Consider the following 72,089-nt stretch of genomic DNA (forward strand, 5'->3'; position numbering starts at 1 on the left):
AGCCAGAATAGCTTCAGCCAAAAACAAGGACCAAAAACAGCGTGTTAGCGATAGGTTACTCAATCGCAACTATTAATTGCAAAATAGGTTACGCGTTCGGCCACAGCTCCAAAACAGACATTTTTTTTGTTATTTTAGATTATTTATGCAATTAATAGTAAATCATATTCAAAAAAGAAGACAAAAAACCTTGTGTAAAATTAACTACAAATTTATGATTTCAATATTACTGTTAATTGTTAATCGCCCAAGGAGTAACACGCGTAACCAATAACAACGCATGGAAATCCAAGGTCGGACCTATCGACATTACTCTCGCCGATTCAATTAATAAGGCAACGACGGTTACATCGGAGAAGCGACAAAAGCATAATATTGTCTTGCCAATAACTGATGAGGCTATCGGTAAGACTCATACCGAAAAGTGCAACAGAAATGACAAACCCAAACGGCAGTACAGAGATACTAACAGACACCAAACACCCACCAAAACGACAGTACAAAGATACTAACACGCGTTTTACAACGACTTTTTGGAGCCAACAAACACGCATCCAACCCTATATCTAACCCTAATGCGAATAATTTCAAGCTATAGCAAAACAAGAATAACCAAAGCAAAACAAAACAATACATTTTTCGCACTACATATAAACCAAAACATGCAAATTTTCCAACTGTATACAACTAGAAAAAATGGCTACTCAACATACCTATTAACCTTCAGAAATGAACGCAGGCTGCCCTTGAAAAATAAGTCCCCGCTACCTCCTTCTTGAAACCCTTCTTTGCCTTCAAAAACAGCACAACACTTCAACAATGAGGGCTTTGGATACTTTCTTTCATCGCACATTAGTCCCTTTATTCTTGCTTTTTTCCACAACACGTAGAAAATGGCGGGAGGACGCATCGTACGGTTCACCTAACAAGCGTGGGTGTCATGGGTTCTACATCGTCCATTTTTCAATGAATGGCTGCGATTTTCCTTAACATGAGGCCGCAGAAAATGACATCGGTTTGTTGAAACGGTACAGGGCGTACAAAGGTTTTCCTAACATGCGTGTTAGTGGCGAGCCGCGTTCTACATGGTCGATTTTTCACTGAACGACTGCGATTGACGGATTGACTGAGTTAGGACCCACCTGTCAGTAGCACGTATGAGACGTTTTGGAGGGAGCCAGCGCGGTTTGGAAGCTTGCGCCCTCTTTTTCTTGTTGTTTTGGTGTCCGAACGCGGTCATCAACACTTGCCGCCAGATGTTTGTTTTCTATGGCTTTTAATGTGCGTGTTAGGCACAACATATCGGCGCAAGCCGCGACCCACGATCCACCGTCCTTCGGCATGTCCACGTAGTTTGACGTGGGCCCTGACATTTTAAACAGCCGAGTCCAGGACAACTCCACGTCATTTTCCCTGGGTCCGGCGCCTGCGCCAAATTGGCATGGTATGCATGTCTCGAACATGTATGTCGATGCATGTCATTGGTATGACAGGTCACTTTTGGAGCCAGAATAGACACGTCCATTTGGGTGCTCATTAAAGTGACTCAAATTTTCCTTTGGTAAGAGTGAAAAGATCTAGAGTGGGTGCTACTGGTCATATTATTCATATTTAATCTATGACAAATCACATTAGGTGACCTCCTAAGACATGTAGATCTTGAAGCTTTGCTACAACCAGCTTTGACTAAGCATCTAGAACCCTCGATGTTCACTCTGGGAAAAGTAAGATTGTTTATAGTCTCTCTTGCAATTGGGGCAGGAAATGTTTGGACAATGAGATAACTGAGTCGATTTGCACTCAGTGAGTCATTTAGTTTAGTTATTATTATAATTTGTTTCTGGTTTAGTATTAGAATGATAACACTTGTGCAAGGAATTAAGAGAACATGATTGTAATGCAATACCCAAGTGAAATTAAAACTCTTCCATTTCTCGATAAGGGTAAATTATAAAAATGATAATAATATATAATTAAGAGGCCTAAAGATCAAAGGTATAGAGTCTACAGTTAGATAATGCACTTTATGAAAGTGATAACATATAATGACATTGAAATTCTTTTTGGTCTCCATAGAACACCTAACAATAATCGTAGCAACATAATAAGTTATTTCAACTCCCATACTATGATTTTTGCAAGAGAATAATTTAAGAATCAAAATCTTATCAAACAACTTGTTTATCTCTATTTACAAATACTTGATTTGATTTTAAGAGAAAATAAGGATATTCAACTTAAATTAATAATGTTTATCTCAAGGAGGAGGTCGTGTCTTTATAAACCATTCATTAATTTAATATTATGAAGGACTTTACACCAATTGAAGTAATTGAATCACCTATAAAGATACTTTTCAATTCTATATGCAATTGTAAACAAATCAAAATCTCAAGTTAATAGGTATTATGGTATCAACAAATAACCCTTTTGTTAATTAAGTCTATCATATCAAAGATAACAATTTTCTTCTATTACTTACCTTTCATGAACATGGTAGAAAGCAAAGGACCAAACTCTATATATCTCATTCTACACTATCCTTGAGTTATGAATACCCTTTTTACGTCTATATATTCTAATGATAAATCAAATATAATTCGACTTCATAATCATTGAAGAGAATGTATTATACCATACTAAATTTTCTTATTTTTTAGTATTCCCCAAATTGAACACACAAAAATTCTAAAACTTAATTTGATCTCAATTAACCTTAGCATGAAATGATATAAGCAATTGAAGTGAAATCCAAACCACACACAACCATAAGAGACCAAATTTTTTACGTGGAAAACCCAAATGGGAAAAACCACAGAGAGGATTAACTCTCAAGATAATATAACTAGTTATATGGGATTACAAAAGGAGGTTCGTTGCTGGGGGGGGCGCTCACTACCCAAATTACAAAGGCTCACTGCCAAGAGGAATAAGAATGAATTGTGAAAATTGCATCTACATATGCATGGGACCAGTTCCTGTTAAGCTCATACTACACATCAACTGCTTGTAGTAGATCTCGTTAAGAAACTCTGCAATTCATTCACTATCAGTCTGCTCACACTCAAAACATCATCGCATTAAAACTGTCCTTCTTCACCAACTCATCACCTTCTTCACTCACACTTCGCTCTGCTCTCTTTCTCATGCATATATCTGAACATAATTGTGTGTGTGTGGGTGTGTGTGTGTGTGTGCGTGCGTATGCATGTACTGATAAGAATATACATCAAGTCGGTCTTATACATACTTACCCAAAAAATATTCTAACAGTCTGACCACACGCTACAATTATCAGAGAAAAACAATAATAAAATCATTCAAGGTCGACCTGACCCAGAATGAACATAATCTCAAACTTCCTCAAGAACACGCTACCGAAGCATAAAGAACATGCTAATGCTACCGAAGCATAAAGAACACTCTATCGAAGCATAAAGAACACGATCCACCTCATCTTAGAAACAGTTAAAGGTACAAACTGTAGATCATCAACCAAGATTAACATTAGATATCAAAAGCCAGAGGCAAATCGGAGCTCATAGAACTGCCAAACACTGCACAATCAAATATATCTAAGTTGTATCACAACATCTGGAGCACAACTTCTGAAGAACCAAAACTGGAATACATATATCTTGAGCAATGCAACCAACATATCCAAAATGTGCTATCATAGCTGCAACGAGACAAAAACACAGAGCACTACAATCCTGTCAATTGTCAATTGAATAACACTAGACTACAATATCATTAAAGCATATGTACATTTGGAGCATGAAACCAATTGCCACAATCAACACCAAAACTAAGACAATATGAGAAACATATCTACGAACTGACACTACACAATTCCAAAGCAACAATCTACTGGAAGAGTATACTAACTGCCTTTCATACATACATACCAATCTTCTACTGTTCTACACTGCCAACGTTCTACATACTCTTCATACATTGCAAGCACTATATACTGCAATATTCAAACCAATCTGGATCACTAGGATTGACATCAATGAGAACCAATCAAGCATTTCTAACAATCTCCCCCTTTGTCATTGATGGCAAAACACTTATAACTTATTTGTCATATCTTCCCCTTAGATAATGCTTCCTTAATTCACAATATTCTCCCCTTAGACAAAAATGGCTATCTCTCTCCCAACTTCACCAAAACTCTCACTTCTCCAAACTTCTCCCCCTTTGATATCAAGGACAAAGGGTAATAAAAAGTTACCAAAAATTATACTACAAAAGTAAGGTTTCAATTACGCTTCGCTTCAAAAAATTCTTTTGTACTTCTCTCTGAGTTTCAGAAGAAAGGTCTTCAAATAATCCACCACCAAAATGAGACTCACACCCAAACTGTCATTAATTATCAACATATCAACAACTTCATATTAGGAACTTGAGATGGAAGGGTTCCTCACACACTTTTCTGCTTCAATAAGAAGACTGGAAAGATGTTCCAATTTGGCTTCAACTAACTCCTTTACTTTCTAGAAAATATTCACCACATCTTCTTTCTGCCTCTGATAATATATAAGGTCAGACTGCAAATAGTTTATCTTCTTTCTCTATTCACCATCTCCATCACTGAAAATGTCAAATGATTTACCCCTGAAATTATACTCAGACTCAATGGAATCAATTTTACCTTTGAAACCTTTTATAGCCACATGCCACTGATTATGCACTCTAGCCGCTTCTCCAATGCAATCTTTCATTTCCTTAATGCATTCAGACAATCTCTTTTGAGCATAGACACACCTCTTCTCCAAATATTCCCGAACTTCATCCTTTTCACTTGATTCTTTAGGAAGTTGCTTCATACAGTTTTCAAACATTTCATACAATTTCTATTTTGATCCCCCATTAGGGGAGAGGGTCCTCTATGTGTGCACCCTGACTTCATGCTTTCCAAAATATTATGTTATTTTAGTGCCATTTCAAAGAGGGGCAAAATGTAGACACCTAACATTGACCATTAACATTTGATCAATTTATACCCCTTTTATTTGTCTAATCCCCTTTCTTGTTAATTAAATAATTCATAATTATTTAATTAATCGATAATTTATTCTTCTATTTCCTAACCAAATCCCCTAGGCCATTAATTTGCCTATTGGCTTATGTCCCTTCAACCTTTCATCTATTTAATTAAATACATCCCTGTATTTATTTAACTAAATTCTTCTTTTTCCCATTTTCCTTCAAATTGAAATAAAAATCAATTTTTAATTCCCCCACTCATTCTCTTTCTCTCTAAATATTTCATCCTCCCACATTTCGTGCATATTTCCCACTTGCTTATAATCCTAATCCTAATCATCTTCTAATCCTCACCTAAATCCCCCTCCAATGGTATGCACATCCCTAATCATGTGATTAGGGAGAAGGCCAAATCATGCCATAAATGGCCTCTCCATTTGTCCAATTAGCCTTAAAGGCTATCTAATTTTGGGAAGCTACCCCACATGGGTTCTTCCCCCTTGTTCACCTTTTTAATTCCTAAATTTCATTCTCTCATGTGCTTGGAGTGTGGAGACAAACTTTGCCTTTATGGCAAAGTCTTGTCTACACTTCAAGTTGACATGTCCTTCAACCACTTATTCCACATGCATTCCTAGGTTGACACTTGTTAACCTCCAATGAGAATTGAGGACCAAGTGATCCTCAACCATTGATTTCATGTGTGCATTCTAGCCCTTCATTCAATCTCATTTCATTCATCCAACATAGCCAATTTTCCATCTATCACTCCCTTGATCAACTTCATGCAATCTTGAGCACAGTAGCACCCTTATGCTATCAAAATCTTGAGCACACATCAAAATCGTCATCATTGGGCAAATCATTGCATCGAGAACAACTACATACTGGGTCTTCAATGGCTATTTTGTTGGTTTGAGCTATTTTCTCGCCTCATCTTGATTGTTGCTTTGATTTGATTACATTGCAAAATTAGTTCCTTTTGAAGCACATTTCCTTGCACACATATGTATAATATTTCTTTCACTTCATTAATATTTACTTGTCTTTTCTTCTTTAGATCTTTGCTTAGCATTTTAAGCAAGCTTAATTTGTTTATGTCTTGCTACTCTCTTTTTTCCTATAGTGTGCTCCTTAATATATACTTTTTATTTGTTTTGTTTTTTATTAATTTATTTTTAAAAGTTTTTCACTCTTTTTCTTCTTACCATTAATCTTCCTATTTATCTATTTACCAAATATATTATGTACATTTAGAAAAATTTAAATTTTTAAACAATAAATTATAGATATAAAATTATTTACACAATTATTATTAAATACAATTTCATCATAAATATTTTATGTGCTAAAATTTTTACATAATTTGAAAAATCATAATTTTTTATTTATTTTTATCTATCAAATTGAAAAATAGATTTTATTACAATATGATAACAAATAAGAACCACAGACAACTATGACTCCATGTTAATCTACTTAATTCAAATGAATAACTATCATACATATGTCCCAATTGGACCTCTAGATGCTTAGCCTAGTCTTATTGTATTTCCATTTCTATGAAAAAAATATATAGATTTCTTAACACAAAGTATGTGATAGACAATTCATGTGCTTTTCTCCTATCAATTTGTGATTTGCTTGCTTTAACTAATGTAACCCTCCATTTGATATTCAATGTTGTTGGAATGTCTTCCAATACAAACAAAACTGACTCCAATGCATGTGGTGATGGGTAAACTTGACTCTCAAGATAGTTTCCATCAATTAAATATTGTTGTTGACTGCATGATGTAATGATTTCTATTAGATTCAATATATTTGACAACACAAAAGTAACTAACACAAGCCAAAAGTTTGTAAATTCCAATGTGGAAACCCTTTCCACTACAATGAACCCTAGAGAATTAAAGAATAGCCCAAAACAAAAGGAAAGATTGAGCACATGATATGTCATACACTCTTATACTACACACATACATTAAAAAAAACCTTTATATTCCATGACCTCTATATATTACTCATGAACATGTGGTCTTTTATCCCTAGTGCTTTACAAAAGCTTTTTAGGTTTTAGTGGTTATTTAAACTTTTGGCCTGTTTTTTATCTATCAAAAGAAAAAACGTGTGGGACCCTTGTGGGGGAAGGCATTTACGACAACTTTATTATTGTTTTTAATGTGTGGTGCTACTTTTCCTCACTTTAAATGTTGTACTTGTGATCTTGTTAGGGATGTGCAATTTGTGGACCTCATTACTTCTCTCCCTTTTCAATTTATTTTAGGAGGAGATTAAAGATGGTAAGAACCTTTGAGAAAAAAAATTATATATATTATTATTTTAGATTAAAGATTAATTTATTTTTACAATTTCTATTTTTTATAATCTTTCAATACAACGTGGGTTGGGGAGAGAATAGACCTCGTGATTTCATGCTTCACCAATGAAAATCAAGATTATTTTTTGATTTAAATTAAATCTTTTTATTTTAATGTTGTTATTATAAGAATGTAATTGGTTATTTATGATTAGTATATCAATTTTTTTGAGTAATATATTTAAGATTTGTATTTATATCTATCTTGCATCACTTTCAATATCAATCTTGCATAAAACTAAATATCATCAACATTTCTTTGTTTATCATGTTTTCAATTGTATTATATTGACTATTTACTTAAACTACTACTAAAAAATAATAATTTTATTTGTTTATAATAATTATTAAAATTACTTTTAAATTAATTATTTTATAAAATTTCTATACGAACACAAACAAACATATTTTATAAATTTTAAAAATAAAATAAAAAATTAATAAAATCATATAATAACTAAATATTCATAAACAAAATCATAAACATAACATAATCCCAAACATTAAAACTTTCAAATCATATCAATCGCATACCTAATCATTGAAATAATACTAACTTTTTAAAACATCTCTTAACTTATCAAATAATTAAAATGAACAACAAATTATAAACTTAATAAACTAACTTTTTAAAACATCTCTAACTTATCAAATAATTAAAATGAACAACAAATTATAAACTGAATAAACTTTCTCATCCTATTTCAATCATTCAGATATCCATATTCAATCAGATCCTTATGTAGATTACAATTTATTTTTCACCCTTAACTAATTATCCACTTGTACGAATAAAGACATCACCATATAAATTGGGAAGTTACTTAAAATAAAAATGTTTCAATTCTTACCATTAAATTGCTCAAGATCAACCAAATATTTTAGATCTAATGTAAATCCCTTATAAATAGTAATTTAGAAAAAACAAACAAAATCAATTCTACCAGATAATTTAGATCTAATGTAAACATATCGCTTATAAATAGTAATTTAGAAAAATAATCTAATAATAACGATAATAACAATTATCTAAAAAAGAAATTGTAAACGTATCTCTTATAAATAGTAATTTATGATAAAAGCAAAAATCAATTCTAATAATAACGATAATAACAATTATCTAAAAAACAAGAAATAGCAATAATCGAAAGTAAAGAATATAAAATTTAGGTCTTTTAAATCATCCATAAAAATACTAAGTATATTCGAAAATATAAACAAATAATCTGCAATTACTATAAAAATCTTGCGCCTATGAAAATATAAAAGTAGTTTAATTACTAGAATAGGGAAGGGTGAGAGTAGCTAGGAAGAGTTCAACTAAAAAACTTCCTTCAGTAACACTTTTTAATATAGGACACGTGATCTACGAGTGCCACGTGAGCTATGAATATACCAAATTTGAAACATTGACGTGGCACGCAGACCGAAATGATATGCCACGTGTGCAACAAAGGAAATCCCCATATGAGTCATACTTAGGTTTGAAAAAATAGCCCAAATATTTTATTACCATAGCTTGCCCTTTAAAGCCCTTTAAATTCGCGGAGTGCCGATTAAGTTTTCTCGCACCTGACGGGAAAAGCAAAATGTTGAGGGCGGTGAATTGGAATCGCCCATGGAAGTCACTGCAACAGAATGGGTCTCATAATTTCTGTTTTACAGCGAAGCCCAAATGGAGCAATGCTGTTCATCGTAAGGCTTGTTTCAGAGTGGAGATCTCTGCTAGTTATCCGTCAAATGCCAGAATTTGTGATGAAGATGAGAGGGTCAAACTTGAGCCAATTGATAGAAGCCAGACGAAAAGCTTGGCAGATCGGCTTAGACCTGGAGGGCTTACTGCAGATGGGCTTTCTTATAAGGAGAATTTTACTATAAGGTGTTATGAGGTTGGAGTTAACAGGACTGCTACCATTGAGGCTGTTGCCAATTTGTTGCAGGTGGGTAGATTCAATGTATCTGATTTGTAAAGTTTTTCTTGATTTGGGTGTCCAAATTTTGTGTTTTGCTACGGTGCTAATGGGTTTGTTTGACGGGGGTGTTAATGTTCTTTAGTTGTTATGAATGACCTTGGCTTGGAGGATTTTTCGGAATGTTCATATGCCAGAGAGCATTTGGAGTTTTGATTTTTGATTTAGGTGTTGTTCCATTGTCGTATGAAACACATTTTTCTTAGAGAATGTTTTGTAACCTACAAAAATGCTTGGAATTTCATTCTCAAGTAGGATTTGAAGTTTAAACCTGTGTACCGCGGGTGATATACTTTCTTAAAACACTTGAAAAGGGAGGATTTTTTTGTTTCCTTTTTTAAGGTTTTTTTAAGCTGAAGTAAAAATCCTAAATTTTCCCTTTAAATTTGTTATTTTCTGAGAATTGCATATCGGCCTTTTGGTTGACACCGTGTTTTAACTACATAGACATCATCACTTGAAAGAAATTACTTTTTCTTTTTTTTGAGATTTGAAGCTCGGTCTTTTTGGTGACACCATGTCTCAGCTAATTGACATTCTCCATCGTAAAACTGGTAATCTTTAAAATAGATTTTGGCTTCTAGGAAGGGTATTTTGATTCTGTTGTTGATCGTGGACAAACGAGAGTAATTTCGTTTTTTGGGATTCAGGCTCTGAGATTAAGAGTTATGATTATGATGTTTTGGGTGGAATTTGAAGTCAAAGGGGGGGTTATTCTGACAAGCTTGACTTTGAAGTCTATCACTTATATTTTAATGTTGTTGTATACTGCTTATGATTAGACTCGATGTAGCCAAGAAGGCAGATTTTCTTTTGCAGTTAAATATGTTCTTATCATTAGACTGGATGTAGCCCAGAAGGTAGGTTTTCATTTGCAGTTCAATATGTTTTCTGTTAGTCTTTTTCGCTTGATGTGAAATATGTGTTAATTTTTTTAATAACGACTTGTGTAGGTTTGTAACAATGAACAGTTAAATACGTCTTCTTATGCTGTTTGAATCTTCTCTGGGATTCTTTGAGGTCAAATATATGGCATGAGAGTGACTTGTGTGTATCATTGCACTACTTATGTGTTTAGATTTCACTAGGTAAATCTGAAGCCAGGAAGACAGGTTTGGCTGACTATTAGTTACCGTTCAACCCTCCTGTGAATTGTTTGAGTCAGTTGTGGTTATTGGTATGAGCGTGACTTGTGCTCATTATTATAACATCAGTTGATGCATTTAGATTAGACTGCATAAAGCCAAGGGCATGTTTTGATCTGATCTGAACCACTTTAGTGTTCATGCACTCTGGGGTTCATGTTTACTGGCGTCAAGATGACTTATCCATTCTTGGTACACTTCTTTCTGATTAACCCTTTGAATTTGGAACAGAAGGAAAAGGATTTGATCCGCAATAAAATTTGAAAACTCTTCTTTTTGGAATTTTGAGATCAAACTTTTGGGTATTGTTTTGAGGGCGACTTATCTCTATGTTAACGAGTAGGCTGGATTTCTTTTGTTTTATGTTCTTTACTTTTAGTCTAGTAAATCATCTTTGATATTCTATGACGTCATATTCATGCTTCTTGGTAGGATGGAAATTTGTATCCGGTATTGTTATATTTATGATTGGACTATATAAAGCTGAAGAGAACGTATTGTTGCATTTGAAGTAAATTCTGTTCAATCCTTGTTGGAATTATCAATTATTTCAGGCCAAATTTGTGATCTTTATTAGGAAGGTGACCACAATTATTGTGAAGCCAACAAGGCAGTTTGCCATCTGCAATTATATATTTTTTGTTATTCTGTTATTCATTTTCGGGATTTGTACATTCTTGTAACATTTATGTGTTTGTGATTAGATTGGGTGAAGCCAAAACCTAGATGGCAGGTTTTTATCTGCAATAAAATTTCTTCTCCTATTATGTTAAATCCTTTTTGGGGCTGTTTTATTTTGTTCTTTTTGTTCCAGGAAGTTGCATGCAATCATGCACAGAGTGTGGGCTTCTCCACAGATGGATTTGCGACCACTCCCACTATGAGGAAACACCGTCTCATCTGGGTTACTGCACGAATGCACATTGAAGTCTACAAGTATCCTGTGTGGTCAGTAACCTCTCTTCATTAGTTTTTCACTCTGATGCATGTGGGATTAGAACCCCTGATATTAATTATAGGCAAAGTTATTAGAGTAATTGGGTTGTCGGACACTAATTTGCAACATGAATTCACGTTGGCGAGATGAAAGTATGGACTAGGGAATGCATTTGGAAAGCATCTTGTCGTATAATTGTGTATTGAAAAATCTAACTACAGTTTTTATAAAATCCTAGTATTTGTTTCTAATAAATTTTGTGAGTTGGTAAATTTAGTCTCAAGTGATTTCTACAGTAAACCTGAATGAAAATGTTTTAAACACTAGTAAAAACAACGGACTAAATTAATGGTCAAGACATGGTCATAGGTCAAAATATGAACCTTAATTGTCGTGCTCCCTGGTTCTGCTATTATTGAATGATATTACTCAGTTATCCCGTTTTAAGGTTCTAGACATTTTTAAAAATAAATACAGGTGCACTAAGTACAAAAACCGATCAATCTCTACATATGATAAATGTTAAATATTTCTGTGAGTTTGTGTAAATTGGTGAATTTAATTTTTTATAAAAGGGTTAAAGTTTAGCGAATTGGTAAAAAATAGAACCCAAAGTGTTGTGTTCTCTGTTTCTGTTAGTTGTGAGGATTTTTTCCAGTAAACCTACTTGTTAAGGTTTTGAGCACTAGGGGGGTGAAGTATTTGTGCAAATCCAATGGATGCAGGGGTGATGTTGTGGAAATTGAAACTTGGTGCCAAGCTGAGGGTAAAATTGGGACTAGGCGTGACTGGATTCTCAAGGATGCCACAACAAAGGTCGTTATTGGTAGGGCTACAAGGTAACAGACAAAATTGACATCTTCCTGTAGTGAAATAGCGATTCATTTTTCTTGTTTACAAGGATCAATTTGGCTGGAGATTGACTTAGCTTAGCTGACATTCTTGACAGCACAGGAGGCCTATATTTTGTCTTCTGCAAGTGGACAAAGAGATGTTTTTACAATCTTATTGTAATTCTTATGTTTGATATCTAATAGTATAACACTTTGTTCTTGAAAACTGACACTTAATATTCTATTTTTCAGCACATGGGTGATGATGAATCAGGACACTCGACGTCTTTCCAGAGTAACAGATGAAGTAAGGGATGAATACATGATTTATTGCCCCAAAGTATCTAGGTATGGTTCTATTTTAAAGGGTGAAGTTTTCCTTCTTCATAGAATTTTTAATTAGCAAATGTTTGCAGTGGCATGTGTTTTCTTAGAGAATAACAGCTAGCAAGTTTTCATTCTTCAGGTTAGCATTTCCAGAAGAAAATAGCAATAGTTCTAAGAAGATACCCAAGCTTAAGGATCCTGCAGAGCATTCAAGATCTGGTCTTATGGTAAGCTGTTATTGAGGACACATGGTGCATTTTGCAAAATTGTCTCTAATGATTTTATCTGAGGCTTCCCATAATGTGGTCACTGGAATGCTATTAATGTATTCTATTCGAGTCTATTGGACATAGCTTTTGGTTTTGCACTAAGGAAGCGTTCAACTATCAAACAAATAATATGTGTATACAAACTTTCCCTACCGACAGCTTGACACAGTTTTGTGGGACTTTGAAAGAAACTTTCTAGCTAATGGATGGACGTATGGTGGGACTGCAGGGGCCATCCCCAGAATTCTGCAAAATCTCCAAAACATTTCCAAGATGTGTTGCAGAAATAGGAAATACCATAGGGATATTTGATCCATAGTTGAAAAACTCGGACTCGCCACGGACTCGGCAAACCAAAAATTTGGACTCGGACTCGGACTCGTGAAAGACTCGGCAAGGACTCGGCAAAAAAAAAAACAGTAGTTTTACAAAAAAACATAAAGAAATTAATGCATTTAGAGAACATAAGAGCCATAATTGAAACATTACACATGTCACATACTCATAGTTTCAAACTTTCAACTCTAAAATGTATAATACCAAGATTTCTTCAATGCAAGTTATGCTTTTATATGGAGCCTAATCAGACTCAGAGGTTAAATTTTCCCTACTTCCATCGGCGCAATTTCCCCCTATATTTTTCGACGGGGGTTTGGGGGCAGCCCCCAAGTTGGGATCAAGGGGCATCGCCGAAGGATCCTGAAATTTGACTAAGTCTGGAAAATTGAAGAATCCTCCAAAAACTAGATTTTGCATTATAAGCTGCCCCCAAGTTGGGATCAAGGGGCATCGCCGAAGGATCCTGAAATTTGACTAAGTCTGGAAAATTGAAGAATCCTCCAAAAACTAGATTTTGCATTATAAGTCCTAGAGGTCCGAAACCACTCTCAAACATCTTGACAGTACATATGGAATATAACTTAAAGTATAAGAAATGTCACTTATACTTAAATGTTATATTCCATACATGAATCCTGATGGAGAGACCAAATTTTTTCACATGTTAAACTCAATTTTAAAGCTTGCATGACTTTTTTTCTGGGTCGCGCGAGTCCATCTGAAAGACTCGCGCGTCCATGCAAAAGACTCGCGCGAGTCCTTGCAAAAGACTCGCGAGTCTTTCAGATGGACTCGTGGCTCCCATGGACTCGCGAGTCCGTGGCGAGTTTTAAAACTATGATTTGATCATCCCCAATGAAAAGTCAATTTTTTATAATGTTTTAAAAAAATCTTTCACGACTTTAATTTTTTTTGTTAAATATACCAGGACAGCTTTATAACAGCAGTATAACACGACGCATTATAAGTGCAGCAATAAATATATCATGACAGCAGTATAAGAGCAGTAAAATTGATCATGACAGCAGTGACGGTAGTATAACAGCAATTATTATATCAACTCATTATAAGAGCAGCAATAAATATATCATGACAGCAGTATAAGAGCAGTAAAATTGATCATGACAGCAGTGACAGTAGTATAACAGCAATTATTATATCATGACTCATTATAAGAGCAGCAATAAATATATCATGACAGCAGTATAAGAGCAGTAAAATTGATCATGACAGCAGTGACAGTAGTATAACAGCAATTATTATATCATGACTCAGATTCATAGCTAATGATACAAGCTATATAACAGTTAACTCTAACATCAATACTTTGAATTTCTGATTTAACTGTTAATACTTAAACTTAATTTCAATGTTCAAAATTTTGGTTATGTTATTAAAGTCCAGTTATTATGGTCACCTTTGCAAGAGAGATTAAAGGTGCATTGGCCATGATCTGGCACGGTATGGTATTGTGTGAGAAGTGCAAACAGATTTTTTTTGGAATGCGGTTGGTGTCATGTGCTTGGAATGTGGTTGGTGTCATTGACATCATCCAGCATTGTTTTTACAGTGTCATGTTATATTGGTGCTATTATACTGCTGTCCTTTAAACTGTAGAAATTTGAGAGTGTAGAAAACACAGACACACACATATAGCCGTTACCCCATCACCCTACCGTTGCCAAAAAATGGCCCTTGAGCTGTCATTCCTGAAACGCGTTCCCTGCCGTATTGCTGTCACCCTTCACAGTGCCCAAATGCTGTGGAAGAATAGAACTAATGTATTCATCAGGGTCGTAAGAACATGTATGCACTTGTAATGAGTTTTACGCTGCTGGTGTACTCATTGAAAATGTCTTAATCTCAGTCAAGCATGTGTTTGAATTTATGTTTCTACCTTGAATTAATTACTCTACACATCTAAAGGGCAGCCCTCTTTCTTTCAATTAAATACAGATATTTTGATTTAGGCATTAGTACCATCTTATTGGTGCTGATTGGTTTTATTGTTTTCATGATTATACAGCCCAGGAGAGCTGATCTGGATATGAATAAACATGTCAATAACGTTACGTACATTGGCTGGGTTCTCGAGGTTTGTATTATCTTTACATAGTCCCTTGGGCACTGGTAAATGGGAACTATATTGGGTGCTTTTCAACATACTGAATTTAGTGCATAAGGTGTGAGTTAGATGTACTGATATATATCAGATAATTTTCTTGTTAGCTTTATTAACCATTACATCTGTTGAATATTTGAACAGCCCCGATCTATCCTTTTTCTTAACCAACACAGTTGTTTCTCAATAAATGTATAAAAATTGCAAACATATGTCAAAGTACTGAAAGTGTTTTCTATCATTGGATATAGGGAAATTGAGATTACATTGTTCGTCTGGATGTAATTGGTTTCTATTAAGTCTTAAAATCCTGAATTACTGTTATTTGTCCGTGACAGAGTATGCCACAAGAAGTTTTAGAGTCACATGAGCTGCAGACAATCACACTTGATTATAGGCGAGAATGCAACAAAGATGATGTTGTTGAGTCATTGACAAGCTCGGAACCAAGCATTTCAGAAAATGGTGCAGTAGTAGACGGATTTGTTGCATCGAAAGGTATTGCTAGTACAAATGGATCTGCAACAGTTAGAAGTCCAGCCAAGGACTTTGAATTTTTACACATGCTAAGATTGGATGACGGTGGTTTTGAGATCAATAGAGGCCGGACTGTATGGAGGAGGAAACTTGTGAGATAATATATATATTTACATAAATTGATTCAAATTTAAAATCACAAGGTCTGCGATTCCTGATACAACTTCAAAAGGCCATTTAGTGTTGGAAACTGCTCTCCAATTAATTGGAAAAGTATGGTGTTTTTTGTACTTTAATTGGAAAAGCATGGTGTTTTTTGTTCTTTAATTGGAAAAGCTTGGAGTTTCTTGAGTTCCTGATATGGGCATGAGAGGCTTGTACATTTCAAAATGAGTGTCTGAATTGGACAAGTGCGATTTTCTCTCGGCGAGAGAATTCACCTGTGTTGTCTTGATTGTTAAATTTTGGGCGTAGTCATCTCAGTTTTCAAGTAATGAGGCTGTTTACGTTTCAAACTTTATATACAATCTTATGGATTGTGTTGAGCTCAAATCTTTGAAATGTAACCTCAGAATTCAATTACTGCAAAGGCTGTTAAGGTACAAACAGTGGTTTTGCATCAGTATTATCTTGAATGTGCTTCCATTGTCTATATTATTTTATCTCGAATTTTGTTTCCGTAGTTAATCTGTGTGTAAACATTAGCCATATCTCAAGACTTTCTTCTGTATAGCTAGCTCCTTGAAAACCACAAATTCTTTTTGATCTTAGTGGAAATCAAATTAAAAATCATATATGAATTATGAAAGCAAGGAATATTTTCTTGGGAAAATCGAAGTTAATTCAAGTGTTTTTGAGCATTTGCTTGGAAAGAAATGTATTTGTTTTAGGAACGAGTTTCAGTCGTTTTTGATCCTTACAAACATGGCTTCCATACTTATATAAGTGGTGCTTGAAATCATAGTATTATAAGACAGGTATTTGTTTTAGGAACGAGTTTCAGTCGTTTTTGATCCTTACAAAAGTGGCTTCCATACGTATATAAGTGGTGCTTGAAATCATAGTATTATAAGACAGGCTTTGACAATATCAAGTTATGGGCCAGCTTAGTTCCAAGCATCAAACTGGAAGAGGGTTTTCGAAGGGTCCAAATACAGCGGCGGATTGTTTCAATGATATACTGGAATGAAAATTTATGCTGCAAGTTGACTTAAAAAAGACAAGTGAAAAAATTGAACAAATTGCCCATTGCTTAAAATGCTATAAGCTACATGATAAAGACACATCCAAAGACCAGGTTATTTCTAAATAGGGCACATATACAGGAATATGATCTATTTGTTAAAACAAAATAGCAATTAATCTTCAAAAACACAATAAAGAAGCCAGCTGCTACAGATATCTATGACATTTATTCACTTTGAAGTCGGTCAAGGCATGGTTGTAAATTCTGAGTTACAAAAATGCGAAATTCTCTGGAAATTGTTTAGAGCCCAATTTGTTATGCTGTAGATGAATTTTGAGACAGTGTCTAGTGCTAATAGTATCGAGAATCAAAATTTACTGGTGACATGCAGTTGATACGGTATTTTGGAAATTGAATGTTAAAGCTAGCCAATTAAATGCAAGGAGATAAATACCTAGTTTCTTAATCAAGGAATGGCGTTAAATGGATGAGATTTTGAAATGTCTTGAAATGGCGCCCCTCTCCATCAGCGTATTTGTTTGGAATTCTGTCAGATTACTCTCTTATTAGAGGACAAGTTTGGGGTTTAGGATAGTTTTGTGACTGATTGTATCTGTGCTGTACACTTGTTATGTCTGCCTTTAGGGTTCTATTATACAATATCATTTAGTGTGGAGTTTTATTTGTTTATTTATTTTTGTATTTGTGTACACTTAAATTAATTATTTTAATTTATTTAAGTTCTTCACATAATTAATTTATTTAAGTTTCTTGCATAATTAATTTATTAACTGTCCCAATTCTTATTCCTTCTCAATATTAATTAAATATAATTAATGTTGTCACTATAGTCTATTACCTTTATTCTTTTAAAATCCTTAATATCAATTCTCTTTAAATTTTTTTTTTTAATTAATTAATTAATCTAGGTGATTCCTACCAATCACCTTTTTTTTAATCCATTATTAACCTAATGAATTCTTCTAGAAGCCTCCTAATCTCACTTATCATTATTCTTCTAATTTTTAATTCCCTTCACTCATTCTCTCCTTATCAAATTCTCCTACAAATTTCATCTACCTTAATCCTACCTAATCATTCTTTTAATTTCTTTTGTAATGAGTTGCTAGTGGCTAATTATCATGATTAGCCACAAAGTCAACTCCTTGTCCCTTCCATCCAAGGCTGTAGCTATTTTGGCTCCAAAACAACATGCCTCTACATGATGCCGAAGGCATGCCATTCATGTTCGAAATGTCTATGAAATCGACGTGCTTGGGACCCACATATGACATGGACGTATCGGCCGCAGCGATGACGTGGATGATGTTGCTTTTTTGTGTTTGATGGAAAAGCTTGCTCGTGGTTAACATTTTTTCGGTCGATGTCATGGCGATGCGACAGTTACATCGGGCGAGGCGGTTAACATACTGCTGGCCACGCAGTTTACATTTTTGGTGATCGCCAGTTTTGATTTTTTTTTTTAAATGGCCACGCGACTACATTTTTTGGGTAATCTGCTTTATTGCGTCCACGAGTAGCATCGGTGGTCACGTGCTATGGGCACAATTTTCAATTTTATTTATTTTTATAAATTTTGAATGAAAACTCGATTTCGCAAAAATTGAAAATTTATTTTGTACGGGAGCTGCATGCAGAACGCAGTGGTGGAGGCAAAACAAAATATTCAACGGTGTAAATTCATGTTGATCGTGGCATCACAATGTCCCCGGTTGAATGATTAAGCGAAGGAGTTGCGCTTCCATTGGAGTTATAGGTATGCATTGTCAAAATATCTGTGGCTCTGAAGGGGAGGGCAAAAGCCGACCACATGCATAACGCGAGTTGTCTGGGTATATTGTTATCGCCTGTTAACATGCGGGTTTTTTCATGTGCAGGGAGGAGGTATCGTAGCGCACAGGTGGGTGGTATGATTCAAGATTGTTGTGTAGGGTTATGGCGACATCGGTAAATTCGAACCCTAACAGATAACGATAGTTTTATGATTCCTTCGTCAACCCTGTGTTTTCGATTGTAATTTTTTATATCATTTTTGTATTGCAAAGGTGGTTGTGAGTGTGCCCTCGAGAGGTGTCAAGAGGACGACGATTTGGGTGGAGGCTTAGGCAGCTGTGGTAATTTGAAACCCTAAGACATTCAATAATTTTATTTTTATTCCCTGTGTCATTTTGTGTTCTGTCTGTGAAAATTAGGCATCATTTTGCAGCATGGTCATATTAGGATACCAAGGTTCCTTGTTTGTGGTTTGACGGAGTGAAGAAGATCTACAAGATTTTAAAGGTATGTATATTTCCATAATTATATGTGTCAGTTTTCCATAGTGAGCAGAGTTGTTAAAGATGAAATGCTCGTTCTTATACATGCACATTAAAAGCCAGAAAAAAATAAACAACCGCCGGCGCACGCGCGCGCGCGCGTATTGCTTCATATATATATATATATATGGGTTTGGCAGGCTACGTATATTTTGGCTCATTGTTGAAGGGCGCCCGATTTTTGAAGGCTTGATTATTGACGACTCATTGTTGAGGGCCAATTTTGTTGAAAACCTTCAGGGTTTGCATTGTTTGTTTGTGGTTTGGCGTGTGCTAGTGTATATATACATATACATATATGAAATAACACACACACACAAAAAAAAAAAAAAGAAAAAAAAAGAAAAAAGAAAAGGTGATGCAGATGATCCTGTGACCCTGCAATTCAACAAACATGTCCTCTGCAATACAGAGGAAAACGACAGAATAAAACATAGATAAAAGAAACTATGGAAATATTATGCTCTGTTTACATTATTCTCAGGTGCTCATTAGATAAAAAAAAGAAAACCTAACCCTAGTGGTCTCTAACCCTAACACGACAGTATGCATCTATTCTGGCTCCAAAACAGACAAATATTCGACATAGGTTGAAGCTATTCCTAGCTACATATATAGGCAAACAAGAAATGCAAACAAACAACGCAAACCTTGATGATTTTAAACAAAATACAAACCGAAACAGGAAAAATACGAGTTATAGAGGTGGATTTCAACATACCCCAAGCTGTAGCACGACACATAAAACTGCAGTCCCATAAATCCCCCTTCAACAATGAGCTAGAATAGATGCAGGTTGCTTCAACAAGGAGCCCTTCAACAATAATGTTTTCGTTCGTGCATTAGTATTCCTTTTTCTACGTTAGGCAGATAAAAAAGGCGCCATGTTTGCTATCGTCAAACAAACAACAAATCAACTCCTAATTGTCAGCAAACAACAGATCAACTCCTAAACAAGAGAAGGTCACGCACAGTCAAGGAATGGTTGCATCAACCAGTCAACAACTTGATTTTCAGGAGTCTGTTTGCATCAAAAGACAAACCATAACATGTAAATGAGGTCAAGACCACGTAAAAGAAGCTCAATTTGAAACAGAATATTTTACCTCACTTTCTCTTTCATGTAGCTATTAGGTCCCTGCCACATGTATTTGCATATATATTTATTCTCGGACATGTATGTTGATGCATGTCATTGGTACGATAAGTCCGTTTTGGAGCCAAAATAGATGCGTCCCATGTATGTCGATTCATGTCGTTGGTACAATCTCATTTTGAAGCCATAATAGACATGTCTGACACAAGTTGGACGCACCTAATCTCACTCGAAAACTGCAAAATAAACATATATGCAAATATATGTGGGAGGCTGTGTGTATTGTGGCTCGACAGCGGACCTATCATACCAACGACATGCATCAACATACATTTTCGAGACATGCATACCATGCCAACTTGTCATGGCACTCGGACCCATGGTATGTGATGTGGAGTTATTGTTGAGTTATCGGTTTCACTCCTCAGGGCCCACGCAAAATTATGTGGACATGCCAAAGGTCGCGACATGCTTCGTGGTTACCACCGGTTTATTGTGCATAACACGCACATTAGAAAGCTTGCAAATGAAGGAACCACGTTCGGACGACATCTCGACAGGAAGAAGAGGCCGCAAGCTGCAAAACTTGGTACGTTTGTTAGAGAAAAGATTAGCACGAAACTCAAGTTACTCTCGCAGTGGGACGCCTCTATTGTGGCTGCAAAAAACAGTATGGGGGGACTAACACCCCATGTTTGTTGTAGGTTTTTAATCGTAGGTTTTGCATTTGATGGCTGCTTTTGTCTAACACGACGCTGTCAGTTTGTACGATTTGTCTATTTTGAAGCCAGAATAGACACAACCTCTCAGACTATTGTTCATGTACGGTTTGTGATTTGATGTAGCTAACAACAGTAAAGCCAAAGGCTAACATGCAATGCAATTTACAATTGGAGTTGGAGTTAGTCAATAACAAAGCTCTAGAATAGACAAATGCTACTGCGTGTTAGTGACATGTTATTCAATTGTAGCCGTTGAATGTAAAATAATGTAAAACATGTGACTAAGTTGCGTGTTAGTTGGACCATAGTGTTGATTTCGTGTTGGAATAGAGGCGTCTGTCCTTGAGTGCATAACAACAGTATCAAAATAGGTGGCTGATATAGACAACTCTAACACTATGGAAAATTGACACATATAATTTAAGTGATATAAATTACTTAGTGGTAGTTTATATTGAATGTTAAATTGCATTTTCATATATGAAAATGTAGGTTCCTTTTATGTCTTTTGAAATGCATTTACTTCCCAATGTAGACTACCACTAACATTAGTTATCCATGCAGGTGGTTGATTTTCAAGGACTATTGAGCAGTCCCCTGACAAACGTCCAGACGTTCCCAGGTTGTTGTTCTCTCTCCCTTCTTTAATACTACTTGCATTGTATTTTCCCCTTATTAATAATCTTTGGGCTTGTGCAACTTTTTGAAAGGGGCTTGTTATATATATATAGTTTATTGTATATAATTTTTTATGCAATAGAAATGTATGTATAAATTTCAGTTCTTGATCATGTAATATTAATGTCCTTACTTTTACTGAATTTGATAATGATGAAAATGAACAATGCAATTGGCTGATGCCTTATATTATATGCTATAGATGCACCATATTAGACAATAAGATATTATTTTCCAACCTGAATGCAGTACAATTGTTATTTATGGATCTTCGAGTCATGAAACCAGTGTTGAATATATGAACCAGAAATCCTGATTCTTGCGAACTATGTGTTATAAAGTTGTATATATTCTGTTGATTTGAATGAGAGTGTTTATGTTCATCCCAGTGTATTTGTATATCTAGATTATTGATGTTCGTGATGTTTGAGAACTACATGTGTTTGATGATCCAACTTCGATTTGAAATGTTATTTGGGATTCTGTTTTACATGTCTCCAGTTGGCATGACGAACTCCTCACATGTCTATCCTTCACAATGTTTTTTCTTTTTTCTTTTGGTAACTTAAGACTACATTTTTAATAAATAAAAATATTCCCATATCAACAAAGAGATGGAAGCTTTAGAATAGATACTCATTTCAAAAGACACATGTCATTGGAATAATGAATTGGAGGTCTCTGTACCCATTAATTATTGTCAAAGACTTTGTTAATGCTAATGAATCCCTATGTATTCTGTGACATAGATTGATCATCTTAATTGTTGCAGACTCGTTTTACACTGTTGATTTTGCAATTAGCGGCTGTGATTGACTAACCTGTCGCTAACACGCTATAGGAAAGATCCATTTTGGAGCCAGAATAGATGCAACCAATGCATTAAGCGTGTTTTGCATCCTTCTTTATCAATCCTTAACAAAGTCTAGTTTTTGTGTTGTATTTTGGATGGGGAGAACACATGAAGCCTTTTTGACAATGTTGGCGATGGATCATAGGCATTATTTCCTTGCAATTGCAACGAAATATGTTCTACATCAAAATGTCATGGATAGTTTATGGCTAAACCGTTAGCTAGGTTGTACATAACACAACGACATGCTGACTTTGTATTGCAATGTGGAATAACCAGTCGTGTGTTGGTTGTGTCATTTGTGGTGAATGTGTGGTGTTATTGATAGTGTGAAGAATATAAATTACATTTTTTTTTAGTTCAATCATGTCAATTGCATTGCGAAAAAGGTTGAGGGAAACTGTTGATCTTGATTATGGGTTATTGGAGCTAAAGGCAAAAGATCTCCTGGGAGTTGGCCGCGTTCGCTTCCCAGTGACACGTGACATCGAACTGCCTGTAAACTAAGTAGTTTTAATGTATTATGCAACATTTAGTATTGCTTGGTGTTGTCACTATTTAATGCTTGTGACTGGAGAACCAATTTGTATACCCAGGAGAGAGTTGGGCTTTCATATGCGGGACTAGTTTGGCATTCAAATTTGAAAGATTCAGGAGTTGGGCTTTCACATCTAGGAGTAGTTGAGGATTCAAATCCAAAAGAGTCAGGAGTTGGGCTTTCAAATGCACGACCAGTTGGAGATTCAAATCTGAAAGATTCAGGAGCTGGGCTTTCGCATCTAGGACTAGTTGAGGATTCAAATCTGAAAGAGTTAGGAGTGTGGCTTTCAGATGCGCGACCAGTTGGGGATTCAAATCTGAAAGATTCAGGAGTTGGAATTTCACATCCAGGACTAGTTGAGGATTCAAATCCGAAAGAGTCAAGAGTTGGAATTTCACATCCAGGACTAGTTGAGGATTCAAATCCGAAAGAGTCAGGAGTTGGGCTTTCAGATGAAGGACTAGTTGGGGATCCAAATCTGAAAGAGTCAGGAGATGGGCTTTCAAGTCAGGGACTAGTTGGGGATTCAAATCTGAATGAGTCATGAGTCGGGTCTCCAATTTTGAACCCATTGTCAAGTCGACTTCTCAGCGACTGCACAACCACACTAGTAATTATTTATCATTGCATGACATGGTTGCTGGAAGTTGGGATTTATAAGTGGAAATGTAGATATATACATGGGCATAAAAAACATCGATGATGTGTGCTATTTTATTGAACAACATTATGATAGTGACTATGCTGGTGAGGAAGTTGAGGCCATTGGAAATGTAGATGAGGGTGATTATACTGATGCTCCAGGCGATGAGAGTGAAAAAGGGGATGTTCGTAGCAAGCACGAGGTGAGCATAGAGAAGGAGACTAAACGACAACATGATTCTGTTAGTGCTCACGAACAGGAACAAGGAGGAGGGGCGGGTAACAAGGAGGTCCACTATTAGTCATTATATATTGGATTACCTTTATAATGCTTGATTAGTGCAAAATTGAATGTGATGCTTTATCTCTGTTGGCTGTGCACAGCAATAGGCCGATCACAAACGAGAACATATTAATGGCAGGTTGCACTACTTTTGTCTCTTTCGTTATTGTTCGAAAATGGAGGTCATCAGTTTTGGGATCTGGGGAGGCTTATAGAGCCAGAGAACATCAACTTCCATTATTGGAGATTGCACGACGCAGTCGTCAACCATGTGGTAGTGGACAATGCAACGCATATCATACGAAGAAATCGCTGATGCACTTGAAAAAGAGGGAGTCTAATATCGAATACCAAATGGGTGTACGACATAGTATGCAAAAAAACCATGTCACTGACCGGGTGTGCATGAAATATGGCAAGAAAATATGTGATGAGCTTCCTACCGAGGGGAAGGAAGAGATAAAGGACGTAATGCGAGTGTATGACATTCGTCCGGTTAGGGAGGCAAGAAGGAAGAAGGTTTTAGAGTTACTGGAAAGAAACAATATTGCAACAGAGGTAATTTTTAGTGATCGCATTGTTTTGCAGTTTACTAAATTTCTTTAAACATCTGAGGAATGACTTATTGACCTATCCTATCCTGGTGCCTAGAGTTTAAGTGACAATGCAGGCCATGGCGAGGAGGTTCTGGCATCGAAGGCTAATCGCGAAACAAACGTGCCAGTGAATGAGGCTGCATCTATTTCGTCGGGGAAGCAAAAAAAGAAGAATGTTGCGGAAAAAAAACAAGGCCGACTTCAGATTCTGAAACAAATGAGGGTGCATCTCTTTTGTCGGAGAAGCAAAAAAAGAAGAGTGTTGCGGGAAAAAAAAGGCGGACTTATCCTGAAACAAACTTGCCAGTCAATGAGTCTGCATGTGATTCGTTGAGGAAGTAAGAAAAGAAGAATGCCACAAAAAAAACACGTTTGACTTCAGATGAGGGCACACATTTGTCATCGAAGGTGACTGTCTGTTGGCTTGTCCATATGTGTGTTTTCATTGCATGGTCTGCTTTGCACTCCACTGTGTAGTATGTTGAATATTTCATCCATGTCATTGTAGGCTAATTTTGATGGGGTCCGTGGAGGGATCATGGACTGTCCTGTGGTATTGGATGAAACGGAACACAGTGTGTCCAAAAAAGTAAGTCGAAAACTTTGGTCGTCTGTTAGGTATAAGTCTGTTTCGTCGAAGAAGTTGAAGGAGACGTCGAATGAAAAATTGGGTGCATGCAGTGGTGAGAAGATTGTGGAGCAATCTCTTGAATTGGGGTAGCTGATGGACGATAGGAGCAAAGAACAGTCAATGCAGTTACCTGATGACACCATGTGTAATGTTCCCCAGAAACCTAGTCCAAAATCTCGGATGTCTGTTAGGAGGAAGAAGGTGAAAGAGATGACAATTGAAAAACCAAGTGTATGCAGTGGTGAGACGATTGCAAAGCAGTCTCCTGAAATGGGGCAAAGGTTAGAGGATAGGTGCAAAGATGAACATGTGATGTGGTGCCATTGTGCATGACATGTAGTGCTATATCATCACATGGCGAGTTATACTATAGAGTAACTCTTTTTTGTATGTAGTTGGTTGCGATATTGGATGAGAAACTTCAGAAGTCTATTTGGAGGGAGAAGCTGAATGGAAATTTGAATGCATGCAGTGGCGAGAAGATTGCAGAGGAATCTACTCAATTGGGGCATACATTGGAGGATAAGAGAAGAGATGAACAAGTATTGGGCTCTTATTTTGGATAACAAGCAGTGAGAGGCAGTGTTATACTACAAAGCATTTTTCATGTTGTGGTTTGCGTCCATTATTTGTGTTCATGTTATTGTCTTAGTCATGTAAAATTCATCGGCCTTGGTCTAGTAGTGTTCATAGGCATGTGGGTTTAATGTGTACTTACACTCCTATACAATGTGTCACATTTTGCAACATAATCCAATAGAAGAAAGCATTGAGAAAGAGTTTGGGGGAAATGATGATGGATGTACAAATACAGACTGTGACTGCGATGGGGGCAACGGGTCGAGAGAGACAACTATTTCGGTACTATTGTATTGCATTGCCATGAATTGATTTGCCTTTGTTTGATGGTCAGATATAAAGAATTTTATTTAAGCGACCGCATCCACTTGCTACTGATGCAGGCAACCGTGGAAGACAAAGAAGAGTGCGCCAATGAAGATGCTCACACTGTTGCTGTTGGAGTTGAAGTCCACCTACTAGTGGATGAAGCAGTGGTTGGGGAAGGTGTTGTTGATGGCCTGGGGAAGGGTGTAATGTGTCATACTATTCCAGTCCCACGACATTGTGCTAAAGTCTGCATCGTCAAATTCTCTGATGCAAATGCCCAGCTGCCTCGCCCAGGTCCTTTCGTCGATGTCTTGTCGGATTCCCCAAACTTGTGGGCGGTGTGGCCTATTGAAGATCTAGTTTGTTCCCCACTCGTGGTAAGTTTCGAAGATGATAAGATCCCTTCCTCTATCTTCTCATTCCATTGTTTATCTTATTCCAATGGAATGAAATAGGAAGCACTCGTATGATGTCGTTTGTATGTGGCAGGATAAAGTTGGTGAAAGTGTCCAGCCACAAAAAGAGGATGTTAAACGTGACCCTGTGATCAGATGGGTAAGTTAGAGGCTACGATCACTTGGCATCACCCCTCCTGAGTTGCATAAGAATGAGAAGAAGCGTAAAGCATTTTATGGTGCTGTCAACTCCATTGCGCAATCCAGACAACGGAGGCAATATATTTTTTGATCTGCGTTGTTGTTCCTCTTTCCTAATATTTAGAGCGAGATATTGTGGTGGAAGATCAATCTTGATAGACTATTCAGATGGGATTTGGAGATGTTATATTGAGATGGCTTTTACCTTACCATAGTTTAAACCCTCTCAATTATTGTTTACGTTTTAAATGAACAGTACTTTATTTTCAACCTTTCCTGCTATTTTAAGCAACATAACTATAAAGGCTTGATTTGTTGGACTATTTCATGGTGATCCTACACCATCAACTACCCTTTAATAACTTCAGAAACTTGTCTTTGGTGCACAACATTTTTAATAATGATAGTGGATGGTACAATAAAGTCGATGATAGTCATCTATTGTTCAAGTTTTGTTCAAGGTCTCTTACATATTACATATGCATAGGTTTTGTTATTGCGTAGCAATAGGGTTCCTGCAACTCTTTTACGTATACAGATCAAGCAGAATGTTTGATTGAAATTGTGAACCATGTGCTCTTTCCACTGTAGCTTACGATAGTTCAATATACCATTGTTATTGTTTGTTTTTGAACACTGAATCTGAAATGAATTAACAACAAAAAAATAACAAAAATAAAATCAATTAAAATACACCAGACTTCTGTTATAGTTTCATGGTAGATGTGTAGTAAAACGAAATGCCTGCTACGAATTCAAAGGTGAATGGGGCGCCCGATGTTCTCACCTCCGACGATAGTTTAGGGAACTCTGCAAGACAACCACCACCACCCTTTGTAGACTGGAACGATGGGATGGACAAAATGAAGTTTGACGCCATGCGTGTAGAATTGCTAATGCAGAAGGTCGAAATGGCCCACGTTGAAAATGAAAGGTTGAAGGGGATTGTTTCTGATCTTGAATGGAGATTCACTGAAGTGAAAAGGAGATGCAGTGGACTCAACAAGAAATGCATGGAACTCAATAACAAGGTCATGGACTTGGATGATAAGAATATGGACCTTGAGCTAGAAGTGTGTAGATTGTAGATGGCAAATGAGAGACAGGAGGTAGTGTGTGAGGTGTGCGCTAAAAGCAACAAAATGATAAGTGACCAGATGCAGGGCATGCTAGATGTTTGTGCACAACGCGCTTAGTACGGGAAACATAGGTACGAGGAGGTGTCTGCCTCCATAACCGATGAAGATGATGGGAATGATGTGCCTCCCCTTACTCCGACCACTGGGGAAAACAAAAGTCATTTAAATACTCAACCTCTGCCTCCATAAGAGGCTTGTACTATTACAAAAGTTTTCTAGATGTATATTGCTGACTCCTGTTGAATAAAACGTCAGCAGTGGCACAAACTGTTTGTAATTAGACATATTCTTTCATTTAAGAAAACAATTTGTATGCTTCATGAATGGTTATTTTCAATAAATGTGATTGACTTCACTTAAACAACTTCAATGGTTAATGATTGGTTTCTTGTACACTTTTTCATGCTTTTTGAATGGTTATATGTGGCTTTTCGACACGTCTTGTATGATGAATAGTTTTGATACTTCTCTTAATGACTTCAGAATCAGTCTTGGCAACCAAACGAGAATGATCGATAGATCAAATTCCCCTGCACTTTAGGCTTCGCTAAACCAAGGCGGGTGAACCTATACTTGAAACCTGAATCTGTAGGTTAAAGGTTTTTATATAGCGGATTTAAAAGAACTAGTAATTGTATGATGGCAATTTTTCTTAACTTCCACCTGCTTATAATAGTTGCTTATTGAAGACTGAAAAATGCTTATTTATAAATGATGGATAAACTGAATCACAAGTACATAAGATAGCTCAATGAGTATTCTTCTTTGTAAATATTAAATGTATATTAATGAATATTTAACTATTTAATCTTTAGCACACAAATAAGGTGGAGTATAACACACAAGTTAGTTATACTTGTATTCTTTAAACAAACAAACTAAAATTCAAAGTAACACTTCACATATATGTGAGAAGTTGATTCTTCTTTTGATTTCGCCACTGAAATGAGGTACAACATAGAGTTACGGTATTCTCAGAAGATCAGATGGCTCCTCTGTCCGTGGTGCCCTCAATGCAGCGGCCGCAGCTATTCTGGCTGCAAAACAAACTTTTCGTACAACGTGATAGCGATGTGTTAGTTCGCGAATCAGTGAAATTGACTAACATGGCGTCTTTGTCGATTTTGCTGATTCGTGGAATGAGTGGCCACCATTTCCTTTTGTCTGGGGAAATGGTGAAATAGACTAACACTCTGTGTTAGTCATTTTCGCTGGTTCGCGGACTGGCAGGCCGCCATTTCCTTTTGGCTCATGAAATGATGAAATAGACTAACACGCCGTGTTAGTTGTTTTCGGTGATTCACGGACTGACTAGGCGCCAATTCCACGTCCATGTCTCATGATGAAATAGACTAACACGCCATGTTAGTTGATTTTGTCATTTCACGAGCCAAAAGGAAATGGCGGCCTACCAGTCCAGGAATCAGCAAAAATGACTAACACAACGTGTGAGGCTATTTTTCCGTGAGACGTGGACGTGGAATTGGCGGCCAACCAACCCATGAATCAATGAAAACAACTAACACGGTGTGTTAGTCTATTTCGCCGTTTCACGGGCCAAAAGGAAATGATGGCTTGCCAGTTCGCGAATCAGCGAAAATGACTAACACAACGTGTTAGTCTATTTCACCGTTTCGCAAGCCAAAAGGCAATGGCAGCCACGCATTCTGTGAATCAAGGAAATCGACTAAGATGCCATGTTAGTCGATTTCGCTAATTCACGGACTACCTGGCCGCCATTTTCGTTGTGCCCCCGAAACGATGAAATAGACTAACATGTCGTGTTAGTTGGTTTCATCGTTTCACGTGGCAAAAGGAAATGATGTCCAGCCAATCCACAAATCAACGAAATCAACTAACATGGTGTGTTAGTCGATTTCCCTAATTCGCGGACTGGCTGGCCGCCATTTTCTGTTTGCCACGCGAAACAACGAAATAGACTAACACGTTGTGTTAGTCAATTTCTGGCTCCAAAACAGACCTTTCATACAACATGTTAGCGACAGGTTAGTCAATCACAACAGTTAATTGCAAAATCGACGGTGTAAAACGCATGACTAACACGCGTGTTAGTCAATCATACTGTCATTTTGGAGCCAGAATAGGCGTGTTAGTCAATCATACTGTCATTTTGGAGCCAGAATAGACGCGTCCGAGAAAAAAGGAAATGGCGGCTTGGAGCCAGAATAGCCGCTGTTGTCTGGGAGTTAGCGAAATCGACTAACACAACATCTTAGTCTATTTTGCTGTTTCATGGGGCAAAAGGAAATGGCGGCCAGGCAGTCCACGTATCAACGAAATCGACTAAGATGACGTATGAGTCATTTTCACTGATTCGCGGACTAGCAGGACGCCATTTCCTTTTGGCCTGTGACATGGCAAAATTGACTAACACGACGTGTTAGTCTATTTCACTGATTCCCAGACTGGTAGGCCATCATTTCCTTTTGGCCCGCGAAACGGTGAAATCAACTAACACGGCATGTTAACCTATTTCGTTGTTTCGCGTGGCAAAAGGAAATGGCGGCTAGCCAGTTCATGAATTAGCAAAATCGACTAACACGACATCTTAGTCGATTTCACTGATTCACGGATTGCCTAGCCGCCATTTCCTTTTACCCCGCGAAATGGCGAAATAGACTAACACGCCGCGTTAGTCATTTTAGCCATTTCGCGGGCCAAAAGGAAATGGTGGCCTACTAGTCCACAAATCAACGAAATTGACTAACACACTATGTTAGTCAATTTTGCCGTTTCACGAGTGAAAAGTAAATGGCGGCCAAGCAGTCTGCGAATCACCGAAATCGAGTAACACCCCATGTTAGTCGATTTCCCTAATTCGCAGACTGTCTTTACCATATTTGACAACTTTGTCGATAATTTCTACTATATGCAATTTATGTTCAATTTTTTAGTTTCCTTGTCGATCACTTATGAAATTATTTTATACTATCTGCTAGTGTTATACACATAGTGTAGTGTTGTCTTCAATTATCTTACCCCATTCCCTTGATGATATGTAATGGATTGTTTATATTGTAACAATAATGCATTTCTAAAACCTAACCTTACACATATGCATTCCAATATCTCACATCTTAATTATTTATATTGTAATTATAATGCATTTTTAAATTGTCTTCAATCCAAGTCTTCACAATTTACACATCTGCATTCCATATCTCACATCTTAATTTTATTGCATATCAAAATTCCATTATTATAGAAATCAATGTTATTCCTTTTAGAGTAGACTTAATGATATGACATGTTTAGAGAAAGGATTATATTTATTAAATTTGAATTAACATATAAAGTGCATTGGTTTGTAGACATAGAAAGTGTATAGAGACAAACATATAAATTGTAAACATAACCGACACAAACATATAAATTGTAAACAATCGAGACAAACGACGTACGAAGATCGACTATGTAACAATAGAAATAAACTGTTTTATAAAAAGAGCATAGTCATACAACAGTTATACAATTTTAATGAGAGGACCTCCCCTGCGTTGGGAATCTACTCTGCATCCTGACAAACCTCGGTGCTGGCCGAGGACTATCATAACCCGTGAAAAAGTGGGTGTAGTCAATAATAAGGAGGTTCCATGGAAAGAATTCCATGACATCCTGGATACTCTCATCAAAGTGTGGCACCAGGGACCATCCACGTCTCCAATGGGGTCTGTCAGCACACATTATGTGAAACCGATGGAGAGTGTCTAGCTAGTATGTAAGGGCAAAATACATTGGTAATAGTCGCCTATACAAAGTGACCGTCACCAAAGTCGACAATCGGGCAAACAACATCACTTGTTCTATGTGGACAATGTACACATTGTCCTCGATATAATGTCTTCCAATTCGAATGGTCCACTCACCGGTTCGTCTGGGAGTTATTGTTCGGATAATATCCGCAACAAGGATATCTGGGAGGTGCTGAAATAAGGCAGACTCCTCGTCGTTCTTTGCCAACCTCTATAGCAGTCTGCAGATACATACGATAAGAGTGTTAGTAATATAGCTATAGCATTCAATAATGTAAGACATAAGAGTGTTAAGAACTAAAAAAATGCAAGACATAATCACACCATAAGAGTATTAATTATTTAACTATAACATTCAATAAATTGAAGACATAAAAGCGTAATATTGAAAATTAAGTTGCATAAAACCTGCGCCTGTCACCCGATGTGTATGTGAAAGCCATTGAGGGATAAAAAACGGCGAAAAAATTGGACTTGCATACAAAGATACATTATAAAAGATGGTTAGGGACAATAATAGTAAACATTACAACGCAAATACAATAAACAAAGTTGTTCCATATTACGCAATAGATTGAATGAAGAATGGCTAAACATTAAGCACATATATGGCATACTTACAAACAAAAAGCTTAATATGAATAAATAATACCAAAATTAGTATCAGTGAGGCTCATTCTGTGATCCTTGTTCACGTAAAAGACCATCAAAAGCCAATCGTTGACGACGACTCCTATGGCCAGGTGTTGAGGGGGTACCGAACACTGTCACACATAAGTGTGGATCACTTTCATCGACTACAAGACATGACGACTAAATAAACGCATGTAACATTGACATGTTTAGAAACCACTTATAGGTGACACTAGAGTACCAACCTGTATTAGACACAATCGATGCAGTAGAAAGGACATGCGGTTCCGGTGCTTGGTCCAATTGCCTCTTTCCCGTTCTCCTCCTAGAAGTCTCAAAGGGGAACTCAAAGGTGACAAGTTGCTGAACATCATGACAGATCTTTCTCGTAGTACTCTACCTATGTTTCCGTCAATTGCGACAACAGACCTGACTTTCACTGAACCAAGGCCGCATACGTTTGGTAGTTGTATTGGCTGGATCGGTGGAGGGACTAAAATCAAATGACATGGAGCCAACATTCTAAAGATTAGCCGTGAACCTATCCAGACAACCTACAAATGCCCTTAGTTTATCGCCTGAAACTAGCATTGTTTGCGACAACATGTTTAACTTTCTGCTTGCTTCATTCCACATTACTGTGTCCACATCCTCTAAATTTATATGTGCATTTGAAATGCTATCGATGACAGGTTCAGGTGTTGGCTTTTCATTAGTATTAGAAGATGTTGGAGTCGACATAGGAATAGGATCTATATGAAACAAGATCTTAGAGTGAACTACACATCTTTTAAGTTAGCAAAGATCAACATTCATGAACATCCACTTACCTGGAACACGTGAATCATGGAATAAATGTTCATCATTGCAACAACCTTCAATGCATGATTGCACATGTTTCCTCACAAAATCCATGGACATTCATAGATGTAGAAGTGATCCCCAAATTTCCTAACCACATACCAGTTGCACGAGGACTGACTTTTCACCCAGTACCAACCAGGAGTAGTGTCGTCTGGAACACAATCGACATCAAAAATTGCCTTTTCCCTCTCCATACTAGTTTGCAAATGTGTCAACCTGTAGTTTTTGATAAATCCAAAATGCTGCAATTCTCGCTTATGCTGGTAGAATGGTTCCACTTTATACACAAGTATAAAATACAGATTGTCCATCCTCCTCGAGCATGTCTTTTTATCATCTTTTAGGTGCAGCGATTTCAATTTTCCATGATATGATTCGATGGCATTATTTGTGTCCTGGTTAGCACGAGTGAAATTCCTGAAGTTTTTCGCCCACATAGCTAGCCAAAAAAAAATAGAAAAAAAGAAATTAAAAATAACAGTAGGATGTCAACTACCAAACAACAACCAAAACGAGACACAAGTCATAAAGCCAAGTCAAAGGTAATGTCCAACTCACTGATACGACCTTCTCCTTGACACCATGTGCTGTAGAAGTACTCTAGAAAACATGGCTGATCACTAAATTTGGCAAAGAAAGTGTGCAACTCCTCCACAGTGCTCTCTTCACTTTCATGCATTGCCATCATTATCGCCCCTAGACGGTGAAAAATGTCCATTGCTCTTTCCTTAATTGCATACTTGTACACATTCTTCAACCATTCTCGATGCACATGCCAAATATAAAGTATGACATGCCATTCAAAAACACTCCTATTAGGAATAAAACATTTAATTGACCCGAGAGCCTTCTCATTTGAAATAAAACGTAGACCAACGTATCATAATGTTTGATTTCATGTAGACAAACATTTGGCTCTTGCACTTACTCTATTGCATGAATCTCTGCACTCGCATCATCCATGATAAATGCAATGATCCTCCAATCAAGCCTCTTTTCCTTTCATCGTCTCCGCAATTCCATCAACCACACTTGAATATCCTTGATCTTGTTCCTCGATGTCACAACCCACGCAACAGGAACCCCTGATTGCTGCTCGTCGAAGATGAGACACGAATACAATTGATACTGTTTTAAACAACAAACATGAAGATCATGAGCATCCACAAATCAAATGGGTTGCATGAAAACATATTAAGTTCAAAGAGAATTACCCCATATTTGTTTGTTGCAAATGTCGAATCCATTGAGATGATTGAGTCATGCGAGAATCAAACCATCATGTCAAGCATCCAATATGTTTGTATTCCCATAATGAAAGGTCTCTCGACACCTTGTGGCTATTGAAAAGCCTCATCTTGTTTTTTCCATTCTAAGATGCTAGTGGCATCGTGCACATGCTTTCGTGACCGAATAGAATGGACCCTCATCGCCGCGTTGATAATATCCTTACGTGTGACAAATGAGTCTCTCTTCTTCAGCATGTCATGAAAAACAGGATCATCAAGATGTCTGTCCATAATAGCATCAACGCTCACATCCATCAACAACCTCTCTATATATGCTTTGCATTCATCGAAAAGGTTTGGTGCAAATTGAGAGCGCAACTCATTGCTGGTATAATCCATGCAATGACAAGCTTCACCATTCTTGTCTACATGCAACAGTTGCTTCAATATCAAGATGGCCACATTTGGCCTACCATATAACACCTTAACAATGAAGTGGCATGTACAACCTCTTTTTTTTATATGTCTGGGTGTTCTTATTCGGTGACTTTTTCGTATTGTTTTCTGGTCCATATGAACACCAATACCTTCAAAAACAACTCTCTTATTATCAACAACAGTCGTAATATCATTAAACATAGACAAAGAATAGGAAAGAATGTATCTATGAACCGATTGTACATCTTTGTTGTATGCGTGTTGTGCACACCACTATCGTGCTCACTGTGCCGCTTTCGGAGGAATTGGGTTTCAACACCTTCGCACAATGATTCCCATTTGATGAATGCATCCAATCTACCAAGTGGAATTGTTGCACATAGGTCTGTCATTGAATCATTTTCGACACAAATTGGCGTCCACTGAATATCCCTTGAACATAAATGACGCAAACCTTCACCAACATCTTAAACTTCCAATACCATAATGTCCTACCATTTTTGGTGTTTTCCCATCCTGGTTGTAATGCCCTGCCAGGAACCTCGAAGGAAAACCCACAACAAGGGTGAAACAATTTTTTTTTTAAAGTATAAACATAATAGGTGCATTAAACACAACATGCACGATAACACAAGCGAAAGACTTACACCAAAATTCCTTAAGGGTTACCAACGAAGAACAAAACCAAAGGATAAATTCCACACTTAAGGTTAATCCAATAATCCATCATTAACTCAATGATCACAAGAAGCCATATGCAATAACAGATTACACCATTGAAAGATTGAAAGGATGCGATATAATTTCTCTTCAATAAGCATGTACACATAACATAAAGGAAACTGATAAATAACATCCCAAACCTAGGATTACATTGCTCTTCCAATACATGGCTTCTCAATATACAAATAAATATACAACTTAACCAATTACAAGGTTACATAAGATGATGATAAAATGACCACATAGGTCTCCAAATAACAATAATCTGCAAACATGAGATAAGCATGAGCCACAAACCACATAAACACCTGCGAAGCCAATCCTCGCATGAAGGTACAAACAAGAACATCTGATGGGAATTGGCACTACCACCCAACCATGTAATTTCCAAAATGGAATCACCCCACCGTGCTAGGAGATAGCAGAGGACCCTCAAGCAAGAAAAAGCATGACAAAACAATACAACTCCATGACAACACAATATGACTCCACAATAATCCAAGTGACTCAACATCACAAATACACAAGTGAACCTAAAGAGAGAGTGTCATCACATAGCTTATGATGGTTACCATGGTCGGACTCGATAGGTCCCGACCCCCATCTTGGGTTACCTTGGTAACCTTTCCTGAACCTTCAGCTCCAACTAAGTGTCATACGGACCCTACCAGACTTTCGTGAAGACAAGGTGGTCGGTTTTTCATTCTAGGCCTTCTCACTACATTATGAGCCTTGTACAAGCACTCACCTATGCACGAGATACAATATCTTATTTAATGTTATGAACTACCCACCTAATCAATTAATTAGATTATCACTTTATTATCTGACTTTCGATGGGTTATCCTGCCAACCACTTTGGGTGCGGCCCCCACTCGAAAGCCACTCTCTCAAAGGACACTAAAAAAACATGGTCACTCCATGAGGACCCTATGACGAAGCAGTCAACCATAACACCACTATCCAAAAACAAGTGGTCAAAACAAGGACATATTGACTCTTGGTTAACCATAAGGAAAGGACACTACATGGTTAAGGCAACAAAGTCATCAGATATCACTTGGTCAAAGGTACAAAATATGCTACCACAGGACAACTGAACCACGAACCAGAAATAAGACAATATAACTCTTGCAAGGAAAGCTACTTTCACTAAGTCCGCACTCAAACAATCTTTGAGAAAATCAGCATCATAAGCACTTGCAACTTCATTAATTATAAATTAAATAGAACACTCCTTTACCATTCACATTTATTCAATTTCCAAATCAATATTCCATCAAGAATGAATTTCACATCAAATATTCAACTAAATAAAACATGAATTCCTAACAAGCATTTAATTCATTTCCAGAATATATCCAAATTAACCAATTTGAATTACCAACTCATGTCTTGATTTCCATAGGTAAATTTATTAAACCACATAATAAAAATCACTTGAAAATCACTATTTTATATTTAACATAAAAATCCATTTTAAAACACTTTATTTAATAAAAATTAAATTCATAGCATATAGGAATTTGTACTGCTAAGGGTACAAGGTCACACGGGGGCCAAGGCCAACACGCAATAGTGCTGTTGTTGAGGCTGCAAACACAACCTGTTGGTAGTACTGTTGTCGACTGGTAGCAAGCATACCGACCCTATAGTGCTGGTGCTGACCGGTAGCACTGCTACCAATCGATAGCAATCCTACCGACCGGTAGCACTGCTACCAATCGATAGCAATCCTACTGACCGGTAGCACTGCTACCAACCAGTAGTGGTCCTACTGACCGGTAGCAGTCCTACCGACTGGTATTGCTGCTACCGCGTAGCAGTACTACCGATTGATAGTACTGCTACCTGTGGGTAGTAGATTCTATCGACCTGCATGGTGGGACTAGCCCGCCACAGGGTAATGTAAGGTCTACGCATTAAATAAATACATGCTTCCAAAGCATTTAAATTCAACATGCCACAAAACCATTTAAACATGAAAACGATTCATTCCCTGATCTTTTCACGGACACACACACACACAGTGCCAAGATCCAAATTCAAAGGGATATTTACCAGTAAGGTAAATGGTGAAATAAAATCACACAAGAACCCAATAAATAATGATTTAGGCAACAATAGAAGAGGTAATTTCCAAAAGTTGATTTTCAAGAACAAAAACATACAACAAATAGAGAAATGAACCATTTCTTTCCTATAAGCAATCATATGATATAAGATTCACAAAATCAACAATAACAGGCATTTCTTCTTCCATTACAATCATTCCACAAGAATTTACAAGGAGATTTGCATCTTTTTAACACACAGGAAGCAACTGAAAAATTCAAAAATAAATTTAAAACAAGAAGAGATCATCCAACCTTGAAGCAAACTAGCAAGCAAAATGATGGAGAATCCCAATCCTTGCAAACCAAATCGAATTCTAGCTCCTCCTTCAGAATGTTTTTCCAAATTTCTCTCCAAAAATTTTGCCTCCTCTTCCTGTGAATTTCCAGGAATATATGGGGAAAATGATTTCAACCTAAACTTTCTTGGTCGAAAGTTTTCTCCACACATCAGATTAAATTATTTGAAAAAGTAAATAGCAATCAGATTTTCTCTTTTCCAAAAACAATTATTTTCCAACAATTAAAATGCAAAAGTCAAATGGAAAGTTAAAAAGAAAAGCTTTTATGCATATTTTCTATTTTCCACAATACTTTCCTTCAACACAAGCATTTAACATTTAAATGGCTAGGCAATTATTTACTTCCTTCCACAAAATATATTAATGCAACTTACACAATGAAATAAGCCATTTAACCATTTAATCTAGCAAATCATTAATTTAATTAAATCAATAATCTCAGAGCATAATAATTAACTAATTACGCCAACATAAGATACATCATCCATTCAATTAAATAACCATTCAGATGAACAAAAGCACGCAAAAGGAAGAATGATCAAATGACAACTCACAAATGACCAAACCAAAGAATTATGACTCGCATACCCGCCAGACGGGAAAGACAACCGAGTGACAACACTCACATGAGTGTAACTACAGGTCAAGTTAGGGTCCAACAACTATCTCCTCCACTCCCATCGAACATTTGAGGCACGCTCAAACCTATGAAACCAGGTGGATTTGATACCTTGTACCTACCCAGTACTTGTACCTACAATGTCTAACACCAAAGAACCACATGTGCATATTGTAGCGTCCTAAAATTGCGACACTTGCAATTTCGATCGCATTTGGGTCTTCACGACGACGACGCAACACTAAACCTGAATGGAGACCCCAAAACTTGTCCATGACATCAAAAACTGCATTTTCTTGCACCCTGGCCTGATCCTCCTTGCACCCTGCTGTCCCGAGAGGTGGGACCAGAACGCCCAACGCCCTGGTCCCCCAGGACCATGGCGCCCAGCGCCCTGGTCCCTAGCCCTATTTTGGGCCCAGTCTCTTATGGGGCTTCGGGTCTTTTAGTTTGCAAATTGGAAAATATTGTTTCCTGGTCGGCCTAAGGTCGGAAAAATCAGTCTATCAACCCTAATTGACAATTATATAAACTAAATTTTCCTCTCTCATTTGGAAGATAAGAAAAAAGGCGGAAGCGATACTCAAACATTCAAGCATTCAAGCATTCAAGCATTCCTTCAAGCAATTGAGCATTCTAAGTCTCCATTCAAGGCTAAGTGTTGCATTCAAGACAAGGATTCAACCATTGAAGAGGAGATCACATACAACATACAACATACAACAACATCTACACCTTCACATGTAAGAATACAAACATTCTTACAACAAGGTACTAGTACTTGTTTTACATTACAATCATTTACATTTACAGCCATTTCTCATTTCTTGGTTAATTCCAAAACCGGGGTTTGACCTAAGGGCAAACCCCTAATCCCTAACCCCCCAATCGTCTTCGCTTTTCTGTGTGTTGGTTGCAGGTACGCGACTGTAATTGAAGATCTGGAATCCTTGTGCAGAGACGAACAGATCCCCCTTCGTTTCGTGGATTTTTCGGAGGACCGTGTGCACGCCGGGCGCCATCGTCCCGTCAAATTTCGCTCAAATTTGCAGGACAGCGCCGTCTCGACATTTTACTGCTAATTCCAGGTCCGCAGCTTCATCCTATATCCCTATCTCAGTTTATAAGTGAATCTTTCTCACTTTCTATGCATTCCTAGCTTAATCCTTCTATCTACATTCTTTACAAAAGAGGGTAGCCTTGCTGTCATAACCCTTGAAACTCATTTAGAATCCAATCTTGCATTGTGTGGGCTTGGATCTTGTGGGTTTCAACCCCTCTTTTGAATGTAAAGTCTCCCTTAAGTGAAAACTGACAATCCTAAGTGACCTCCTTCCCCTCTCCTCGGAGTGGTGGGGGGAACACTTAGGGTTCGCTCGCGATTTTCTGCTTTACACACACACACACACATATATATATATGTATGTATGTATGTATGCATATATATGTATGTATATATATATATATACATACATACATATACACACACACACACACACACACACACACACACACACACACATATATATATATATATATATATATATACAGACACGACACACACACCGATGAAGGAGAATCGTGATGTTCCTTGTCTCACCAGAGTGAGTGAAGGAAAATCATCTCCTCGCATCCCATACACATGAAAACACACAACACATAAATAATGCATCGCACATATAAGGTAAGAGTGTCAATCCATGATAATGATCCATAAAATAACATTAATCATAAGCACTGAGATACTGCATACACCACAAATCCAGATAAAGAATGAAATAACATCGCATAAAATATAAATCAATATACAATATTATTCCACTGAAGTCAATAAAAACATACAAAAAGAGTCTGATCATGGAGGGGTACCACATCGTCCCCCCCAGGCCTAGGCTTACTCCTGGAAGCCTAAAACAGATAAGAATAAATCTCTCTCATCTTCATTGCATCTTCCCATGTCACCAAGGTCTCATCACTTGGGTCCCATAGGACCCTTACCTGCTCGATGGTACGACCCCTGAGGGTCAAATCCCAACGCTGAAGAATGCACACGGGCTCCATGGAAAGCGGTCCATCCTCGACCTGCAAAGCATTCCAATCAAGAACATGGGTCACATCAGGATGATAAGGTCAAAGAACAAAAACATGAAAGACATCATGGATGCAGGTTAGACTCTGCAACAAGGAAAGACGATAGGCAACAAGTCCTATCCTCTCAAGGATCTCAAAAGGGCCTACAAAATGAGGTGCCAACTTAGAACCCTTTCCATAACGGATCGAACTCCTCCATGGATGCACTCTCAAAAACACAGGATTGCCAATAAAAAAATGGTGATATAATCTATGGGCATCAACATACTTCTTATGCCTATCTTGAGCAGCAACCAAATGCCTATGAATCTGCTCAACTTGCTACTCCATCTCACGAAGCAAATCGGTCCTAAACGCACCCTATCCTCTAAACAATCCCAACTCAAATGAGTACGACAAGGATGACCATACAAAGCCTGGAAGGGAGACATGCCTATGAAAGGCAAAGATATTCCTCCCAGTGTGACTGCTAGTCCATAACATACATGCGAAGCATGTCCTCCAAAACCCGATTCACATGCTCAGTCTGGCCATCAGTCTCTGGGTGATAAGTTGAACTGAAGTTCAATTGGGTTCCCGAAGCATGCTGAAGTGAGGTCCACAAGGCTGAAGTAAAGATAGGGTCTCTATAGAAATGATCTGCCTTGGGATCCCATGCAACCTCACCACATCTTCCAAGAAGACTCATGCCACCACTGCTACTGTATAAGAAGATCGAATAGGAACAAAATGAGCAACTTTGGTCAATCTATCAACAATGACCATGATGGCATCATGACGACATGAAGAAACAAGCAACCCCACAATGAAATCCATGAAAATGATATCCCATTTCCAATCTGGTATCAAATTAGGTTGTAAAAGCCATGCAGGGTGCTGATGCTCCACCTTCACCCACTGACATTCTAAGCACTTTGACACAAAATCAACAATGTTACGTTTCATACCAGCCCAATGATATATCTGTCTAAGATATGCGTGCATCTTCTTGACACTAGGGTGTGCCAAATAAGGTCCATGATGGGTCTCAGACATGATCAAAATGCGAAGACCCTCCAAAGGAGGTACATAGATCCGTCCAAGATGTCGAAGAAGACCATCTGATGCAAGATTATATCATGAATATCTACCCTCCAATGGTCTTCCAGACTCCACCACGGCTCTAACATCCTGATACCAGGTGTCCTGCGGAAGAACTCCAAGAATTCTCTCACTCAAGTCGACACTAAGGGACAATGTTGCAACCTCATGCCGCCTATGGCTCAAAGCATCTGCCACTACATTCTCTCTCCCTTGAATATAACGAACCTCAAAATCATACTTGCAGAGGAATTCCACCCATCTTCATTGTCAAGCATTCAAGTTCGGCTACGTGAAAATATATTGCAAACTGCGGTGATCACTATGCAGCTCAAACTAGCACCCCAACATGAAATGTCTCCATCTAACTAACACATGCACTACAACTACCAACTCCAAGTCATGAACTAGATAGTTCAACTCATGATCCTTGAGTTTTTGAGACTCATAGGCAACCACATGTCCATCCCACATAAGCACCACACCTATACCTTCTAAAGAGGCATCTGTGCATACCATGAAATCTTTGGATGGATCAGGAACTGCCAAAATCAGAGCACTAACAAGGAGTTCCTTCAAAGTACGAAAAGATAATTCACACTACTCTGACCAAACAAACTTCTTCCCTTTCCTCTGAAGAGAAGTAATCGGGTGGCCTATCCAAGAAAAGCTCTGCACAAAGCGACGATAATATTCGGCCAAACCCATGAAACTTCGAACCTCAGAAACATTGGTCGGTGCTAGCCAATCAACAATGGCTTGGATCTTAGAAGGGTCCACATAAATACCTTCTCCCGTAGCTATATGACCAAGATAGCTCACCTTTGACTGGAAGAAATCACACTTTGCCAAATTTGCAAAAAATTGATTCTCCCTCAAGCACTGCAATACCTAACGCAAGTAACCCTCATGCTCTTCCATAGACCTAGAATAAATCAATATGTCATCCAAGAACACAAGGACAAAGTGGTCAAGGTAGGTGCAAAAAACCCCATTCATAAGACTCATGAATACTGAAGGCACGTTCGCCAACCCAAAAAACACCACTATGAACTCATAGTGACCATAACGAGTACGAAACGTCGTGCTATGAATGTCTGCATCATGAATGCGCAACTGATAATACCCAGATTTTAGATCTATCTTAGAGAACACCTTGGCTCCCTTTACGTGATAAAAAAAATCATCTATCCAAGGCAATGACTATCGATTCCGGATGGTCACCTTATTCAACTATTGATAATCAATGCATAACCGAAGAGAACCATCCTTCTTCTTAACGAAGATAACCAACGCACCCCAAGGAGAAACACTAGGATGAATGAACCCCTTGCCCAAAAACTCCTCAACCTGCAACTTCAACTTACTTAACTCCTAAGTAGTCATCCGATATGGTGCTCTCGAAATAGGTTCTGCACTAGGAACCAAGTCAATGCAAAAATCTATGTCTCGCTTTAGAGGCATACTGAGAATATCCAAAGGAAACACATCAACATACTCTTGAAGAATAGGGTGACCATAAAGAGTGATTTATCACCTCTCTTCCTCATCCACATCCTCAAGAGTAACTACAAAAAGCTGACACCCTTGACGCATGCACCACCTAAGTTGCATAGCGGAAATCATACGTAAGGTTATCAATTGTTGAACTCCAATGATCCCCACTCTCCTGCCATGGTCATCTAAACACTTTACTATCTTCAGACGATAGTCTACATGAGCATTGTGAGATGATAACCAATCCATCCCCAACACAATTCCATAAGACCCCAAAGGAATGACTCGAAGGTCAACTGAAGTGACAAAGGGTCCTAGGTCCAACTCACAACTAGGAATGAAGGCATCGACAAACACACACACACACACACCAGTAGCCAACTCTACATGCCACCTATCCGTCTGCTTAGCAGACACAAGCCCGCACCGCTCCACAATGGATGAAGAAATTAAAGAATCTGAAGCACTAGAATAAAAAGTACAGAGATAGGAATACCACAAAACACACCTGTAGTCTAAATCATAGTACTTTGATGCTCAGCTTGGTGGTCATCCACCGCTACAAATACTCTATGGGATCTACCTGCATCCCCCACTGTTGGTTTTGATGCGGTTAGCCTTTGGCTACTCATCTGGTGAGGATGCTGAGGGCACTGCGCAGCTTTGTGGCCAAACTGACCACAGGAGAATTAAGCTCCTCTAGCAGGTCCTCTACTCCCAGATGACGCACTAGTTGCTGAAAGATTTTCCCCACTAGGGGTCTGAGATGCACCCTAAGAGGGCTGCCCTGGAAAGGTCTACCTACTCCTCTGCCAGTTCCTTCTCTTCCAAAACTAAGAGTAGCCACCCTGCTGGCCCTGACACTGCTTCGGTCTCAACGGCTACTACTGCTATTGACCACCCTTAGGGGGTGCCTGAGGACCCCTAAGAGGTGCAATAGTCTGGGGCTGATTCTCTCTCCCTCTAGACCCACTGAAAGACTCACTCCCAATCTGAACTCTAGATTGTCCGCCATGAGCACGACTAAGGTTCTGCTCAACCAGCCTGGCTTTCGCCACGACTACCTCCACTGAACCAGGCTAAAAAAATCTCACTCCTCCACTGATGTGGTCGTTAAGACCCCTCAAAAAGTGTTGAATGAGCATAGCCTCATCATTACCAATCATGACATACTGTTTGAGCTCATAGAACCTATGCTCAAACTGATCTACTAACAAGCCAAACTGGTGCAGAGCATAGAACTCGTCTGCTTGTGACTGCCTCCATTGGGGTGAGAGAAATTGTGCCTTGAATCTCTCCAGAAAAATTTCCCATGACATGGTGTTAATGCTCACACTGATCCTCTCCTCCTCTAACCGCCACCAAATAGATGCAAAACTCTTGAGACACATGATAGCGCATCTCGCCTTGGTGTTGCTACCATATGAATACATGGTGAAACCTTGATTTACACTGATAAGCTAGGTCTCTGCCTCGAGATCGGTACCTTTACCGTGAAAGAAAGGAGGATTAGACCTCATCAAGTCTCTCATGTGTCCCATGTTAGCTGGATCCTGGTCCACTATGACCTCTCTCCCTCTAGGAGATCTCTCTCTCTCTCACTCTCTCCGGAATCTGCTGATGGGACTCCTCTACCTGGGCATGGATGGGCTAATCCACGTGAGGTCTAGGGCCTAGTCTAGCTAGCACCTCCTGGAACATCTGCCACAACTCTTCCCTTTCGGGAACCTGCTCCCCTGAATCCGGTCCCTCCTGATGAACCAGCTGATCTTGATCCACATTCGCATGAGTGGGTGATGGAGAAGGACTATGGCCTTTAGAATCTCGACCCCATCCTCCTCCTCTAGCCTTGGTGCGACCACCAACATGACCACCTCCCTTGGCTTTCCTAGCCATGACCTAACACTGCACAAGAGAGAAAAGTTTAGATCAAAGGCAAGGAAAGAAGCAAGGAAGTCACACCACAACACCTACTCAAAAGTTCAAGGTGAATGGGATCACTACAAACCTAGAGTACTAAGTGTTGAAACATGGACTTTGATACCAAATGTAATGCCCTGCCAGGAACCCGGAAGGAAAACCCACAACAAGGGTGAAACAATTTTTTTAAGAAAAAGTATAAACATAATAGGTGCATTAAACACAACATGCACGATAACACAAGCAAAAGACTTACACCAAAATTCCTTAAGGGTTACCAACGAAGAACAAAACCAAAAGATAAATTCCACAATTAAGGTTAATCCAATAATCCATCATTAACTCAATGATCACAAGAAGCCATACGCAATAATAGATTACACCATTGAAATAATGAAAGGATACAATATAATTTCTCTTCAATAAGCATGTACACATAACATAAAGGAAACTGATAAATAACATCCCAAACTTACAATTACATTTCTCTTCCAATACATGGCTTCTCAATATACATATAAAGATACAACTTAACCAATTACAAGGTTACACAATGACCACATAGGTCTCCAAATAACAATAATCTCCAAACATGAGATAAGCATGAGCCATGAACCACAGAAACACCTGTGAAGCCAATCCTCGCATGAAGGTACGAACAAGAACATCCGATAGGAAGTGGCACTACCACCCGACCATGTAATTCCCAAAATTGAATCACCCCACCGTGCTAGGAGATAGCAGAGGACCCTTAGGCAAGAAAAAGAATGACATGGTCGACAAAACAATACAACTCCATGACAACACAATACGACTCCACATTAATCCAAGTAACACAACATCACAAATACACAAGTGAACCTAAAGAGAGAGTGTCATCATATAGCTTATGATGGTTACCATGGTCGGCCTCCATAGGTCTCGACCCCCATCCTGGGTTACCTTGGTAACCTTTCCCAAACCTCTAGCTCCAACTAAGTCTCATGCAGACCCTACCAGCCTTTTGTGAAGACAAGGTGGTTGGTTTGCCATTCCAGGCCTTCTTACTACATTATGAGCCCTGTACAAGCACTCACCTATGTGCAAGATACAATATCTTATTTAATGTTATGAACTACCCACCTAATCAATTAATTAGATTATCACTTTATTATCTGACTTTCAATGGGTTATCCTACCAACCACTTTGGGAACAACCCCCACTCGAAAGCCACTCTCTTAAAGGACACTAAATAAACATGGTCACTCCATGAGGACCCTATGGTGAAGCAGGAAGCCATAACACCACAATCCAAAAACAAGTAGTCAAAACAAGGACATACTGACTCTTGGTTAACCATAAGGCAAGGACATGACATGGTTAAGGCAACGAAGTCATCATATATCACTGCGTCAAAGGTACCAAATATGCCACCATAGGACGACTGAACCACAAACCAGAAATAACACAATATAACTCTTGCAAGGAAAGCTACTTTCACTAAGTCCGCACTGAGACAATCTTTAAGAAAATCAACATCATAAGCACTTGCAACATCATTGATTGAAAATTAAATAGAACACTCCTTTACTATTCACATCTATTCAATTTCCAAATCAATATTCCATCAAGAATGAAATTCACATCAAATATTCAACTGAATAAAACATGAATTCCTAACAGTCATTTAATTCATTTCCAGAATATATCCATATTAACCAATTTGAATTACCAACTCATGCCTTGATTTCCATAGGTAAATTTATTAAACCACATAATAAAATCACTATTTTATATGTAACATAAAAATCCATTTTAAAACATTTCATTTAATAAAAAAAAAATTCATAGCATATAGGAATTTGTACTGCTAAGGGTACAAGGTTACGCGGGGGCTAAGGCCAATCCGCAGTAGTGCTATTGTCGAGGCCATAAACACTACCTGCCGGTAGTACTGCTGCCGACCGATAGCAGGCATACCGACCAGTAGTGTTGCTCCCAATCGGTAGTAGCCGCTACCAACTGATAGCACTGCTACCAACGTCCTACCGATCGGTAGTGCTGCTACCACCGATAGCAACCGCTATCAATCGGTAGTAGTGCTACCAATGTGTAGCGGTCCTACCGACCAGTAACACTGCTACCAATCGGTAGCAGTCCTACCGACTGGTAGTGCTGCTACCCCGTGGCAGTACTGTCGATCGGTAGTATTGCTACCTGCGGGTAGCAGACACTACCAACCCGCGTGGTGGAACTAGCCCACCACAAGGTAAGGTAAGGTCTACGCATAAAAATAAATACATGCTTCCAAAGAATTTAAATAAAACATGCCACAAAATTGTTTAAACGTGAAAATGATTCATTCCTTGATCTTTTGACAAGCACACACACACACAGTGCCAAGATCCAAATTCAAAGGGATATTGACCAGTAAGGTAAATGGTGAAATAAAATCACACAAGAACCCAATAGATAATGATTTAGGCAACAATAGAAGAGGTAATTTCCAGAAGTTGATTTTCAAGATCAAAAACATACAGCAAATAGAGAAATGAACCATTTCTTTCCTATAAGCAATCATATGATATAAGCTTCACAAAATCAATAATAACATGCATTTCTTCTTCCATTCCAATCATTCCACAAGAATTTAAAAGGAGATTTGCATATTTTTAACACACAAGAAGCAACTGAAAAATTCAAAAATAAATTTAAAACAAGAAGAGGTCATCCAACCTTGAAGCAAATTAGCAGGCAAAATGATGGCGAATCCCAATCCTTGCAAACAAAATCGAATTCCAGCTCCTCCTTCAGAATGTTTTTCCAAATTTCTCTCCAAAAATTCTACCTCCTCTTCCCATGAATTTCCAAAAATATATGGGGAAAATGATTTCAACCTAAACTTTATAGGTTGAAAGTTTTCTCCACCCATTAGATTAAATTATTTAAAAAAGTAAATAGCAATCAGATTTTCTCTTTTCCAAAAACAATTATTTTCCAACAATTAAAATGCAAAAGTCAAATGGAAAGTTAAAAAGAAAAGCTTTTATGCATATTTTCTATTTTCCATAATACTTTCCTTCAACATAAGCATTTAACATTTAAATGGCTAGGCAATTATTTACTTCCTTCCACAAAATATATTAATGCAACTTACACAATGAAATAAGCCATTTAACCATTTAATCTAGCAAATCATTAATTTAATTAAATCAATAATCTCAGAGCATAATAATTAACTAATTACGCCAACATAAGATACATCATCCATTTAATTAAATAACCATTTAGATGAAAGAAAGCACACAAAATGAAGAATGATCAAATGACGACTCACAAATGACCGAACCAAAGCACTATGACTCGCATACCGGCCAGACGGGAAAGACAACCGACTGACAACACTCACATGAGTGTAACTGCGGGTCATGTTAGGGTCCAACAACTATCTGCTCCACTCCCATCGGACATATAAGGGATGCTCAGACCTATGAAACTAGGTGGAGTCGATACCCCATACCTACCTGGTACTTGTACCTGCACCAAAGAACCACACGTGCATATAGACAAATATATATATATATATATATATATAGACACGACACACACACCGATGAAGGAGAATCATGACGTTCCTTGTCTCACTAGAGTGAGTGAAGGAAAATCATCTCCTCGCATCCCATACACATGCAAACATGCAACACATAAATAATGCATCACACATATAAGGTAATAGTGTCACTCCATGATAATGATCCATAAAATAACACTAATCATAAGCACTGAGATACTGCATAAAATCAAACATCACAAATCCAGATAAAGCATGAAAGAACATCATATAAAATCTGAATCAATATACAATAACGTTCCACTGAAGTCAATCAAAAACATACAAAAAGAGTCTACTCAAGGAGGGGTACTACACCAATCCTGTACATATCAGACAAAGATAGAGACATTATCAACAGTAAACACCCACAGTGTTGATATCTTTAGTGTGATAGTGTTTTGAGATAGTGGTTGATGTTAAATGTGTTTGACATGATATTGGTCGCTTGGCACAAATGACTTCACAAAGCTACACTACTGCTAGCGCCACTTGAAGTCTGTTATCTCCGTAATTCATGGACAAATTGTTTCTCATGCATTGGGCCACGACTATTCTGGCTCCAAAATAGATCTTTTGTACATCATGATAGCGACGTGTTAGTCAATCCCAACTATTTATTGCAAAATCGACAGTGAAAAACGTGCAACTAACACACATGTTAGTCAATCCCTACTACCATTTTGGAGCCATAATATGTTATCTCCCTAATTCATGGACAAATTATTGCTCATGTATTGCATAGATCTAAGCTAACAACAAAGAGTTTTAGTTTTAACTCTGCCTCCTTCAGAAATTATTTTATTGTTTTATATGTACATTTAAACATAAGAGCATTTATTGCTAGATTGTATGTGCAGGATATGTGTTGCAGTATAAGAAAAAATCCCTCTGAGACCTTGTTTTTCAGAATTGGACAAGCACCACTAGGGCACGCTAAGGGTTGGCACTGAGTATGAACTACATGAGGAAGTTTCAGCATGATAACATTGGGAGCCTTATAAGGCATTCTCTGGTTCTATGTGAATAGTCTCTATCATCTATTAGCACATACAGAGTTTCCATAAAAGGTTACAAGTGCGAGTGATATATGAAGAAGAGCTTAATTTGCATAAATTGTCAAAATCGAACTATTGGTGTAAGTTACCCCGATAAGACCAATGGCATAAATAATGAGAAAACTTATCAGCATGACCTAGACCAATCACTCCGAAGGAGAACCAAAAGGAAGTTTAGAAGAAGGTGCTCATCGACATAACATTCATTATCGGAGGCATGAGAAAAATGTTGTGCCGATAGCCGATGAGGTGGTCGGTATAACCTACACCAATGAAAGACAATGTGAAGTAGATAGTAAATTTCATTGGGTTGTCGAAAAATGATATCTTGTGCTACCCCGATACCCGATGGGCTAGATGGAAGAAGACAGTGTCATTGACATGACTTTATCCGATGAAGCAACACCAAAAAGTGGGAATACTAAGCCATTGGGGTAGCTCAAACTATCAGCGAAAGGAGTTTTGGGTTACATCGATACTCGATAAGAAAGACAAAGTTGAGCATAGAGGAGGAGGCTATCGGTATGAATTGCATCGAATAAGGAGAATTCAGAGCATATGTTTTGAAATATTTGGGATATCAGACAGCATAAGAAAAAGCTACCCCGATACCTGATAGGGTATATATCATGATGGATGGAAATGAGGTTTCATCGGGATAGCCTACACTGAAGTAAGTGACTAAAAGAGCGACAAGGTAAAGTCATTGGGATGACATCAGCCCTTCGGAGGAAGACGTTTTCCTCTACGCTGATACCTGATGATGAATCTGAAGCGGTTATCGGGAAGGAGACCTCATCAGGGGAACATAAACTGATGGATCTAAAAACAAACAGGCTAGAGCTTGATGTCATCAGGTCATCGGAGAAACATAGGAAGGGTTATCCCAACACCCGATAATCTTTGCAACACGATGACCAAGAGGGAAGTTTCATCAGGAAATTATATGCCGATAGACCGGAGAAGTAAAAAGGAAGCACAAGAATGAAGTAAATGTCATCAAGTCATTGGGGAAACACAAAATAAGTTGTCCCGATACCCGATAAGGTGACTCAATGTAACGAATGAGATGCAAACTACTAAAGAGGAATTCACCGTAATAAATTTTCACTATCAGAGGAACATATTTGGAGCTATGCCGAAACCCGATGGGCAGAATGCCACAGAGGAATAAAAGCAAGGTGTATCGGAATGACCTATGCTGATGTGATATAAAGGTGAAAGTAGAACCTAGCTAGGAGACGAAGTGATTGGTAAGACCTATACCGACTGAAGGACGTGTGGCACTAAATAATTGAATTATCAAAAAAGTTATGCCGATTAGCAATTGTGAAATTTGATTGCAAAACCCTAAAACCGCCATTATTAAATGCAGAGAACGAGTAGATTGGTGTTCACACGAGGCAAATCATAGCAGGATTTCAGTTGAGTAAATGCTTTTAATCGGTCAAATCCATATATGAAGAGTCGGTACAAGGATTTTACATAATAGTTTGAAGCTAACAGAGAGATTGAAGCAAAATTAAACTACAAAGAATCAAACTACAGAAGGATTGAAAGATTCAAATATGGAGGGTTCTAGTTCCAAGGGCAAGAGGAAGGTCACATAAGTCTTTGAAAGCGCTTCTACGAAGTCTAAAGGGGGAGAAGGTGCACCGAAATGAAAGCTGGACCAGGATATGATCGATCAAATAAGCTCACTAGGAGCCAAATCCCGGAGATCAAAAGTTAACCTACCCATCTGTGACCAGCTAAAGGATGAGCTCAAAGAAATTGGCGATGTATGGACCAGGATCAGAGGTCATAAATTATTCTTATATCATTATACAAGGAGAAATAATCCTACCCCAATTTCAAACCCATGGACGACTGGATTGGGTAAGCTTGTAGTCCCCAACATCTTTGTAAATGTCCAATTGATGAAAACACTGGCTAGGGATTAAAATGCTACAAAAAGATGTATCCAGTTACCAAATGGCAATGCTTTCATCCATAGCTCAGTAGCCACCATCCAGGAGGTTTTTGGTCTAGGTGTTGAATCTAATGTTCCTTTGTCTTTTGAGAAGCTAGAGGAAGAGTATACAAAGATGGAAACCATGTACAATGGATGGAATTTGGCCATTCATAAGGCCAAAAAGGGAAAATTGGTAGAAGAGCATGGGCCCCCATTTGATATCAATATCTTCAGGTAGTATATGCAGTATACCTATATGGAAGACGGTTAGGTGGGAGGAGTTGAAGTCCCTGATATAGCTCGGATAGGACCTCTGGCCCTTGTTGCCGACACACAGATGCACGAGCTGAGGCAATTCAACTATGCTACTTATGTTGTTGAGAAAATACATGAGGGTTTCTTGAGCCTTCAGAATAACCCTCATAAATCTTTTAAGTTTTACTCTTTGTTGATGCATGTGGTCTTGTTTTATGGACGACTTAAGGGAATGTGGCCTAAGGAGCTAAAGTTGAATATTTGTGGTAAGGAGGGAGAGGAGTAGACTGTACAGTTATGATGGTCATTGTGGGATTCACATTTCATGAGATCCCATTATATCAAGTTTGAAGAGTTTTTTGTGCAGCCTTTATTCAAAGCTTTTGGAGTATCTTTTGATGGGTCTTTTTTAAAGGAAATCAAAAGATTCCCTAGACCCCATGAACATGGGGATACCAGAGTAAACCACAATTGGGGTGATTGGTATGTGTGCCAGGAGTTCACCTATGTTAGGGTTTTCGGGTTTGAAGGAGCTCCTTATGTGCTGTCGAAGCCTGCGCCTGATAGGATCGCTTATCTGGAGATTGTAAGGTAGATGAGTGTCTCAAATGCAATGCATTTTGGGGTGCTCACAAGTAAGTTTTCTTGCCTAGGACCTTATATTTCAGTGATTTCACTATTGTCTCCACAAAGGCATATGAGATCATTGACAAGAGGTTGATAGAAGACTACCACCTGTATGAGCACAGAGGTCAAAAGAACTATGACCCTAAGGGCTATATTCACCAGGATAGGAAAAAGAAAAATCTGGGTGCTTACTTTCATGAGTATGTAGAATACTGGCATATCTTTAGGAACAAAGAGTCTAAGGAGGCTATGTAGATAGTCCAAATTTTAGAATGAAAACTAGATGAGAAGAAGCAACGACTATAGGAGATAGGAGAGGAAGAAGAGGTAGAGAGCAAATCAAGGGAAAATGAAGCTATTTCAATATTTAGGAGGCCTGAAAAGGAGGAAGAACCTGAAGCACAAGACATAACTGTTGCAAGGATAAATGTGGATGTGGATGTTAGGCTAGAGGAGCATACCTCTTTTGTGTCCGATGATGAGTTCATCAAGTCAAAGGAATTCAAGTCTTTCTTGTATCACTTCAAGGGGAAAAGGCTAAGAGAAGAAATGCTTGACATAACACCAGAGAATGAGGCAAAGATGCTTAGGAAACTAAAGGAAGATATTGATACAGAAGTGGAAAGCATGACTCCACAAAGGGGAAGGAAGCTTCTTGTAGAGGCAGGGATTATCTTGTTTCTAGGGTGGGATCTTAGCTCATCCTTCATTTTTGATAGCCTATTACATTCAGAGAAGAAGGATTTCAAATTGGACATTTAGGGCATGAATGACATCTTCATCGGATCAAGATATGATCTAGATGATGAGGCTATGCGGTTGTGGGATCTTTATCCCCCAAATAAAAGGCCAAATATCATAGATGTGGAGAAGGCTTTTGGACACATGATGAAGTTGAAGGTTGGAGAGGTTGATCCCATGGTCACGACAGATATGGGAGTTGATTTCTCAAAATTAAACAAAGCACAAATGAAGATGTTGATGAAAGAAACAAGAAAGTATAAATCATTGTATGAAGAACTTTTGAGGAGTAGGGGCCAGCCTTTACCCCAAGTAGCAGATGAATATAAATTGAAAAACAAGTGTGAAGAGGTGTACAAGGAAAACAAAAAATTGAAGGAAATAATACATAGCATAAGGACAAACACAACATGTGTCTTATTGACAAAATGGTTTGAAAATCTGCAGAAGGTATTGGAGGAATTCTGGACTATTTACCAGAAAACCATGGATAACACATTATCGCTCTAGATGATCCTTAATAGGTTAAACATGCTACTGCAGGATCAAACACTGAGTGACAAAAGGATAAATAAAGTGAAATGGCTAATTGACACTCATCAAGAATTCACTATAGAATTAAATACCAAGTATGATGAGTGTAAAGGGATCGTCAATCATGGATTTCCAGGTGTATTTCATGATGTAGGGGTCATGAAGGACAAACATCAGTGGATTACCGAATGCAAGTCTCTACTCAGTTCAGCCCTTAGCGTTGCCCATGCGGATGCGTTGGACATGAATGGAATAGGGGAGTAGGTTGAAGGTTTTGTTACAACAGATATAGCGGTCAAACATATTATCTTCAACGCTACTACATATAAAGAGGAAAAATATCTTCAACACATCCAGAAATGTGGTCAGCGGTTGGATGGAAAAGGCTAATCTATGTTATTGTCATGTGTTTTAGTTATAGCAGTTAAGAGGGATAGTTAGGAATTTTGTTAGTCTTTGTTTGTACAGATGAAAAGGTGTGTCGTTTCATTTATATCATTTGATTCATGTATGTATAGAGAGTCATTTTGTATTCTATAAGACACTGAACGTAAGTAATATTATTATCTTTTCAGATTGTTTGTTGGAACTTATAGTGTTATGTAACATAAGTCTATAGAAATGAAATTCATTTTGTGTAAACAAGTGTAATCATCTTTCTTTTTCTTCTAATATTTGAACCTACATCTTTTCCATCTTCTTTATTTGAGTTAGGTCAACCTTCTTCTATGAAAGAAAAGACTTGGTATTATTTCGTCTATAGTACTTATTAATATTTTTTGTATTTGTTACAGTTATAACATGTAATGTCTTGTGGATCATTTCCGCTTCTTGTATTGGATATGCAGTTACCTGCCTTATGACCAAACTTGTTGCATGCATAATAGTAACTATTGAAAGATTGAGTATTCTTGCATTGTGTACATTCATTAAACCTTTCCCTATTATTAGTAAACAAATTTGTCTTTTTTAAATAATAATTCGAATGACTTGAATTACCGAACCAATAAAGACAAATATCTCTAATAGTTGAAGAAATCACTATTAAATAAGTGATTTTTCCTCTAAATTTTAGAGGTACAATTCCCTTGTTTGATGTAATTTAACTTTTTTAGGGGTATGCTTTTAACTAGAAAGTAGAAAAGGCAAAACTAAGAACTATAGATCAATACTTCATGTGACAGAAAATTTGTATTTGACTACATCAATACTTAACACACATTGTGTTAAAAAATTGGCAGCATGAAGTCTAAGAAGCATTGGTTCTTTACAAAGTGTAATGTCTACCATCTGCCATCAGTACATCTAGATGAAAATGAGATCTTTAAACGTCAAAATATTGGCTACAAAATGACCTTCAAAGGCGCTCCATGCACCTACAATGGTGAGCCATTTCTAACATAGTGTCAGCTAACACTTTTTTCTATTTACCATAACAAGATGTTTTATAACATAGTGGGTAAGTCCCTAAAATAATGCTACTACTAATTTTACAAATTTATTCCTATTGTCTGCAATAGGGTCATAGAAGTGTAGTTTCAAGTGACATATGCAAAACAGGAAATTGTAGATAAACAACAAAACTAATTCCCAATGTATTGGAGTATGACAACCATGTTCTCTCCAATCTCCATTACTTTGACAGTGGCTGGTGCCAAGAGCTAGTTATCATTGGAGTTGAGTAGTCTACGGAAGGGATCCAGATTCCTATTCCTCACCCCTACCCTAAACACCTCCCATTCCTCCTAGGTGAAGTTATTCCTCCTCTCCCATGCTGCCCTTTTTTGGGCAATTTCCTCATCTTCACTGTCTGACTCCTTTGATTAAGAAGAGATGTAGTTGGTGTGGTTAAAATAGATGTCGAGGGTGCTTACCCAACAATCAGAATCCAACTCTAGAATGACATTTGCTAGGGCTTGTCCATCAGACGGGCAGACAAAGCCGTTGATCCTTTATATGCTCACTTCCTTTGAATTGAATATGACAACCATAAGGCAAATGACAGCCTCATAAACAAACCCATCACACTAGTGTCGATTAGCACCTAATATACCATTAGCCACCCACCATACAACATTCTAGAGCACATTGTTTCCTTGAAATAGCCGGCTGCATTGGGCCTGGATCAATTCCTCTCTACATAGGCAACTGAGACCAAAATGATGCACCATCAGTTGAGATCGATACTTCCAAGCTTAAGACTGCAATCTGAACCATTCCTTATATAAAGTTTCAAACTTTCTAGAGAAGTCTAGATACCAGAAAAAGCCCGAATTCCAATCAAGGTTCATCTGAACAACATATCTTTACTATTATGAGCACTTGTCAAGTCCCCGGTCGTACGTACTTTATCTAACTGGCCTGATACCAATTTGCCAAAGCGCATGAAAAAACAGAGGTCTCCAGTTTGTCCTTCCACTAAGGTATGGCCTACCTCTAGCTAAAATGAAGCTCCTATGCTCGATCCACATTCACCAACATCTGATGCACAATCGTAAGAGAGCTCGAGATCCACGTTGGTTCATGATGTTTGTTGGAGCTTGGGAGGTGCCCCAATTCTTTGAACATATAGAATCCTTTCCTAACAAACCTCTTTCCTTTAAACTTGTTGATGAAAAGTAAAGCACATTCCTTATACTAGAGTAGCTTGTTCCACCAAATGGAAGAGATAGAGGAATTAAGACCATGCTAAAGAGATTGGTCTTACCAAGTGAGGTGTTAGGAAACCATTTACCAAGGTTTCCAAATACTATTAAATGAGTCTATCTCTAAATTTTTGTTTACATAGTCTAATATTTAATTACAATCATAATATATAATATTGAATCTCCAAAGTTCTTGAAATAGGTAAGTTGGACACCCATTGGTGCAAGAGCACCTAGCTTTTAACCATTTTTTATGCATTTTCCACATTTTGAGGTGATGATCCATATTTTGGATTAGGTGTTTGAATAATGGACTACTAAGAGCTCCACATGTGTGTTTGATAGTCATTTGAATGATGATTGTCACCTAGGTTGTTGCTTTTCTCAAATTTGGCATATGAGCCCTTGTAAGCCTAAAATGGCATAAATTTGCATTATGATGTAAAATGACTTGTAAAGCCTCATTAGGAATTTAGGAATGTTAGTTTAATGTTAGGAATTCATGCTAGGAGGTTCAGTATAAGTAAAAATGCATAAAAGGCAAAAATGCACATTTGAGCAATAGTTGTCATTGTTGCTTGACAATTTTTTGCAACTTTTTGAGCAACTTTGCATTTTTTGAGCAAATCGGTGGTTAGGAAACTGATGAAGAGTTGGTTATTACCAAAATGGCATATAAAATGCTCTGAGGATGATTCTAAATGGGTTGGAACATTTGTGAGCAATTTTGAATAGATTTTAAAGACAATTTCCAGATTTTACCTTATAATTTTGTCATTTTTGTAGCAGCAGTCTGTACCAAATGGATTGACCTTGCTACTATTCTTTCATAGTGGTTTAGTATATGCTATTTTATTGTAGGTTTGAGGTGTGTTTACAAATTTGTATTCCTCTTGGGCTGAGCAAGGGTTCATGAGTAGATTGACTAACACACGTGTTAGTCACGCGTTTTAAACCATCAATTTTGCAATAAACGGCTTGGATTGACTAGCACATTGCTATAATGTTGTACGAAAGGTCTGTTTTGGAGCCAGAATAGTCGAGACCCAATGCATGAGCAACAATCTGTCCATGAATTATGGTTCTTCAGTGGAATGCTAGAGAACAGGATAAGGGAAAGCACAAGAAGTTTGAATCATTATGGATAGGCCCTTTTATTGTCTTTGTTGTCAATGGAAAAGAATCATACTTTCTACAAAGGATGAATGGTGAGCTATAGGAAATGCCAGTGGATGGACAATTCTTGAAGCACTACTTCTCATAATTCTTTTTATCCGAGCACAATAGCTGCAAGAATTGTATATATTAGGTTTGTTTTGGTTAGGGTTTTATTTTGGTCTGCGTCCCAGAGTTTTGCTAGGATCTTGTCTTGATCTTACGTCCAACCATCCCTAGTTAGAGCTGTTGTTATCAGTATTTTGGATGGTGTTAAAATATTCTTGATATCCCTAAATTTTTCCATAATTTTTCAGATTCTTCCTTGTCTGCAAGACAATGGTTTCTAAAGGTTTTGGGTTTAATAATTCTGAGAACATTTGATAAAAAACCTTCATGTCTTATTATCTCTAAGGAAAATCTGTTTGTCCGTTACCTTTTTCTCCACTTAAGTGGAAGGGTCTTTATGTCGTTGAAAAGGGGCCATTTGAGTTTTAAGTCTAGGTGGGTTTCGTCTTTTAAGTTGGATCACTTTAATTTTCCTAAGTCTAAGTATAGTTTCTAATGTATGCATTGGGTTCTTAAAAGTCGGGTAGGTCTGATTTGATCCAACGGCAGTCATGATACCGCAATGGGAAGTTGCATGTTGAATACACATCACCACTGAATGACAAGCCACTAGTGTCGGGGCCAGTCAAAGATCCAGTGCTAGCAGTTAAGTGCTAGCAGTTAAGTGATGAAAGGATCTTAAAGTTCGAGCGGTAAGGATTTCATCTAACGGTTGTCGCTAGATTGCAATGAAAAGTTGTGATTCCTTTTACTCTTCACGGATCAATGATTGAATGGTGGGCCCGAAAAGTGTGAAGAGGAAAAAGCACTTTAAATTGTGGTTAGGTCCAAGGAAAATCAACGGTGGTCGTGAGACCGCGATGGGAAGATGCAAGTCCTTTTACCCATTACAACTCAGTGACAAAAGGCAAGCGGATGAAGTGTGGTGGGCCCTCTTTCAAAGCCTATGTGGTTAAAGGGTGTGCTAAGTCTGCGTGATCTTATGGTTGTCTCTAGACCGCGATGGAGAGTTGCTAGAGTTTTACTCTTCACGGATTAGCGACTGAAGGAAAAAACATACTGAAGAAACCCTTTGGTCCCTTGGAGCGGAAATTTAAAATTCAAATAAATTAATTATAGAGTGTGTGGCTCCATTGATGGTAATTAATATTGATTTCTCATTGAGGTTGCTTCATAAAACCTTGTTTTCAGATTGTAATTGTAAAAGACATTCACGAAGGTTAGTAGAGACAAGGTGTGCAGCTTCTGTGAGTTCTCAGACGATAAGTTAGTTGTTTTGTGACTGTGATTTGCAATTTCTGCTTGTGTATTGATATTGTTTGGTTCTAGAAATTTTGAAAGGTTGTTTGAGTAAAAGTTGAAGTAAGATAAATCTTAGATTGTTAAAATGGCACCACGACGAGAATTTAAAGGAAAAGTAGACTATCAGGAAAAGGGCTATCTGCGATGATTTTTTGGAACAATTGGTTCAATCCACAAATAGTGTTTCCAAACTAAAGGAACTTGTGCCCAAGTCTTCTCACCTACAGATTGGTGATGGTTTGTATGAAAAAGGATGTTGGCTAAGAGATCCTCAGATAGGCATGTCTGGTCTAGGTCTATTCAGGGTAGGGTTTAGTCAACGAAATGCACCTGCTCCTACAAACAACCTATGGGAATTAGATGTCAGGAAATTGGTGGTCACTAGAGTCTTCATGGATATTGACTTGTTGACCTATATTGTGAAGAACTATGACCCTATTACCAGGATTGCAAGGAATATAAGTGGAGGCCCTCTGATTGAAATTACAGCTGTTGAGGTTAAAAATATATTCCAGCTAAACGAACCCTCAGATTATTTAGAGCCTATTGATTTTGAAATGCTAAGGAAGGTTTATGATGCTCAGAAGGATCATCTTAGGAGTGGACCAATGAGGGAATTATTTGCAAAGGTAGGAGGGCTAACATTGGTAGGGCCTAGTACAGTTGAACCTTTCCCTATTAATTTCTTCACTTTGAGGGTTAAAGGTACATATTGGTCTCTGTGTCAGATTTTTGGAGAAGATGCAGAGAATACTATGCCAACTCACTACATGCTCATGATGGCACAAATTATTAACCCATCCATAGCAGTAGCTTATGAATTTGCACCCTATCTTGCAAATGTCATCCATGAATGGTTGATTGGGATCAATAATGCCAAAGTGGATAGACCTTTTGGTTGGTATTCTATGTTAATGTACATGTTTTTGTTCAAGGGTGCAAAATATTTTGCAAAGGGTATGGACCTATTGAGAGAAAAAGATGGTGAAGACATGCCTATACAATTATGGAGTGTATATTTATCTTGGGATAGAGAAGATGCTAGTTATTTGAAATTTGACAGGCATCCATGCTAATAATTCTTCTGTGTCAAGAGAACCCTAGGATCCCAAAAGTTCTCCTCAAATTTATCGGACCCAATGAGTTTGCAGAAGACATTAAAATTGTACATAATTGGGGTGATATAATTCTATATCCCAGTTCTACTGTCTTTAGAGTGTATGGCTTCAAGGGAACCCCATACTTGCTCCCTTATCAGGTCCCCTTGAAAATAGGTATTGCTGAAATCATAAGGCAGATTGGGGGTCTGCAGAAAACAAAATTGACAAATAAGGGCAGAGGAACAATTTTTCCAACCATTACCATGGCTCATCAATTTGTTATTACTAAAGGGAGTTGGCTGCTTTTTGATAAATTCTTCAAGCCATACAAATTGCCAATAGTAGTTGCCAGATTTGCTGATCCAGAAGATTTCTTTAATGGTATGTAAGAAGGTCAGGTGTGGGGCCAAAGTTCATCAGTTACACTTCCCTGGAGATTTAATAAGGAATGAGTTTAACTTGGTCGAGCAAGAGGTGAGGAAAGAAAAATGGTTAGTATATAAGAAAACTCTTGATTCCTTCCAACATTTTGATAAGAATTATGATCCATTAAAGAGTTTTAACCCATTTGGGGAAAATATAAAATTTTTGATAGACTATTTTGAGGATGCCATGCAAACTTTAAATGAGAAAAAAGATGCAGTAATAAAGACAGATCCTGAGAAGGCCAAGCTCATTTTGACCAAACCCATTTTTGCTAAGATCATTCCCCCTGGAGAGTATGTAATGTACAAGAAATTAGGTTATAATGTGGTGATGCCTAGGAGGGACGAACCTTCCACATCAAAGGGAAAAAGGACAATAGAGGATGCTCCTGAGTCCCAAACCTCCCCAAAGAAGTAGATATTGGAAGAAGAGGCACGACCAAGTGAAGCTCTGTATTCACCTTCCCAATCCCCATTACCTATCGGTATTGAGTAGGTCGTAGCTGAGCAATTAATGCAATTAGGAAGCGTGAGAGAAATTTCTTTCACTTATGGAGAATTGCAGGAGGGAATGCTAGAGGAGCCAACAGGTGCTACAATGGACCTAACTACTAAGGAATTTGCTGGCAGAGAATTGGATCCTATTATAAAACAGGCCAGTGATGAATTTTTGGCCGATGACAATTTTGTGAAGTCAGAAGCCTTTTTACAATTTTGTTGGAGAAAGCATATGGATCAATTTATGCAGAGATGTAAAAAAAGAAAAGGTGAGCAACCAAATAAATATTCATCTGCTATTGAAGCAAAAATAAAGAAAGAAATGCTAAAGGAGTTTGAGGTGATTTCCCTTGAGGAGGGGAGAAAATTGATTGAAAGTGCTAGAGTATCTATTCTCCCAGAATGGGATATATCAGATGCTGTAATTTTTATGTAGTGAGAAAAGAAATAAAACCCTTGGAGGAGATACCTTATAGTAATGACCATGCAGCTCTAGTAATGTGGTCATTAAAAAGAGAAGAGAATAGAAGAAGAAGATAATCCTCAGGATCTGACTAGTCAGGGGGTATGATAGTAAAGAGAGTCAAAGATACAAGAGTAATTGAAGCTGCTAGCATGACTTTAGAGTTTGCTAAATTTGGAATGGAAGTGGCTGAGAAGGAGGCAAAAGAGAAAGCTAACCTTCAAGTAAAATTAGAAGTAGTCCTCAAGGCTTATAATGAAGCAAAGCTTAAAATAGCTTCCAAAGACAACACCATTGCAGAGTTAAAGGGTAAATTGGAAGGACAATAATATAAGGGCGAGCCCTCTCAACTAATGATTGCTTCTTCTCCTGCCAGGCCCCCTCCTTCCAGTCCTATCATTGAATTTTCACCTTCTCCCATGACTCCTGGCTTCCAATCAACTGAAAATGTTCAAGATGAAATTGAAAAATTGAAGCAGGCTCAGTCGATTTTTGCAAATAAATATGAGGAAAAGGTCAGAGGTACCATTTTGAAATTTTTTGATACTATTGGGGCAGCAATTGTATATATGAATATGAAAAAATAATGACTCTTTTGGATTCTTTGAAAGAGGAAAAGGCCACTTTGGAGTTAGTTTTGGACAAATTGATTTCCAAAGAGGTGGACTTAGAGTCCATATATTCATTTTCCCAGGAAGAAGTAGGTGTTGATAATACAATCAAATCTACTTATGAATTCGTAAACCAAGTTTGCAGCAAAAAGGGTAAATATTGAAAGAAAGGCAAATTTGTTCTGAAAGGAATATGAAAATGAAAAGTTTGAATTGTTTCTTGGGGGCTTCTTAAGTGCCAATAAAATGAAAGATAAGGAAGTATGGATTGAGGAGCTAGGTCATATGCTATCTCAAAGAATAAATAATATTATAAACATGGATGATACTTCCTTGTTTGTTCAAACTATTGAAGAAATTCAAAAGATAAAGTCACATTTTGGCTTTCTAGAGAAAGAGGTTAAACAATTAAGGGTGACATGGAAAGGTTTGAATAAACAGAAGTAAAAAAATTTCAGCTTCCCTTGGCCTAATGATGAGGTGTTCAAGTTATGGGAAAGCAAGTATGTTGTGAAAGAGACAGAAGAATAGGAAGATCCCACCGATGCTCCAGCATGTAGCAGTTCATAGGCATCTTGAAGCAGTTGGTTTTTTGCAATGGATTTTTGGGCAACTGGAACCTCGAAGGATTGAAATCATTTGGTGCTTGATTTATAATTATAGAGAAGTTAGTTGGCCATTTTCTAGCTGGACAACTAATCAGTCATGGAAGAGTACATTCCAAAATCAGTTATGCTCCTACCTTAGTCGCAGTTTTATAATCGATGAAACTTTTGAAGGGAATTTTGGTTAAGATAGGAATATTCTTCTAGGGAAGTCCGAAGCTTGTTGCATCCAAAATTTTATAAATCAATATCGGGACTACCTAGAAGGGGATCACAAAATTGTGTATCGAAGCTCTGGCAAAATATATACAAACTTTGTTTTTGCCATTTTGAGTCATTCTTGTATCATTGTAATTTTTGATGAGGGAATAAAAATATACAATCAAAACATTTTGAACTCAGATCTATGTTGTCTTTGTGTTTGCATACTGGTTTCATTTTTATTAAATAATCAAGGATTGCTTAAATAGATGATTTGCAAGGCAATTAATGGGAATGTTTTAAGGTTTTTTCTCAAGGAGGAAAATTAAATATACTTAATTCATCTTCATTGATATCAGTATGTTCACATGAATTTGATGACTAGATCTAGTATAGATTACAAGTCTGCATACGTTAGGCATATACAAATTTAATAGATCAAAAATAATGATATGTATACAAATTCTGTTGTCAGATCTCAGTCTGATTTTTTGATGACTTTGATGCCCAGATAAGCCACTGGTCTAAATTGCTAGTATTCGTGACATCTTTGTGGTCCCATATAATCGAAACAATTTTTCATTCATGTTTGGTTGTACTGAATAGAAGAAGTTTGTAGAAACTTGCACTGATTTTCTGTAAACCATCTAATAGGTTGTGAGAAAATAGTCACAATTAGGTCTACCCGCCTAAGCTTAGTAAAGCTTGAAGTGTAGGAGGTTTGTCCTTGTAAAGCTCATTAATTGTTGTCTTGTTTCCTATTCTTGTTGTTCTCTTCTTTTGTAAACAAAGGCAAAATATTGTGAAGAGAAAATAAGGTAGTAAAAAATCGAGACCAACAGGGTCATCGGAGAATGTCATCCCATGCTACTCCGATACTTGATGAGCTAAGTGATAAAGGCGGTATCATCAACATAACTTACTCTGATGAGGCAATACCGAAAGGTAGAAATACTAAGTCATCGTGATAACTCAAATCATCGGTGAGAGGAGTTTTGGGTTACACCGATACCTGATGAGGGAGACAAAGCCGAGCACAAAAGAGGAAGAAAAGGTTATCGGTTTTTTTCCACCATATATATTGAAATCCTCCAATTTCTTACCAAGCCAGAATAGAAACTTAATTGTGCTACAAGAATTTTATTTTATTTGTAGTCATATATATATTGTAACGCTTGAGTTTGATGTTATAGAACAATTTCATGTACATACAATCAAAAACATATTTTTTTTCACCATATATAATGAAATGCTAACTACAATTTCAAAACAGGGAAGATAAGAGTATTAGTTGGTGTCAACATTTTTTTTTTTCCAGTAAAGCTATATTTTATATTAATTCTGAAAATGTTTGCATTCTAAAAGATAAACCTCCATGGCTAGCGGACTAGACCATCGAAGCTGGTATACATAACGGTCCATACATAACACATTAAAAAACATTTTAAAAAAAACACAGTCCTTGCTTCAAAAAAAGCTGTATGTTCCATCTCGCTGCTCCACGTGAACAGTGACTGTGCCCTCTTCCACATCCAACAGTTCCATGTTCCTAACTTGGTTCATTTTTGTCTCCCTGCTGGAGCCTTCACCGAACTACAACACACGATCCTTCTTAGTTGTTCCTCTTCCACAAGGTCAACCTTGTCATTTTGTGCGTGCAGGAACTGTTCATTGCAAAAAGTGCTCTATATTCTAGCCAAAGTCCCCATTTTTCCATCTCCACATGCACTTTCCAGACATCGACCATCTCAAGGTATTGCACAATACCATACATTCCAACCTATGCTACACTTCTCGCCTCTTTATCGAATGTGGTGCTCCAGAGCAAGAATGGTCGCAAGGGAGGAGTGAATTCACTCACATGAATCCATACTCCATCCACACTTTCAAATCCGTCCATGTCTTGTGCCAAACCTAATAAAGCTTCCATTCCCCCTAGCCATTCCTTCTTGACACACCTGTTCATGATTTCTTCAAGTTTCAGAACAGGTCGAGCTCAAGATACCATGCCATAAACAGAGACACTATGCCTGCATTCATTCTATACTTCCATCCACCATCTACATACTCAGGTCCAAGGATCAACTTCACTGCAGAAAGGAATGTGGTGTCTTCATAGATAAACAAGTTCAACAACCTATCATCGCTTATTCATCCCCAAAATGCAACCTGTGTTTTGCTTGTCTCTAAAGAAAAGTTGGCCTCCATATTTAAAATTGAGATACCTGTGATTCCAAAATGGACATGCAAATCTGTCAGACTAACAATGACGTCTATAAATTATTTGAATTTTTATCAACCTATGCCTTAATTTTTTAGTGCTTTCTAATAACTAGATTCATCTACCACATGTTCCATGTTATTCTAGAATCTAAGTACTTGTATTTTGCACCATTGTCTGGGGATGTTTCTGTACACTTACACATATCCATATCATGCTATCCTATGATGACCTTGGATTCATATGACGCATATAGCTAATAAAATTTTTCATTCCAATATCGACTAACAAGGTGTGTTATACACTTTTGCATGACCGCTCCAAATCGGTAGTACGCAATGACTAACACACCTATTAGTTGCACGTTTTACACCGTCGATTTTGCAATCAACGGGAAGCAATTTACTAACACAACGCTAACACGCTGTACAATAGGTGCTCCCACTCCAAAGCGGACCTTTCGTACAATGTGTTAGCAACAGGTTAGTCAATCACAACCATTAATTGCAAAATCTATGGTGTAAAACGCTCTAATAACACGCGTGTTAGTAAATCCGTACTATCATTTTGGAGCCGAAATAGATGCCTCCGATGCAGACTCTGCTCCCACGAGGGTCAAAGCCTTTAATAAGTAGAGTTAATATTGCATGTTAAAGCTGCAAAGAAGTTGATTTTTTTAATGTATTTGATTAAGTATATTAAATTTTGTATTTATTTTATTTTTTAATAAATCTATTTATGTAAATATATTTTGATTGAGATAGTGTGTATTAGTTTATAAGTTATTTTATGGCTCCAAAACGGACCTTTCGTATAGTGTGTTAGTGTTAGAAATTAGGATCTAAGGATACTAATCATTATAAACAAGATTATAAAGTAAATGAAATATGAAACATACATGCAAAACGTACACATTACACAAGATATATATGGGGAAAACCCTTTTGGGTAAAAAAACCCCATAAAGCATCATTTAATTAAAACACTTACAAATATAGTCTATAATAAAATAGACATGAACCTGGGGACACTCCTCCAATACTTCCACATGGCCAATAATACCTCATATGCATAGTGATACAACTCACCATAAAGCTCCAAATTCACACACCACTCAAATGAGAGAGAACCTCCTTAAATATAGGAGGAAGGGTGACTTCACTAGTCACACCTTTTCAATAACCCCCACTCATAAATAATTAATAATCTAATAGTTATTAGATTATAATTATTTCAAATGGGATATGCTTATAAAGCATATAATATATAAGGTTTTATAACCTTATATTAGAACATTATATATAAATGTTATAAGGATGTGATCCCTAATAACATTATGTTCTAACACTCCCCCTTAATGTTAAGAGGGGATCACATGTCAATTTCCATAGAAGAAAAAATGAAGCACCCCAGTAACGTAGGTCTTCTTTGAGAGTGATAAACAGGGACACAAATATATGCCAACATGAAGATCATGCATTCCGGACTACATGAAAGTCATCTTGTCATAATGTATAATCCCAGTGTTTTAAAAATGATGTTGTGAGGTCTTAAAAATTATATTGGAGCCGCGGTCTCCTCAAATTAGCCTCTCCCCAAGTTCATTACATAGTGCCCGTAGGTCTTAATACAATGCTTTTACAAGTGGAAGATATACAAGGAGAAGAATTTACAATATGCCCATAGGACTTTAAAAAAATCTGCCCGTAGGTCTTACGATAATGTGCCCATAGGACTTAAAAATAAAAGGATTTAGCCACTAGGTGGTGTCATTGACATGCACACTCCCCCTCAATGGCATCACCTAAGGCCAAGCATTATTTGAATTTGGAGCATATAATGCCTAAAGGTCTTATGCCTATTAGGTCTTAAATCTAGGATTTAGCCACTAGGTGGTGTCATGTACACTCCCCCTTAATGGCATCACCTCAAAGCCAATCACTGCATAGAGGATTTAAAAGTGATGGATAAAATTATAATATATAGTATGTGCCCATTATCTTCAAAGTGTCTTTATTATAGAATGATTTCACTTGAGTGAGGTGCTCATGATCTTCAAGGTACCTTTATTATAGAATGCTTTCACTTGAGTGAGGTGCCCATGATCTTCAATGTTCATTTTGATCTTTAGAAATGATATTCTCTAGAAAGAGTAAAGTAACTTCAAGTAATATGGTACTTTCATATGTATCCAAATGGAATTCTTCAATAAATCTTCAAGGCCATATTGATTCTTCAAGAGCTACATTCATATTTTGTCCATTTGATTCAAAGACACATAGAAGATAGTCTTCTTATTAAAGTATTGCACCATCCATGTAATAGCACTTGCACCATATGTTTTGAAGGCATAACCTTGCCATAGAAGAAACAATATAGTCAGTAACTTAGTAATCAACTTCATTTTTAGTGCAAAGAAAGAACATAATATTATTTTTTTTGTCATTTGCCAAAGATCATATAGTATTCCTTATAAATATAAAATACAGTCAGATAATTGGTAGAAAGGAGATCAACATATATTTTCATGGGAATAGGAATAATAATTTTTTGTCTTGTTTAAAATACAAAAATAGACATGCTACTACATATAGTAATGATCCATAAAAAAATTAGGCAACGGGTGAGCTATCCTTTCTAGGTTTGCTCCCCATACAGTTTATAAGGGCGATAGTCACCCATTATAAATAGTATGATTGAAAAAAAAATGGATCAAATATAGAATAGAATAACAAATCACTCGGATCTCCAAAAAAGGATGCTAATGAGAAAATTTTAAATTTACTTATGCATATTTACTAGCTTGTACATTTCATAAAAAAATATTTTACCCTACATTTATAGATAGATAGATGATTTCTTGTTTATCATTGTGATAGTTTGATATCAAGGAATTTGCTTATCAAACATACTATAATCAAGAATATTCTTAATGTTAACATAAGTCATATCCTCCATCAAATACCTATAAAAATTAAATTTGAGATAAATCATGATGTTCCTTCCTTTATTCCTACTAGTTCACATGTTACTTTTTGTGATGCACTTAAGGGACTAATATAAATAATAACAGGTACTTTGGGAGGGTCACATGAAAATATGAACTAAGACTAGATGAATCAACTGCATTAAAAATTCATATGGAAGGATCAACACCATTAGTTATGAAGTGCTTGTTTAGTTGTTCATGTCTCACTAACAAGTTATTTATAGAAGATAGCATAAAATGACAAAAGAGACATTACTACATCCACTCATACTAAATGACTATCAAAGATATTATAAGGAAGAGTTATAAGGGAATTATGAAATATCAACACTTATAATGGATCATCTAGGAAAGGACAAGTCTACACCATCTCTTATAACATTGTGAAACAAACCCCATTAAGACTATTCTTCATATATATACCTAATCTTCCAAGAAATCAATTTATTTATTTTGTGCATATCCAGTTATCATTGCAGTCTTAATCTATTTGACTTGAATTCTTTCAAACAGTTCACTTCCCTTGTGCATTTTGAAAAATAAAATAAAATGTAGATTTAATGTTTGCACTAATGAAGCATTTCCATAAAAAGCTTTTACATGTTTATTCATAAAGTATATATGACTCTCTATGACGTGTCTAACTTATAGATAAAAAGATCGTGCTTTCACATGCCACATTAAGAGCTACATCTATTTGCTTCCAAGTGAGTCATTTTTTCCAAAGATATCATATTTGGTCCATCTTGAAGTGTTAAAAGTTTCCATGTAAGGGTTAGAGTCATTTATGTCAAAAATACAAAAATACAAAAATTGTAAAAATTGTAAAGTTGCAACATTACCAAAAAGTGCAACAAAAGTGTAAAAATGAAATCCATTGGTCATGAGGTGGTTAGAGTAGTTATAAAGAAGTTGGAAACGGTTTATAAAACCATTTTTGGTCGAAATCAAGAGGGTAGCTCAGTTTGGAGGGGATTTGACAAAGATTATCCATCAAACCCTCAAACTGTCATGAGTTTTTAAGGAATCTGTGGCTATCATAGGTCCATGGAGGATCCCGTTTGGTGTAATTTTTATATGTAGAAGTTATTTAATGATATATTAATGAAATATATTTCAGATGAATCATTTCTTATGCATTTTTGTGGAGTATTTGGCAAGATATGTTTATCTTTACAATAATTGTCAAAACCCTACCAAGGGTTACCTAGTTTTGGGAAATTGATTATAACTTTTTATTTAACCGTTGGATCTGGCTAAAATTTTGAGAGGAATTGTGTAACTTAGTATTATAAATTATAACTGAAGCGATTGTATTTAAGATCAATATTGTAAACGTTATTGATGATTGTTTGTTACAGTTCATGGTGAAAGGCAGATTGGTGAAGGCAACAACAGTCCGGTTGCAACATTTGGTGTGGTCACATGAGGAATAGTAATGAAGAAAGGATATATGTTTTGGAAAGGTCTTTTAATATTCTTTCCATTTATTTTTGTCTTACTTAATTTGGTTAAGAATTGAATTTTGTGTGGTTATTTTGGTGAAAATAGTTTTTAAAAGATGAAACCCTAAACTAAGGTATTCCATGGCAATAAAGAATTTGTTCTCTCATGTTATGGTGAATATTATGATCTAAAATCTTTAATGAAGGTTTTTAGGGATGTAATATAACCTTTGAAATTGGTTTGGAGTTGAGAAGAATGTTTTATCTTTTTATATGCCTCTTGATTCAAGTTTAAAGTCTACCCTTGAATGAAGGTTTTATGGTTTGTGATAGATGCTCTGCATCAATGCTTTTTATGATAACTAGTTCAATATTAATTGATCATTGTGGTTGGCCCATAACAATGCACTATCAATATTAAAGAATAGTTACCCTTTCACAAAAGACACATCATTTAGATTTTGTATAGAGTTTTGATCTATTAAAGAGAACACATTTCTTAAAAAAAAAGTATAAAATCAATAAGATTGATTGATACGTTTGAAAAAAAAAACTATTTGATACATGGTAAATTCAATAATGGTTGTATTTATGTATTTATTTCCAGATGGTGTAATTCATTCTATGAGAATTTTCTTAATTGATTTAATGTCAAAAATCAATCATGTAAATATATTTTAATAAGAGAAGAAATTATGGGATGGATTTTTCTAAGGTTATTAGAATTTTTATCATGGAGAAATAGTTAGATACATTATTGAATTGTATATATGCACTTGAGATCCTCTAGTCTTGTTAAAAAATAATCATAATTAACTAATATCATTTAAGTACCTAATAAGGTGAAAAAAAAATGCATTCTAATATTTCAAATGAATATGCACCTTTCACAACTCTTTAAAAGTATATGTTAAATTAATATGATGATACATGTAATTCAAAAAATAATTCAACATTTCCAAAATTGATGGAGGAAAGTAATAATTTAAATAAAACATTTGTCTAATAGTCTCAAATAAAAAAAAAATCTTGGAAAAAAATATTTACCTCTTGAAGTGCAATCCTAAACATGCTAACCCCCCCTTTTTTTTTGGAAAAAATCTCCTTATAATCATGCCATAGAACTAATACAATATATGATGCATCTGATCCTCAAAAAAAAATAGAAACGAACAATTATGTCACTTACTCATATTTGCCACATGGATTCTAGGAATTTTCATAAAGAGATTTTTCATCCAGTTCAACTTATTTTTTTTAATATAACCTGTAAAAATGATTAGTATAGCCTAACTTGCTCTGATACCATGTTAGAAATTAGGATCTAAGGATACTAATCATTATAAACAAGATTATAAAGTAAATGAAATATGAAACATACATGCAAAATGTACACATTACACAAGATATACATGGGGAAAACCATATGGGGTAAAAAAACCCCATAAAGCATCATTTAATTAAAACACTTACAAATATAGTCTATAATAAAATAGACATGAACCTGGGGACACTCCTCCAATACTTCCACATGGCCAATAATACCTCATATGCATAGTGATACAACTCACCATAAAGCTCCAAATTCACACACCTCTCAAATGAGAGAGAACCTCCTTAAATATAGGAGGAAGGGTGACTTCACTAGTCACACCTTTTCAATAACCCCCACTCATAAATAATTAATAATCTAATAGTTATTAGATTATAATTATTTCAAATGGGATATGCTTATAAAGCATATAATATATAAGGTTTTATAACCTTATATTAGAACATTATATATAAATGTTATAAGGATGTGATCGCTAATAACATTATGTTCTAACAGTTAGCGACAGGTTAGTCAACTGCAAAATTGACAATGTAAAACACGTGACTAACACGCGTGTTAGTCAATCTATACTATCGTTTGGGAGCCAGAATAGACGCATCTGCATCTCAAGAAGCATAATGAGAAAAGGCGCCCTTATGGATGGAAGAATTTCCTATTTGATTATTAATATTTTGTATCCTAAAGAGGAAGTAAAAATTACAAATAATAAAAATTTGCACTATCGGGCTAAGTCACCCCGATAAAAACACAGGCAACAAATACTAGCTTTTGATTGGCGTATCATATACCAATAAGAATGCATGGAAATCCAAGGTCGGGCCTATCGACATCAATCTCGCTAATTATAGTATGGAGTCAACGATGGTTATATCAGAGAAGCATATACCGATAAGGCTCATTGGTATAGTGAACATAAGTGACAAAAGCATAAAATTATCTTGTCGATAACCGATGAGGCTATCATTAAGAATTATAGTGAAAATGTCCATCGGAGAAGGTAGTAC

The 72,089-nt window shown here is 37.1% G+C and overlaps 1 protein-coding gene across 1 annotated transcript; it reads left to right on the forward strand.

Annotated features, from left to right (window-relative positions):
- Window positions 1-8,907: 8,907 nt before the first annotated feature.
- On the forward strand, window positions 8,908-16,413 carry LOC131048760 (oleoyl-acyl carrier protein thioesterase, chloroplastic). The gene is made up of 7 exons (XM_057982827.2): window positions 8,908-9,312; window positions 11,302-11,435; window positions 12,150-12,263; window positions 12,510-12,605; window positions 12,724-12,811; window positions 15,219-15,287; window positions 15,653-16,413. Exons 1-7 carry the CDS (start codon window positions 8,962-8,964, stop codon window positions 15,950-15,952), a joined length of 1,152 nt encoding a protein of 383 aa, XP_057838810.2. The 5' UTR covers window positions 8,908-8,961; the 3' UTR covers window positions 15,953-16,413.
- The last annotated feature ends 55,676 nt before the right edge of the window (window positions 16,414-72,089 follow it).

The sequence above is a fragment of the Cryptomeria japonica genome, chromosome 3 (genome assembly GCF_030272615.1).
Source record: "Cryptomeria japonica chromosome 3, Sugi_1.0, whole genome shotgun sequence".
Taxonomy (NCBI): Eukaryota; Viridiplantae; Streptophyta; class Pinopsida; order Cupressales; family Cupressaceae; genus Cryptomeria; species Cryptomeria japonica.

Coding starts and splice junctions, on each gene's coding strand:
- LOC131048760 (XM_057982827.2), top strand. CDS start 8,962: ATGTTGAGGGCGGTGAATTGGAATCGCCCATGGAAGTCACTGCAACAG. Junction 11,436..12,149: donor GTCTACAAGTATCCTGTGTG/GTCAGTAACCTC, acceptor CAATGGATGCAG/GGGTGATGTTGTGGAAATTG. Junction 15,288..15,652: donor ACATTGGCTGGGTTCTCGAG/GTTTGTATTATC, acceptor TGTCCGTGACAG/AGTATGCCACAAGAAGTTTT.